This window comes from Salvelinus namaycush, chromosome 13 (genome assembly GCF_016432855.1).
Source record: "Salvelinus namaycush isolate Seneca chromosome 13, SaNama_1.0, whole genome shotgun sequence".
Taxonomy (NCBI): domain Eukaryota; kingdom Metazoa; phylum Chordata; class Actinopteri; order Salmoniformes; family Salmonidae; genus Salvelinus; species Salvelinus namaycush.
In genome coordinates this window covers 27,867,989-27,925,488 of record NC_052319.1, presented here as the reverse complement: position 1 = coordinate 27,925,488, position 57,500 = coordinate 27,867,989, and the positions used below count along the sequence as shown (strand labels likewise).

The following is a 57,500-nucleotide window of genomic DNA, read 5'->3' as shown; positions in this document are numbered from 1 at the left end:
ATTTTTCACTTTAAAATGTATACCAACAAAACCATTGATTTCAAAGTTTAACAAACCACACAACTCTATGAACAAGGAATACTTTTAACAATTTTCACTGAACATTTTACAAAAACACATTTACATGAATAACTGCAGATATACATTTGGTAACGGAATGAATTTTCTGTAGAAATTGTTCAAAGTAGTCCTTGTTCATAGAGTTGTCAGATTTGTTTGACTTTGAAATCAATGTTTTTTTGTTTGGCATACCTTTTTAAAAATCTGAGTCTCGGCATAATTTCGTTGTTCAGAAGTGGCTTGTGGCACAATCGCAGATCCGTGTGTGTACTATATGTTAATCTGTTTGTCTCCCTCTCTTTTTTCCATGTTCTCTCCTGACCTGCCCTTTCGCTACCCATCTGTAGGTAAGAGTTCTCTTCCTCTGCCATTACATAAAACTGAAGTGTGTTAAATGTTAATTTAAGACTTCACTTTGACCACTTGACAGCGTTGACCAGTAATGGCATCAGATGGTGGACCCCAGGCCCCATGTTTTTACTTACTACTGCAGGCCTCTAGCTAAAGGATTCTAACTGTCCTGCAGGGATGCATTGCTGTAAAAGGGGCTGTCCTTTCGACACTCAGTAAGAGTCACAGCTGACCGGTTCAAACAGGTCGCATCCACCCACGCACCACAGCTACTCTCTCGCTCCATCCCTCTGGCTTTTTCTTCCTTTGTTATTCTCTCTTTCTCTGTCCCATAATATAAACACACTCATATGCTCACAGCAACTACATTGGCCTCAACAGTAGGCTGTATCTGTGAGTGTGTTACAACTCAGGACATAGGACACAGGCCAGTGTCTTGAGTTAATTAGCAAAGAAATACCTTTTTGTGGTTTTCTGTGAAAGTAGCATACCGGTAGATGGACTCATTCTCTCACTGTGTTAGTGGTCCATAAATACGCACTCAAGGTAAATATACAGTTGAAGTCGGAAGTTTACATACACCTTAGCCAAATACATTTAAACTCCGTTTTTCACAATTCCTGACATTTAATCCTAGTAAAAATTCCCTGTCTTAGGTCAGTTAGGATCACCACTTTATTTTAGAATGTGAAATATCAGAATATATCAGAGAATGATATATTTCAGCTTTTATTTATTTCATCACATTCCCACTGGATCAGAAGTTTACATACACTTAATTAGTATTTGGTAGCATAGCCTTTAAATTGTTTAACTTGGGCCAAACATTTCGGGTAGCCTTCCACAAGCTTCCCACAATAAGTTGGGTGAATTTTGGCCCATTCCTCTTGACAAAGCTGGTGTAACTGAGTCAGGTTTGTAGGCCTCCTTGCTCGCACACGCTTTTTCAGTTCTGCCCACAAATGTTCTATAGGATTGAGGTCAGGGCTTTGTGATGGCCACTCCAATACCTTGACTTTGTTGTCCTTAAGCCATTTTGCCACAACTTTGGAAGTATGCTTGGGGTCATTGTCCATTTGGAAGACCCATTTGCGACCAAGCTTTAACTTCCTTACTAATGTCTTGAGATGTTGCTTCAATATATCCACATAGTTTTCCATCCTCATGATAACATCTATTTTATGACGTGCACCAGTCCCTCCTGCAGCAAAGCACCCCCACAACATGATACTGCCACCCCCGTGCTTCACGGTTGGGATGGTGTTCTTCGGCTTGCAAGCCGCCTCCTTTTTCCTCCAAACATAACGATGGTCATTATGGCCAAACGGTTCTATTTTTGTTTCATCTGACCCACTGGAATTGTGATACAGTGAAATAATCGGTCTGTAAACAATTGTTGGAAAAATGACTTTTGTAATGCACAAAGTAGATGTCCTAACCGACTTGCCAAAACTATACATTTGTGGAGTGGTTGAAAAAGGACTTTTTAATGACTCCAACCAAAGTGTATGTAAACTTACGTAGTCAATGTATGGCGCTGCAGCCACTGAGCTGTGTGTGTGTGTGGAATCACGCACTTCTTATGTTAGCCCTCTGTCGTCACTGCCTTTGGCCTGACGCAGTCTCTAGTTAATCCACTCAGTTCTTCCTCTCTCTCTCTCTGGACATCTAATAAGATACAACGCACACACGGAGGAAGGAAGGAATGGGTAAGATCCTATAGTTTTACAAGCCAGTGTTTAAGATGGACGGCCTCCCAGAATGAACTGCAGATACAGATCAACAAAACTCATTTCTTTAAGTCAATATTCAAGTGTTAATCAAATCAAATTGTATTGGCCACATAGACGTGTTTAGCAGATGTTATTGCGGGTGTAGTGTACCAGTTTTCACTCTTCCACCTGCTGTTTAGGTTTTCTACAGGTCCAGTTTCTCACACAGTGAACACTGGAGGATTTGAGAGGGAGCAGTGACTGCTCTGTGTGCATCATTTAATGTGTAAATGATGTAATTTCTCCTATATTCTGGCCTGACAGACCTATGGAGACTGGGTGTATTTGGAGCATGTAATCAGGAGCTTCAGTCGGCTCGTTCAGGGAGAACTATTATTATGAAGACCTTTTCAACTGTCAAAACAGTAGCAAGTTCTATATGCACGCACAACCAAGAGGTTCCCCAGTAAACATTCGGTGCTGCGGCACTCCATCATTTCTAGCTAGCTAGTTAGTTGGCTTGCTAGCACAAAATGACAAAATTCATTTTTCTTGAGCCAACCAAAAAACTGAACAAACGAGTTAGCAACAAGTCAGTGTATATATCAGATATACTAAACAAAATCATCCAACTATTTTTATTTCCTGTTTTATCTGTTTACTCTGCTGGTGTTGGCTACATTTGGCTAGCACAGAAATAACCACATAGCTTGCCTGATGTGACGGTATAGAAAGCTCAGCTTAACCTGGTTATTCAGCTAGATAGATAAAGTTCTCTCACGACAGCCAACAATATAATTAATTGTTTACATCAAAAGTTGGCTAGCAGCAGTACAATCAACCTCTTCCCCCCCCGTCACCAATCTCTCTTAAGTCTTTGTTTGCGTCTTCCAAAACGCAACTATATTTTACCCAGGTGTATTGCCCACTTAGTTTCAACAAACATACTGTAATTTTAATGAACTGCTAGCTTGTGCTAGGCATGTATTATCAACCTCACGTTACGAGACCTAGCTAGTGGTAATAATTGTAAACTGCATAATAATTACACCAGGATGATATATAACACGAAGCAAACAAATTACAAATTAACCTTAAAATATTCCATTCTGCACACCCTCATGATAGTGATATTTGCTAATGTCTCTCTCCTGAGCAAGTCATCCTTAAGGCCTACCTTCATTACAAGGGTGGGGCTTGCACTAATCGATTTCATGACGGCGTGTACAGTGGCTGGCGTCCTTCAACATGGTTAGCCTCGTTAATTGTCTGATAAACTAAAACCCACAGTGATCTTGCCAGTATCAGCAAATTATTTCCCACACGCACACAAGTTCTCAGATGTGAGTGCTTTTCCTATTTCTAATTGTATTATTTAAAATGGAGAAAATGTAAACCATGTGTGAGGATTTGTTAATCCTGTTTCAGTATAGAAATGACAAGCCACATGTACAAGTGCATTGGACATGCCCACAAGGCCAATAAAAATCCCATCATACAGTGCGTTCGGAAAGTATTCAGACCTCGTGACTTTTTCCACATTTTGTTACGTTCCAGCCTTATTCTAAAATTGATTAAATCGTTTTTTCCCTCAATCTACGCACAATACCCCATAATGAAAAGTCGTTTAGAATTTTTTTTTGTGCAAATGTATTCAAAATTAACTGAAATATCACAGAAGTATTCAGACCTTTTACTTAGTACTTTGTTGAAGCACCTTTTGGCAGCGATTCCAGCCTCGAGTCTTCTCGGGTATAACGCTGCAAGCTTGGCACACCTGTATTTGGAGTTTGTCCCATTCTTCTCTGCAGATCCTCTTAAGCTCTGTCAGGTTGGATGTTGAGTGTTGCTTGCACAACTATTTTCAGGTTTCTCCAGAGATGTTTGATCAGGTTCAGGTCCGGGCTTTGGCTGAGCCAGTCAAGGACATTCAGAGACTTGTCCTGAAGCCACTCCTGCATTGTCTTGGCGGCGTGCTTAGGGTCGTTGTCACGTTGGAAGGTGAAACTTCACCCCCAGTCTGAGGTCTTGAGCGCTCTGGAGCATGTTTTCATCAAGGATCCCCACAGCATGATGCTGCCACCACCATGCTTCACCGTAGGGATGGTGCCAGGTTTCCTCCAAACATTACGCTTGATATTCAGGCAAAAGAGTTAAATCTTCGTTTCATCAGACCAGAGAATATTGTTTCTCATGGTCTGAGAGTCTTTAGGTGCCTTTTTGGCAAACTCCAAGCGGACTGTCATGTGCCTTTTACTGAAGAGTGGCTTCTGTCTGGCCACTCAACCATAAAGGCCTGATTGGTGCAATGCTGCAGAGATGGTTGTCCTTCTGGAAGGTTCTCCCATCTCCACAGTGGAACTCTGGAGCTCTGTCAGAGTGGTCATCGGGTTCTTGGTCACCTCCCTGACCAACGCCCCTCTCCACCGATTGCTCAGTTTGGCCGGGTGGCCAGCTCTAGGAAGAGTCTTGGTGGTTCCAAACTTCTTCCAATTAAAAATGGCCACTGTGTTCTTGGGCACCTTCAATGAGGCAGAAATGTGTTGGTATCCTTCCCCAGATCTGTGCCTCGACACAATCCTGTCTTGGAGCTATACAGTCAATTCCCTCAACCTCATGGCTTGGTTTTTGCTCTGACATGCACGGTCAACTGTGAGATCTTTACATAGACATGTATGTGCCTTTCCAAATCATGTCCAATCAAATGAATTTTTCAAGTTGTAGAAACCTCTCAAGGATGATCAATGAGGATGGAAAAAGGATGCACCTGAGCTCAATTTCAAGTCATAGCAAAGGGCCTTAATAGTTAGGTAAATAAGGTATTTCTGTTAATTTGTATTAAATTTGCAAGCATTTCTAAAAACCTGTTTTCGCTTTGTCATTATGGGGTATTGTGTGTAGATTGCAGATTTTTTATTTAATTTAATCCAATTTAGAATAAGGCTGTAACGTAACAAAATGTGGAGAAAGTCAAGGTGTCTGAATAGTTTGCGAAGGCACTGTATGTCTACGTTGGTTATGCAGGCCATAAGAAAATCTTACATCCACTTTAACCAAGAGGGTAGAGCACGCGTAGTGGAGGCAATAGAAAAATAACCTGGAGAGTGATTACAGTGAAGTGTCACTTTTTTCATGGTCTGCAAAGTAGCCATGTAATGTATGAGTTCCATCCCTGTATGGCTGGCCGGGACACAAACCCTGACTAAATTACACTTGTAGCTAGCATGCCAACCACTGGAGAGTGTAGCAGAATGAAGAAAATCTGAGCAAATTTGCAGGAAGAGATCCTCCTGCAGCAGAGATGCTTAGGCAGGGGGAGACACTACTTCAAGTTTCAGGGGGTATTACATCACAGTGGCTACTAGAACTCACCTGCAGCTTACCTCTGTGTGCAGCCACACCCCTTTCTTCACCACCACCTATGCTACGGACAGTGTAACTCAGCTACAGACTATGTGATCTGAGTCAATGTAGCAGAATGAAATACCCACAATGTATTCTGTGGGTGCTATATTTGCTCTGCTCTGCTGGCTGTTTAGATTGATGCGGAGAAGGTGAGTGAGTGTAGCAGAGGGGTGAGTGTATAGTACATGTGAGCTAGTTGACAGGTGAGTGCTAGGCTCTTTCTTAATTCATCCTTCCTCTATTCCTCTCCTTGCCTCATTAGTGAAGAATAATTGAAGGGAGAGACCTTGTACCTTCTCCACCAATACAGTTGCGATACAATACAGGCGAGGAGATGGGATGCGAGTAATAAGGAAAGACCAAGTGAGACAACTCTAGGAGCCTTCATTGTGGTGATGTCACCCGCTCTGAGACCTAAAGTTATGTTATCCTAGCCCAACCAAGGCCATAGTTTTGGTAGGATAATGGACGCTGCTTTGTGGGTGCTGTTGTGGACAGAGGTTGCATCCTAGGTCAGCCATACAGGGATTGTAAAACCCACACCAATGATCAAGGACATCAGCTGCAAATCTGTGCAATATCACCAGACAAAAGGAAAGTGAATGACAACCAATTAAAACAGATACACAGGGAATGTTCGATGACCAAAAAAGGACGCCTATGTAAATGGTTAGTGGGTTTAGACATTCATCTTACTCCAAAACAATAGACAATTGAATAGTTAAATGATTATTTTCTAATAGAAATAATAAGCAGAATGTCAGGGTTGGACTGAAACAGAAACATCTGCACCCAGTAGCTAGGTTGCCATCCATGTTTTATGTCTATATATTGTTACTTTTAACAGTATTTTTGTAGTCCTACAACCAATTCTAACAGTAAACCAATAGCATATATAACCCTTTGGAGATATACCCTTCAGTCTCTCCAGGACTTGGGACTTTCTTTGAGGCCTTTATCCACAGACAGGTTTTAACAGCTTTCACAGGTCTCTGTATCTGAGGTTAGGAAACAGAAATTAGACCAGGACACAAGCATTTCGCTACACTCGCATTAACATCTGCTAAACATGTGTATGTGACAAATACAATTTCATTTGATTAGCTAGTTTAGCTGGCTAGCTGTTTGCAAACGCACAGGAAGTTTTTGGGTTTCCGCAGTTCATTTCTACTGCTCTTCAAAAAGTCGTTAAAAAGGTCTACAACATGGACCACAGCTTATTACATAACTTTATGCTAAGTGCTGCTTGCAGTAGTCCCTTAGTTAAACCGCTTTATGTAACGTCCTCGTCCAATAATGTGCAGATGGATACGTATTATTCGGCTATACTGTAGCATTTCAGAGAACCGGTGAGGAAAAGCCATATTGAGACCCTTTGGCTCCATTAGGCGTGTTTGTGTCTCTTGGTAGTAGCCTATCTTTGTTTTCTCTGTGTACATGAGTATTCAAGTCTGATAGAGCGAATGAAAAGTGGGTATATCACTGAGCCCCAGTAGTTAGTGTAATGTGTGTCTGTGAGAGGGCATGGATGGTCAGGGCTGGGTGATTGCTGCTGCCCACTGCCATCTTATGTCCTCTCTATACCCTCTACCTTCAGCTCTCTGCTGTGTCATGGAGCTGTAGGTAGGAAAGCTATTTGGCTGTCCTTCTCTCCCTTTCTCTCTCTCTCTCCCTCCATCCAAACCGGATTGTACCGGTTTCCCACTACTGTTCCAGTCAGAAGTAGGACATGACAGGGCCATTCCACGGTGATGGAATTACGCTTTGACTCATTCACTTTAAAATGTATGTCACACAAACATTATCAAAGTTTAACAAACCATACAAATCTATGCACAAGGACTAACCATTTAACCATTTCTACTGAAAATTTTACAAAAATGAATTGTGCAAGAAATGTACAGATGCAATCTTTGGTAACGGAATTACGGTAAAATCTCCCTCGGTTTTTTATGCAACCACGTTTTCCAAAGACTATTAAATATCTGCTCTGAATTAAGATTTATAGATGTCTGCAGAAAGAATGGGATGTCAGCTATGACATGGCACCTTGAGTTTGAAGAAATTGGTTTTGGTTATTGAAGTGAAGTGGATTTACACCATGTAATGGAATTATGGTAATGGATTACATCATGGATCCCTGATCTCTACTACACAGAAATGCATAATTATGGATATGAATGTCATTCTCGTGTTTCACAAATCTGGACATCACAGCAGATCACAGTAGACTACAGTGCAGTACAATACAGCAGAGTAGGGTAGAGTTTAGTGCAGTACAGTACAATATACTGTACTCTACTACTTTTCTGTACATTATTGTACTATATTTTACTGTAGTATTGTACTGTAATGTACTGTGCTATCCAAACTTGTGAAACATAATTCTATGTTGGGTTCAGATTTGGTCCAGTTCGGTTCGTCTGTGGACGTTAACATCAAGGCCAAGGTGGAGTGACCATATTTCAACTACTTTTCAACGTCCATGGATGTCCGGTGTTGGTCAGTGGGTGTGGATGCTGGTCACAGTGAATGGAAATAGTGGGCTCATGGGTAGGTGTCAGTAAGAGCTGGGAAGAGGTGATATTAACTGGAGAGAGGGAGGGGTTGTCCAGACTGTTTTAACTCTCTTGGTTTGACAACCAGACAACAGAAAGAGTAAGAAAACAGCGATGAGCTGAACACAACAGCATGCCAGTGGAAGGGAGGACATTAGCAGGTGACCCAACTGTGGTTTGTGACTTATGATTTCCCATTGTAGCCAATTCAGTTGCAGTAATTCCATTCGTTTTTGGGGGTAATTCCATAACCCAAATTGTTAATGGAGTTACGAGTTTTAATCACTTAATAATTCATGAATAAAATTGATATCAGTAAAATCACTATGATTGGTAGGTGTTTCATTATTTGTTACTCAGTGAATTTTCATTATCCTCCCCCATGGAGAGAAATTAGAAAATATCTTAAAGATATGCAGGGTTTTGGTAACGGAATTACAAGGCAATATTTCTTAAAGAAGGCAATCAATTTAACTAAATATGTGTGTTGATATTCCGTGAACATTATTGTGTTTTGATGCATTTCTGATGCCTTTTTAACTTCTTGGGGCTGCAATCCCGTTAACGGGATGCTATGCATACAAGCCAGTGAAAGTGCAGGGCGCCAAATTCAAAACAACAGAAATCTCATACTTAAAATTCCTCAGACATACATGTGTCTTATACCATTTTAAAGGTAATCTTGTTGTTAATCCCACCAAAGTGTCCGATTTCAAATATGATTTTCAGCGAAAGCACCACAAACGATTGTTAGGTCACCACCAAACCACAATAAGCACAGCCATTTTTCCAGCCAAAGATAGTAGTCACAAAAAGCACAAATAGAGATAAAATTAATCACTAACCTTTGATGATCTTCATCAGATGACACTCATAGGACTAAATGTTACACAATACATGTTTGATAAAGTTCATATTTATATAAAAAAGTCGGAGTTTACATTGGAGCGTTACATTCACTAGTTCCAAAAACATCCAGTGATTTTGCATAGCCACATCGATTCAACAGAAATACTCATCATAAATGTAGATGATAATACAAGTTATACACATGGAATTATAGATATACCTTTTCCATATGTTTATCCAGAAATCAAAGCCTTTACTTATGCCTCATTTTTCAGATGGGGAAAAGGGTAAAAAAATGTATATGCTTTAATTTCTCAAAAATCTATACTCTTAGCTTTCATTTGACACCCAATTTGATATGCCGGACCGGTCAGATGAAGAGAGCGATGGAGGGGTGGGAGGGCAGGGGGAGTTTGAGACGTAAATCTGGTAGTGTAGTAAGTGTTATTTTTGGGGATCTCCATGAGCTGTTGTGATAGCAGCAACTACTCATCCTGGGTCCAGACAAAACATGACGTGATACAGAACATTAATAGACCAGAACAGCTCAAGGATAGAACTACATACAAATGAAATCCCCTAGTTCGGACACAGAGAGGCTATATTGTGGAGAATTGGGATTAGAATGGGGATGTTCTATTTGAAGAGGTTAGAGATAAACACGAACATTATGTATGGGGAGGTTTGGCCTTGCTTTTCTGAAATATCACACAGTTCTGACTACATTCTGTGTACTTAACTCACTTCACACACTATTCTTTCTTCTCTCTTGTGTATGTCAGTGGGGGATGGGTTGTGTGTTTTTTATTGCTGTTTTGTGTTCTGAAGTCTCCTTGCCGATGCCAGGTAAAAGCTGCTCAGTAGAACATGAGCTGCACAGGGGTACAGAGCACATCACACAAATGCATCCACAGACACACATGCATGCATGAACACACTCCCCTCTAACAGAGCAACAGTCCACAAGAACACAATGCCCCCAACTTATAGTACACTTGACACGTGTGTTTGTGTTTGCTCTAGTTCTAAAGAATCTTTGGGAAAAGCACAAACACATAGCCTGTCCAATGCATTTAAAAGCAGGTGGCTGGTTTACACTCTACGTCAGGCATGGGCAAAGGCCGGCCCAGGGGCCGTATGCGTAATCATGCTCCGGTCACATAAAGAATTTGCGATTGTAAGGTTTTGAAGAATGTATTTGTTATTCAAATTAAAAGCCCAATGAATACTCACCTTTGTGTCATGATTTAACTCCCACCTCTTGTGGGACTTTTATTTTGAAGGCACGTATAAATAACTGCACACGGACAGACATTGACTGACAGGCTGACACACACGTCACAGTTACAAATAGTAGCTAGCTAGAAATTGTGCAAAAATTAGTTTTTCAAAGGAAAGGAAAGTAGACAATGAATGTAGGATGTTCCAGCCAAGAGTGGACATCGAAATATTTATTTATTGACGTATCAGGTAAAGCTGTGTGCTTAGTGTGCAAAGATAGCATCGCTGTTTTGAAAGACTACAACTTGTCCTGACACTTCCAGACAAAACATGCAGAGAAATATAGGAATATGTCTTCTGAACAGAGGGCATCGAAAGAGTTGCTTTCTCAGTTGCAGAAGCAGCAAGACTTTTCACAAAACTGCATTCAGCAAACGACGGAATTGCGACCGCTAGCTATGTACTGTCCCACAAAATTGATAAACGTAGCAAGCCATTCTTTGAGGGCGAATTCATTAAATTATTTTTTATTGACTCTGCAGCAATACTTTGCCCCGACAAAAAACGAGCTGTTTGAAAATGTTTCTCTGTCAAGACGAACAGTGACACGGCGTGTTGAGGACATCGCAGAGAATATGGAACAACAGTTGAAAGACAAGGTAAAGGATTTCACCTATTTCTCCTTGGCCCTGGATGAGAGCAGTGATGCATGTGACACGAGGCATAACCCCAGACTGTGAAATTACAGAGGAGCTTGCTTCAGTGCAGTCAATGAAGAGCACAACCACAGGGAAATATTTTATTGGAGGAGGATAATAAGTGTGTGGCAAAGCTGGGACTGGGTTTTGAAAGGTTATCCAGTGTGACCACTGATGGGTGCCCAAACTTGACAGGAAAAAACGTTAGCCTTTTGAAAAGGATACAACATCAAGTAGCTGAGCTGAACCCAGATCAGAATTTTTTTCCCCCCTGCATTGCATTATTCATCAGGAGGTGCTCTGTAAATGTGTTCTGAAAATGAGCCATGTTGTGGATAGTCACTAAAGTGGTAAACTTTTTAAGAGCAAAATCTTTCAACCACAGATAGTTTGTCTCCCTGTTGGAAGAGACCGAGTCGGGTCATGCAGATCTCCCATTCCACACAAATGTGAGATGGCTGAGTTTGGGGAAGGTGCTTAAAAGGGTGTTGGACCTGAAGTCAGAGATTGCTGAGTTTTTGCAAATGAAAGGAAAATGTGGATTTCCCTCAACTGCAAGATAAAGAATGGTTGGCTGATTTTGCCTTCACTGTGGACATCATGGCCCTCATGAATGAACTGAATTCCAAACTACAAGGGAAGGACCTTTTTGCACATCAGATGTACAGCCTTGTCAAAGCCTTCAAGGGAAAATTACTCATCCTGACCCGCCAAGTAGAAGCCAACAATCTCACCCACCTTCTGACACGACTAGTCTGTTCCCTATCAGATGACCAGCGGGAGAAGTATACATCGCTGCTGCGTGCTTTGAACGGTGAATTTTGAGGATTTCAAAGTGTTGGAAAATGACATGCTGTTGGTTTCCTCTCCTTACAACTTCAATGTGGATAATACTTCTACTGACCTGCAACTTGAGCTTATCGATCTTCAGTCTGATGCAGTGATTGGAGAACTATTCAAACAATGTCACTGACGAGGTTCTATGCATCCCTGGATGAACAAAACAAAACATTCTAAAGATTAGGAGTTCTGCTCAGAAGATGTTTGTACTGTTTGGGTCAACCTATGTATGTGAACAGAATATAACACGTCAAGGCACAGATCATCTCTTACTGACTCTCACCTCTCAGCAATCCTGCACATAGCAACGTCAGAAACTATACCTGACTTCACTGCTCTAGTCAATGCCCATTAGAGAGTTGATTGAGTAGTTTAAATGTAATGTTGAGCGCGCTCTCTCTTTCTTGTGTTTTTGTGCATACCCGTTGACAAGGGTTCTGTCCGTGGTGCTGAATGCACAGTGTACATTTCCCTCCGTGTAGTTCATTGCATGTTTAATAATTAAAAATACCTACCAAAAGGAGAATGTGGATGTGGTTTATTTCTGTGTTTAAAAAAGTAAAATAAGTAGCATATCTGGACGTGATTTACAGTAGATATATCTGCCAACACAGCTAACACATGATGTATAATTATGTAATATGATTCTGGCCCGCGATGGCAAAAGTATATTCTGATTTGGCCCTCCATGGAAAATAATTGTCCAGGCCTGCTCTACATGAATGGTACACATCTGCCCTCAGCTTAACCCTTCTGTTAACTGTGGCAGGTAATATGGCTGTGTTCTCACAGGCAGCCCAATTCTGATCTTTTTTTCACATCAGATCTTGTTGGCCAAAATACCTATTTGTGAAAAAATCTGCCTAATTGTGTGTGAGAGCTTGTATGTGCTTAATTTGGCATTGTTGATTACTGACACTGACACTGTTCATTTAGATATCTAGTTTATACTGACAGTATATTGATAAGGACCTGTACTAGGTTACTTCACATGAATACTGTATGATTTTTTTTAAAATATGCATTTTTATCTAGACTTATCCAGTCTAATTTCCCAGTAAAGAAAAACAATTGGTACATAATTGATTATGGATTATGATCTATTATCTGGTTCAAACCAGCAGGTAGTGTGAAGGCCTGGTCTGGGTTTACAATCACAAACCATCCATCTGCCCCATCTGTCTTTCTGTCTCGTGTGTGTGTGTGTGTGTGTGTGTGTGTGTGTGTGTGTGTGTGTGTGTGTGTGTGTGTGTGTGTGTGTGTGTGTGTGTGTTTCCCCAGGTTAATAGTGTGGAAGGGCCAACCAATCCTGTTTGATTAAGCTATCACGCAGGGGGTCCATATAATGCACTATAACATGTGACTGACCCCTAACACTTGAGTGTGCAGTATTATACATCCAACTCAGCTTAGCCCTCCCAATCCCCTCAGCTGCTGCAGTGGAAGTAATGTTCTGGTTTGACTAGCCATCTGGAGTTAGAACATCATGTTCTAGGCCAATGTATAGAGCCCCCCCCCCCTCCTCCTCCGTTCCCTCTCCTCCTCTTCCCTTTAGCATCATCGTCACCTCTTTCTCTCCCATCGCCCCAAATCGGACAGCTCTGCCATTTGTCTCTGTGGATAAGCTCCAGTTCATACCACACACACATTGATGTGGCCTAGCTGTGTTGGTGGTTGCATGTGGAGGGGAGCAGCAGTTGGTTCTAGGCTATAGTAAAGGCCTCTCACATCACCCCCCTCATGTCACTTCTCATCAACAGCCCAGTGGCTCCACACAGACTGACTGGAGGGACACCACTGTTACAGATGCAGGCACGACTGACTGTTTCTTTCCCCATCTCTCTGTGTGTGTCTCTGTCCCTCTCTCTCTTTCTGCTTTCTCTGTCTCTGTTTGTCCCCTTCTCCCTTTCTGTCCCCCTCTCTCTTTCTGCTTTCTGTCTCTGACTTCTCTGTCTTCCCTCTCTCTGTTGCCCCTCCTCTCTTCATGGTTCATGTAAGAATTGGCAGCTCTTCCGCCCCAGGTCTTTCTCTTTGAGCGCTGTGTGTGTTCAACAGGTCTTTGAGCAGTGCATCATGTGTTTGTGTTTTCAGAGTGTTAGTCCTGTTAATACCAGGTTTCACGCCACATTAGTCATACCTGCTGCTCTTATTTTTCTTACAAACACCTTTGTAGTGACCGCTGTGCGGATCAGCACGCACTTTCAATCAGACACCTCTCCATTGATCTCTATCAGACCATACATGCGCCTAGCAGAGCACCTATGTGATAACTCAGCTTAGTAGACCTGTACTGATATTAGTAATGTATGAGCATACTTGTTGAATGGTGGGCTGTAAAGCTCTATCTGAACCTATCAAGATGTATTGGATCCAGTTGACCACATGATGTTTAGTGATGGGGGGGGGGGACTATACAGTAACCTATCACAGTATTATTTTGGACGATATTATATCGATACTTGACTCCATACTTGGTTTTTTCACTAGGTAGAAATATTGAATGCTAGTAGGGTGTACCTACGTCAAAACTCTGGTATTTATCATCATATAGCTTGTAATCCATAATTTAAAAAAAAATAGTGGGCCAACATGTTTTCAGCACTTTTTATTTCCATGAATGACTCATTTTATCATTCTCTCTCGTCTCTGCAGCAGACATATAGTTTGTAACATCAAATCACAATAAAATTGCTGTATCGAATCGCAATACATATAGAATCGTGAGAATTGCAATACATATAGAATCGTGAGAATTGCAATACATATCGTATCAGCACAATACCGTATCGTGAGGTCCATGGCAATTCCTATCTCTCGCTCTCTGAGACAGAGCAACGTGCTGAGGCGGTGTATCTGGTCCATACTCCCCTGGTGAGAGCCGGAGAGAGCAGGACTCAGCTCTGTTGTTTGACCTGCTGCTGTCAGCCCAAATGTTCAAATGGCACCTCTCTCACCCTCTCCCTTTCTACCTCTCACGCCACAACGTAATGCCAAAATGGCTACTCATCATTTTGCCACAGTGAATTACTCTATCCATAGTTGTCCTATCCAGGCTTGAAACTTCCGGTATAGTCTGCATTTTTGGGCTATGGAAATGAGAGCCTAGATGTCCCATTGGTGATATGACAGTATAAACTGGGGGATATTCTTAAAATAGACCTACATGGAATCACCATGAGACAGTGAATGTTAAGACTTGCTATTTATAAACTGGGAGTTGTGTAATAAGTAGGCTATTATATATGGTAGGGATTAGACTGAAAGGACAGGGGCAGCATCTTTAACCCGCGGTTTCCCAAACAAATACAATATGACTGGATCAATCCCCTCAGGGTTAATTTGGCCAGGCATAATTAGGAGAACAATTACAATAAAAATACAGTATGATGTTCTACAACATACTATTTTCCACCAGATAACCATCTGCGGGCCTCACTAGTCCTCCATAACCGTTCACTTGAATTTACCAAACAATCAGAGCACTTGTAGCCCTAAAAGGTGTCGTAATCAATATAAGTTATTGGATAGCGCATGAAGTATGTGGTCAGTTGTGTATGATTTAATGTCTCATCATGGGTCAGGTCAGTGTTTTTTAGGCTAAACTGCCACAGTTGGACATGTGACCAACAGAAAGCCCCGCTCTGACTCAGCCCTCAGTGTATTTGAACAGGTAAGCCCCCCCTGCTTTGTCCTTGTCTGTGGTGTTCCCCTGACCCAGGCTGCTGGCTGACAGTCTGCAGTCGTGTGTGTTGTACTCGTTCTGTGCGTGCAGGTGTTAAGCCCACTGTTAGCCCACCCTACTGATGAGAAGTGACAGGAAAAGACCTGGCTCAAGTACAGAGGCCAGACTCCCTGCCTTAAATAAGGGGGGAGTCCATCCTAAACACAGAGGGCTCCAAATGTACCCCACTCTGGAGGGAGAGGAGGAGAAGCGGTGCTCATCAGGGCAGAAGCTAATCTGTGTTGATGCTTTTATGTAACACTAGGTCACATGACCTCGTAGTGCTGTGATGTCACGTCTGCCCTACACTTGTTTTTGCTCAATCAGTCGCTAGTTCTCCTGCCTTGGAGACGCATGCAGAGGATTGACACACACACACCAACCGAAACACGCAGCCCTGGCTTGTCCCCTCATCTCTACCAATGCTCTCCACACTCCGGTGGGACTCGGAGGATAAAAAGAAAGGGAGTGAGGGACTAGAAAAGAGGAATATCTGATTCTATTGGAGGAGAGTGAACAGACAGCCCGATGAGAGAGCGGGTGGTCCGGGTGCAAGGCCAGGACGAGATGGCCATGAAGCTGCTGTTCTGGGAACTGGAGCAGCACCTCAAGAGGTAAACTAAGACTTAAACTGGAGATAGACAATATCGACCTTGCCCTCCCTTACTGGATCTAGTCTACTGTTGACTATACTGACCCAGTCCCCCCTTACTGGAGCTAGTCTACTGTTGACTACACCGACCTAGTCCCCCCTTACTGGAGCTAGTCTACTGTTGACTACACCGACCTAGTCCCCCCTTACTGGAGCTAGTCTACTGTTGACTACACCGACCTAGTTCCCCCTTACTGGAGCTAGTCTGTTGACAATACCGACCTAGTCCCCCCGTACTGGAGCTAGTCTACTGTTGACAATACCGACCTAGTCCCCCCTTACTGGAGCTAGTCTGTTGACAATACCGACCTAGTTCCCCCTTACTGGAGCTAGTCTGTTGACAATACTGACCTAGTTCCCCCCTACCATGTCTGCTAACAGGGTTAGTGTCTTAATACTGTAGTTGAAGAGGTATAGACTGTATGTCTGCTCTTACTGTACAGGAGTCTGGAAACAAGCCAAGGAAAGGATGCACTAAGCTGCATTGTCTTTCTTTTGTCTTGGTCAGACTAATGATTGGTCTGACGATTGGTGTTAAGTGTAGGGATGGGCATTTGAAATTATTTCAGAATATGAATAATAACATATTTTTTCAGATACCCGAATAGTCTAAATATGTTGTTTTTTTCTCATAAAAACGTCATTTTAAAATGTCAATGGAGACTTGATCACGTGACTTGAGAGAGCTGGTGCGCTCGTTTTAGCAGAAGGGTGGGGGAAGGGCAAGAGAGGTGCAGGGGCCGGTGTGTGTGGCACAGAGGAAGATAGCGAAAGTAGCCAAACCGACTCGTGCTAGTTAGATTACCTATGGCATCAACAAGTGTGTCTATCATACCATATGGTAGTGCCTGTCTTGACTGCATCAAATCATTGCAAAGAAGCTAGCTAGCTACAGTAGCAAGCATAGCTGCGGAAAGTAGTTTGGGGGTGTTGGTGCAGTTTTTTTTCGTGGTGGGGGGGTGTTCTGGAGCAACTTTTTGCCTGCGCTGCAGACTGCTATATTTTTCTCTCTCTACCATTTGTATTTCATAGACCTTTGACTATTGGATGTTCTTATAGGCACTATAGTATTGCCAGCCTAATCTCGGGAGTTGATAGGCTTGCAGTCATAAACAGCGCTGTGCTTCAAGCATTGCGAAGAGCTGCTGGTAAATGGAGGAAAGTGCTGTTTGAATGAATGCTCACGACCCTGCTGCTGCCTAACACTGCACAATCAGACTGCTCTATCAAATTATAGACTTAATTGTAATATAATAAACACACAGAAATACGAGCCTTAGGTCATTAATATGGTCAAATCCGGAAACTATCATTTCGAAAACAAAACTTTTATTCTTCCAGTGAAATACGGAACCGTTCTAAATATTGCTGTTACATTGCACAACCTTCAATGTTATGTCATAATTCTGGAAAATTAATGATGGTCTTTGTTATGAAGAAATGGTCTTCACACAGTTCGCAACAAGCCAGGCGACCCCAAACTGCTGCATATACCCTGACTGCTTACACTGAACGCAAGAGAAGTGACACATATTCAGGCACCGCATTGATTATATGCAATGCAGGACAAGCTAGTTAAACTATTAATATCATCAACCATGTGTAGTTAACTAGTGATTATGTTAAGATAGATTTTTTTTTTTATAAGATAAGTTTAATGCTAGCTAGCAACTTACCATGGCTCCTTGCTGCCTGCACTCGCGTAACAGGTGGTCAGCCTGCCACGCAGTCTCCTCGTGGATTGCAATATAATCAGTCATAATCGGCGTCCAAAAATGCAGATTTCCGATTGTTATGAAAACTTGAAATCGGCCCTAATTAATCGGCCATTCCAATTAATCGGTCGGCCTCTAGTTACTACTAAGCTATATGGAATTGATTTAAGAAGGTCATACCAATAATCATTTTGCTAATTGATTTTGAATTTTAAGACCCCTTGAAGTTTCCATATATACTTAATTTTTTCCACTGGTACTGGGAGACCTTCAGATGAAACTTGTGGGCGTCGTAGAACAAAGCGTGTTCGTGAGAGTTTTACCTTTACACAGAGTGGTCATACTAGTGTGTAGCCAAAACTGTTCGGACGCTACAGACAGAAGTTGGCAGATCGGCTGTACCGACTTCAGACGAGTCCCAAGACGCTTTTGGGGTTTGTAGAGCCAAACCGCTCGGACACCACAGACGATTTTGTGAGATGACAGATTTTCGGGATGTTTCATGGTCTGACAAACACCGTTCTAGCTCTGTCACCTTTCACTGCAGATTCGGAAGTATTACATAGGTGGAAGCGGTGGATTGTGACCCATCCAATGCAAAAAAACATCTCTAGCTTAAACTGACACATTTTTATGGGGATTTTTTTATTTATTATGCTAATTATATTTCCGGGTGGGCATCGACCTTAACCGGTTAAACGGTGATGGAGAAGCCTACTGGTTTATCGACCCTACCACTCGCCATCATACAGAACTAGTTCCCGGCTGCACATCACAAAAGGACAGTTTGAAATGCGCCAATTAAGATTAGAATATTGATTACAACATGCGCATAGGCTATTTCTGTTTTAACGAAATAGGGTACAAAAAGAATTTCAGCTCAGATTTACTCGAGGCATACAACAAAGTGTAGGTAAGGCCTATAGGCCTAGTGTAGTCGTACTATTACTAGTAGTAGTAGTATTCATTCGGGTGTGTGGACTGAACCCGAAGTCCCCATACGGTTCGGTACGAATACATGTACCATTAAACCACCGAATAACCGTGCCCATCCCTAGTTATGTGTTTAATTTGAATTTGCAAACCGTAGTCTGGCTTTTTTTATGGCGGTTTTGGAGCTGTGGCTTCTTCCTTGCTGAGCGGCCTTTCAAGTTATGTCGTTATAGGACTCGTTTTACTGTGGATATAGATACTTTTGTACCTGTTTCCTCTAGCATCTTCACAAGGTCCATTGCTGTTGTTCTGGGATTGATTTGCACTTTTCGCACCAAAGTACGTTCCTCTCTAGTAGACAGAACGCATCTCCTTCCTGAGCTGTATGATGGCTGTGTGGTCCCATGGTGTTTATACTTGCGTACTATTGTTTGTACAGATGAACGTGGTACCTTCAGGCGTTTGGAAATTGCTCCCAAGGATGAACCAGACTTGTGGAGGTCTACAATTTGTTTTCTGATGTCTTGGCTGATTTCTTTTGACGTTCTCATGATGTCAAGCAAAGAGGCACTGAGTTTGAAGGTAGGCCTTGAAATACGTCCACAGGTACACCTCCATTTGACTCAAATGATGTCAATTAGCCTATCAGAAGCTTCTAAAGCCATGACATCATTTTCTAGAATTTTCCAAGCTGTTTAAAGGCACTGTCAACTTAGTGTATGTAAACTTCTGACCCACTGGAATTGTGATACAGTGAATTATAAGTGAAATAATCTGTCTGTAAGCAATTGTTGGAAAAATGACTTGTGTCATGCAGAAAGTAGATGTCCTAACCGACTTGCCAAAACTATAGTTTGTTAACAAGAAATTTGTGGAGTGGTTGAAAAACGAGTTTTAACGACTCCTACATAAGTGTATGTAAACTTGCGACTTCAGATGTATGTATATGTGTGTATATATATGTATATATAGAGAGAGGTATATGTATAGAGAGAGGTATATGTATAGAGAGAGGTATATGTATAGAGAGAGGTATATGTATATATAGAGAGATGTGTGTGTGTATATATATATATATATATATATATATATATATATATACACTGCTCAAAAAAATAAAGGGAACACTTAAACAACACAATGTAACTCCAAGTCAATCACACTTCTGTGAAATCAAACTGTCCACTTAGGAAGCAACACTGATTGACAATAAATTTCACATGCTGTTGTGCAAATGGTGGAAATTATAGGCAATTAGCAAGACACCCCCAATAAAGGAGTGATTCTGCAGGTGGTGACCACAGACCACTTCTCAGTTCCTATGCTTCCTGGCTGATGTTTTGGTCACTTTTGAATGCTGGCGGTGCTCTCACTCTAGTGGGAGCATGAGACGGAGTCTACAACCCACACAAGTGGCTCAGGTAGTGCAGCTCATCCAGGATGGCACATCAATGCGAGCTGTGGCAAGAAGGTTTGCTGTGTCTGTCAGCGTAGTGTCCAGAGCATGGAGGCGCTACCAGGAGACAGGCCAGTACATCAGGAGACGTGGAGGAGGCCGTAGGAGGGCAACAACCCAGCAGCAGGACCGCTACCTCCGCCTTTGAGCAGGAGGAGCACTGCCAGAGCCCTGCAAAATGACCTCCAGCAGGCCACAAATGTGCATGTGTCTGCTCAAATGGTCAGAAACAGACTCCATGAGGGTGGTATGAGGGCCCGACGTCCACAGGTGGGGGTTGTGCTTACAGCCCAACACCGTGCAGGACGTTTGGCATTTGCCAGAGAACACCAAGATTGGCAAATTCGCCACTGGCGCCCTGTGCTCTTCACAGATGAAAGCAGGTTCACACTGAGCACATGAGCACATGTGACAGACGTGACAGAGTCTGGAGACGCCGTGGAGAACGTTCTGCTGCCTGCAACATCCTCCAGCATGACCGGTTTGGCGGTGGGTCAGTCATGGTGTGGGGTGGCATTTCTTTGTGGGGCCGCACAGCCCTCCATGTGCTCGCCAGAGGTAGCCTGACTGCCATTAGGTACCGAGATGAGATCCTCAGAGCCCTTGAGACCATATGCTGACACATGCACATTTGTGGCCTGCTGGAGGTCATTTTGCAGGGCTCTGGCAGTGCTCCTCCTGCTCAAAGGCGGAGGTAGCGGTCCTGCTGCTGGGTTGTTGCCCTCCTACGGCCTCCTCCACGTCTCCTGATGTACTGGCCTGTCTCCTGGTAGCGCCTCCATGCTCTGGACACTACGCTGACAGACACAGCAAACCTTCTTGCCACAGCTCGCATTGATGTGCCATCCTGGATGAGCTGCACTACCTGAGCCACTTGTGTGGGTTGTAGACTCCGTCTCATGCTACCACTAGAGTGAGAGCACCGCCAGCATTCAAAAGTGACCAAAACATCAGCCAGGAAGCATAGGAACTGAGAAGTGGTCTGTGGTCACCACCTGCAGAATCACTCCTTTATTGGGGGTGTCTTGCTAATTGCCTATAATTTCCACCATTTGCACAACAGCATGTGAAATTTATTGTCAATCAGTGTTGCTTCCTAAGTGGACAGTTTGATTTCACAGAAGTGTGATTGACTTGGAGTTACATTGTGTTGTTTAAGTGTTCCCTTTATTTTTTTGAGCAGTGTATATATATATATATATTTACTACTGCTCGACTAAAACAATCTAGGTCGACCAATAGCCTAACGACCAAACAATCTACCAGTCGACTAATTGGGGTCAGCCCTGAGGGGTTTCCAAACTTTTTCACTCGGGGGCACCCCTTTCTAGATTTGGGGAACATCCTGCGCCCACCCTGCACTCACGCCATGTCTATTTCTATGGGCACAGGCACTGTTAATGACACAAACTGTTCACACACATCTTGTTGGTGGAGAGAATTTTGCAGGTTTAAAGCTTATTTCCTGCAAAAAAAATGTGCGTTTGAAAGCTACTTTACTTGCAATTCTATACATTTTGTCATATCTAATGTGTATTCATGTGATATTTGAGTGACAAAAAAATTACAACAATATCTATGGGCTAAAAAAACGAAATAAAAAAATGTTAGAAGACATGTTCTAGTTGATCTGGACATTTCTGACAAGTTATAAATAGCTCTACGGTATGCAATAACTAAAATGACAAGAGGAACCAAGGATGCACTACCCAATTTAGTAATTGCACCTTGTACATTCTACTATTACAACTTTCAAGAGTAAGTTTCATGCCTGACTGAGTTCCTTTAAAAATAAACAGTGTTTGCGAACCACTGGTTTCAAGTGTCACTTCATTTGTCAGTTTAGTTGTGTGATGGTTGCATGCTGGTTGCATGGCATTGGTCAGTATGTGGTTGGTGCATGCATGATGTAGGTGAGTGTTTTTCCTGATATTAGATCAGAGAATCACTGACTTCAGTAGGTCTCCAACCTAACTATGCAATATGCAACCATATGGCACTAAAGGCCCTGTTACATAGTGGTCAAAATGTTAGACTACATGGAGCTTTTAATAGAGCTTATCTTAGATCTGTGTTTAGGGAACCTCTACATCTACCTATTGAACCCATACTCCATGCCATCATCCCATAAACTGCTTGTCAGTAAATCACATATTGAATGGACAAAAGAAGCAGTATTGTCAGAATTGGTGCTCAAATACCTGGGTCCGAGCCAAAATGGCCCATGTACGTTAACTACTTATTTTTTTATTAGAATTCGTTTTTATTTAGGTTTTGGGTTAAGGGGGGGGTTGATAAATCACTTCTGTGATTGGAAAATACTGTGCTTCCAACCTTTCCATTATGCCAGATAGTGACCTCCGACCTCAGCTATATGCTGCTTGTCATTGGCTGCGTATGTACAGGTCAGTGACACAGAAGGTACAGAACATTGGTTAAGCTCAGCTTCCTGAAAGCCTGTCCCAGTATGCCCCTGGGTGCTTTATGAATGGAGCCCAGTATAGCTCAGGGCTAAGTAGCTTTGGTCGCAGTGTCACCGTGTTGTGTGTGTTTCGGTAGACTGAGGTTAGGTTGTGCTCTTCCCAGGTGTATATTTGGGTCTGTCTAATAGGTTAAAGACACCTCCAGGCAAAGAGGACAGGAAGTGTAGAAAACATTAGGGATACCTGCTCTTTCCATGACATAGCTTTCACCTGGTCAACCTATGATCACTTATTGTTGTCACCTGTTAAATCCACTTCAATCAGTGTCGATGAAGGGGAGGAGACGGGTTAAAGAAGGATTAGACAATTGAGACATGGATTGTGTATGTGCGCCATTCAGAGGGTGATTGGGTAAGACAAAAGATTTAAGTGCCTTTGAACGAGGTATGGTAGTAGGTGCCAGGCGCACTGGTTTGAGTGTGTCAAGAACTGCAACGCTGCTGGGTTTTTCAATTTCAACAGTTTACTGTGTGTATCAAGAATGCTGTTTTCAACACTCTACCGCACCTGCCATTTCAACCTCTGAATGCCCGGCTATGAAAAGCCAAGTGACATTTACTTCTGATGTACAGACCTGTTGCACCCTCTATAACAACTGTGATTATTATTTGCCCTTGCTGGTCGTCTATTAAAAAAATCTGTCCTTAATGGCCATGTAATGTTATAAATCTCCACCCGGCACAGTCAGAGCCTGGCTCCTATCTAGGTTTCTTCCTAGGTTCCTGCCTTTCTAGGGAGTTTTTCCTAGCCACTGTGCTTCTACATCTGCATTGCTTGCTGTTGGGGATTTTAGGATGGGTTTCTATATAGCACTTTGTGACATATGCTGCATTTGATTGAATGGTCCACCACCCAAAGGACATCCAGCCAACTTGACACAACTGTGGGAAGCATTGGACTCAATATGGGCCAGCATCCCTATGGAATGCTTTCGACACCTTGTAGAGTCCATGCCCTAACAAATTGAGGCCAGTCTGAGGGCAAAAGGGTGTGCAACTCAATATTAGCATGGTGTTCCTAATGTTTGTACACTGTGTATATTCACTGTTACTGTTGGATGGACTCAGTACTGAGCACTGGGCTATGTTTGAATCTCAGACTAACACCAAGCCAAGTTCTGCAGAACTAGATAACTTTCTGTGAATTGTGTGTAAAGATGGACACCTTTCCTATGACTGATAGATCTGTGAATAACTGGATGAAAGGGTGGCCTTAATTACTATGTAGTAGCCTATTTTGTGTTTATCGTTAATACACTCCCAAGTGGCGCAGCGGTCTATGGCACTGCATCTCAGTGCTAGAGCCGTCACTACAGACCCTGGTTCGATTCCAGGCTGTATCACAACCGGCCGTGATTGGGAGTCCCATAGGGCGGCGCACAATTGGCCCAGCGTCGTCTGGGTTAGGGTTTTGCCGGGGTAGGCCGTAATTGTAAATAAGAATTTGTTCTTAACTGACCTGCCTAGTTAAATAAATAAAGGTTAAATAAAATACAAAAATAATACAAAAAATGTAGTACCGGATCTTTAAATGTGGTGATATTGGACCACCTCTGTGCATGCCCAAACACATGAACCTTTTTGCCTTTCCTATGAAACCACACACCCCTACTTCGTGTTATATTTTTCTCGGTGTGTAAGGCTCTAGTGTGTGTCTCTCTAACTCTGTGTCTCTGTTTGGTATTAATCCCTACACCCTGCTGGCAGGATTAAGACATTCTTCAACAGTGGCCACCCTCTCCCTCCCTGTATCCCACCCTTCCTCCTTTCCTCCCAGGTATCCCACCCATCCTCTCTCACTCCTTTCCTCCCAGGTAGGGTGTGTAAAAGAGGGCACGTGCATAAATCACCCCAGCTCAGCACACAGCCCTTTACACCGCGGGGGTCAGATTTCTGTCGTATGTGACACTGTGGAATGTAAGATTTGGGATGGGTCGAGTTGTGTGAATGAAATCAGTGTGTGAAGAGTGTTATGGCTGCGTCTAGGGGTAATGTCTGTTTTTGAGTTGTGTTTAGGGTGCGTTTGAGATCTGTGTGTGTATGATGTCTTGGATATGTGGATGAGTGTTCCATTCTTCCCCCAGAAGTACTGAGACGGCAACACTCAATCCCCTGTATGTGTGAAGGCTTTGTCTGCTGCACATAGTAGGCCAACTAGGATGCTCATCCACATCCTTGTCTGTTATGGTTTGGTTTGCATTAAAATTAATATAGAAACTAGGATCTCTATGATTAATTTTCTGGATTTCAACAAGAATGAAACCCTCCCTAGGCCCTGTCTTCTCATGAAATAAACTATGCTCTCATAGCTTTAGGCCTACTTTAGGGACTTGTTGTTCAGAAGTCCTCATAGGGAGAATGTGCAATCCTCTCTCCCCTGGAACGTCAAGTCCATATTCACAGATTCTAGCTCCCTGAGGCAAGCCTGCGCTTGTGTGTGTATGTGGAGTTCACTAAATAATTCTCAGCCAAAACTTTTACGCAAATGAACAGAAGCTATTTTTTTTTTTTTGTCTAACTCTAGGCTATTTTACTGACAGTTACTGTAGATGGATCACCATAAAAGACAACCTTTAGGCCTTTACGGTGTCTTCCGTGACAAGCAAGGCATGTGTCCATGTGTATTCTGTACATCCAAGTACTGAAGTTGTATAACAAGAGAAAGTATATTTCTTTGATTTCAAGCTATAGTTTGGTATAGTTCAGACGCCAATGTTTCAGCAGCACTGAACAGATATCAGCCTGTGATGGCTGATGTGTGTGATGAGCTTATCTCTGGTGCAAAATGGCTGCCATGGCCTCACCCAGTTGCTTGCTACACACAGATAATGGATATGGTGTGTTTCTTTGCCCCATACAATAGAAAGTGCTTGGAGCATCTGGAAAAGCGCTATTTAAAATGAACCCCTTAATTAAGTTGATGGATATCTCCTACCTCAGAATCACAACATCTAAAGGTTCTTACAGCTCTTATTTCAGAGGTGTAGCTTTGGGTCAGGGAGAAGCCACCTCACCAGGCACTAGCCTATAGTGTAGTTTCTGAGTCTGTAAATATGAGGATGTGATCAGTTGAATCCGTGCTCTGGGTCTGATGGTGTGTTTGTGCTGTCTTTGATAGAATGGGTGGTAATTTTATCTTGTTTTGCCATGGTGGCATGAGTAGAAAAAGCCCAATATCTCCAGTAATGGTTGTCGTAAGGTGTGTAGGGCACAGGGCAGGTAAATGTCTGACTTAGTGTAGACAAGTTAAGGACTCTGGATGGATAGTCTACAGCAGTGTTTCCCAAACCTCTCCTCAGCTGATTTAACTAATGAGAGGCTTGATGATTAGGTGACCATTTGAATCAGCTGTGCTAGTACTGGAATACATCAAATACTGGCTGAGGGTACTCCAGGAGGTTTGGTTAACACTGGTCTACGGTCTCTGATTAGATTTTTCTAACATTATTTTCATGAGGACATTAACAAAACAAGTACATGTTATTATCCATCTTGCCCGTCAATTCACTTACCCACTCCTTAGTGTTTTGCTTACAGTCAATAGGTATTTTGTGTGGCTAAAATTAGTTTTTTGGGGGGACTGACCCACAACAGTTCTTCTAATTTCTGGAGCACTAATAAAATGAGCAAATGCGTCCATCTAAAATAGAGGCATGGTGCAAGGAGCATTTCAAGTGAATTTGGTTAGTGTCTGACTCATCTATGGTTTGAGGGGCCTGTGTCCCTGGCACATATACAAAACGTGCTGGAAGAGTTCTGAATGCATTTGTTTACTTGTTGTAATTGGGTATTCTTAAATGGTTTGAGTAAACCCTGTGTGGACTGGAGTGTTGTTATCCTTGTGTGGGTCTGTGCTCATAGTAACCGCTGTGCTCATAGTAACCGCCAGGGGGCGGTATGTTGACGTGCAGAACTTGTATACAATTCAGATATGTTCAGTTGTTTTTGGATCTACAATGATCTTGAAAGGTTATTTTCTACTGTGTGAATGATTGATTCGTTTTTGTTCATAATATACACTTTCATCGCGTTTAGTCGTTTTGGTAGTTGTAAATGTACCAAATACATCATTTTTCATTGTCCATTTCTCTGTATAATTCCTGGTATTCGGACAATTCTTGGTAGCCTGATTCTCGACAAGTAAACATGTCCCTTCTTTGTGTCTTTGAAGTACTGTAGTGTTCCTCACCATCTCATCCGGTTTTTCCCAGTTTCGGCAGAGGGTGCATCCTCTAAATAATTTATGAAAATGAAATCAGCTGAGCCGCAGGTATGGGCGTTTCCTACATAGATTATGCAAATATTAGTATCCCTCCACCAATCGGGTGCATCGGAGCGCTGTTTTTCTTAGATGCATTATGCAAATGTCCCCGGGCTGCAGATTTTCAGCCGAGCGGAGATGAGCTGACCTTGGAGATTCTTTGTGCTGCAGCGGTAGATAGATGTTCAGGTTTCCCGGGATACGAGGCTTTTCTGAAGGGACATAAAGTGCCTGCTTACGCCTCTCCGAACCACGGAACTAGAGAATGTGATTTGTGATACACGATAATCGTCGAGAGGAGTTTTTCGTTGCTTAAAGCTTGGTTTATATCTGTGATATAGCATGAATAGTCCGTACTATACAACAGTGGCGATGGATCTCGGTGTTTGCCAGTTAAGGAATTTTTCTATCTCGTTTTTATCTTCGTTACTGAGCTCGGATAGTTCACCTGTCAGGCTCGACAATAGGTAAATATATTTTACGATGACATTGTGCTGCAAGGAGGATGCCTATTGCTGGCAGCTAATATTCTTTCTGTATTCCCGAAAGAAGCGCTGCTTTATACACTGATCATACAACACTGAGTCTATGTATTATAGAGAACTTGATTATTGAAATAAAAGTATAGCCAAATGCCTTTTGTATGACGTTAATGCTGAGGCTGCCATTTTGATTGGGCTCAGTGAGAGAAAATGCACTTGTCGTGATGGGGCATCACTAGGATGGCTTTGCTTATTGCTGGCCCAGGAAATGCTGTAGCTAACCCCCTTAGTTGATTTACATTGAAGACAGTAAAAGAACATTAGTTGATTTACATTGATGACAGTAATAGAACATGTACGGCTTATTTGTGGCATTTGAGAGGAATATGGTCTGCGGTCTATTCAATACACTCTGAACACTTGGCTCTAGACTGGTCTTCAGTCGAAGTGATGTCACCTGTATAAGGAGATTTATACTGTATTTCATTGTATTGAAATGACTGGTGTTAGACCTGCAACATCGACAGTACTTGCTTTCATTCATTCTTACCGATGCAGTGTATTAAGACTTATTTTCTTTTCATTCTTGCAGTTCGTCAGGAGCCAGTGTGGTGGCCATAGACAACAAAATTGAACAGGCTATGGTAAGTTTATGCAATCTAAAACTCACTTTATCTGCAAACTATACTACACAAATCACATGCGAATATAACTTATTTCGAAGAATACATTCGGAGAATGATCAGTTAAAAGAAAAGGTTGCTTCAGTTAGCGCCATGAATGGATTACATAACCACGTAACCAGCGACAACTGGGAAGTCACGCAACATACAGCCTTTTGCTGATTGTCTTTCTAAACGCTACTGGATTTGAAAAACCTCGATTCACTTTCGATTTGCACGTTACTTTGTAACCCATTTAATTTGGCGCTGTTACATAGATCGAGAATAGCTTGATGCTCTGGCAACAATGTAGCAGCATATGGTGTTATGCGCCTTGACGTCAATGTAATATTAAGTTTGCCAAAGTGTATTTATGGGGGCCTAGACGTTAGCCAGGTTTGTCATCACGCAAAGTCGTATCCAGATTAGTATGGTAGTACATGGGCCATATGTACATTTATGTTATGTGTACTATCCACATCTGTAAAACACTGTTTCGATTTCTACCTGAAGCTACCATTTATTTGAATAGACACGTTGACACAAGGAAAACGAGATGAGCGTGCGTGCAGGATTTTATATTAATTTCCTCAGTATTCTAATGTTTTATTGTCTCTGGATCCCTGCCCACTAAGGACGTTCTCACTCGCGCCATACTGTGCTTGCCTTTGTTGCTAGGCAAACAGAAAATATTTGACGCCTAGATATAAGATATAAATATCTCAGGCTCTGATTGGCTAAAACGTGTATGTGGGCCGGCCATTTTGTCTGTTTGGTGACATTGCGTCCTGGCCCTAGAGGAAGGGGAGTTTTAGACCCTGGGAATATTTGGCCCAGAATCTACAGAATCTTTGTCTTGATTCTAACCATATGCTCAAACAGGTTATGTGTTTTAAGATCAGACCCACTTCTTATATTAAAACAAACAGAAGCTAGCTACAATAATTAACATGTATTACATAGTAATAGTGATTCCCACAGAAAGAGCAGTAGTAATGCTATGCGTACATTATTATGATTGCATCAAGAGTATAATGTATATGTATGGTCATTTTAAAAAAACAACACAAACTTAACATGGTTTTGTATGTCATTTCAAATCAAACTTGATGTGTCACATGCGCTAAAAACAACATGTGTAGACCTTACTGGGAAATGCTTCCTTACAAGTCCTTAACCAACAGTGCAGTTCAAGAAAGAGTTTAAGAAAATATTTACCAACTAAAGTAAAAAAAAAAAAATAGAAAGTAACACAATAAAATAACTATAACGAGGCTATATACAGGGGGTACCGATACCGAGTCAATGTGTGGGGGGTACAGGTTAGTCGAGGTAATTTGTAGGTAGGGGTGAAATGACTATGCAACACTATCTTTGACTTCTTTCATATGGTATATTTAATTGTCATGTGTAAAAAAAACACACAAAAAATAGACTAAAGTCTCTGTTCTGTTTGTTCATCTCTCTGTCCCTTTAGGACCTGGTGAAGAGCCACCTGATGTACGCAGTGAGGGAGGAGGTGGAGGTTCTGAAGGAGCAGATCAAGGAGCTGATTGAGAGGAACTCCCAGCTTGAGCAGGAGAACAGCCTTCTGAAGACCCTGGCCAGCCCAGAGCAGATGGCTCAGTTCCAGGCCCAGACCCAGACAGGCTCCCCTCCCACCTCCACACAGCCTCCAGCCCAGGCACCAACCCTACCCCCGACCCAACCATCACACAACTCTGGACCCTCTGCGTAGCATCACCTCCTACCCCCAGAGAGGGGTAGATGAGGAAGTCTATCAACCAACCAGGGCCTGACTGACTTGACAGTCCTCAGACAGACTCCTGTTCTAACGCTGCAGAACAACCAGGCCTTCATTGCACGGGGCTACGCTGTTAAGACAAGAATTTGCACATATTTAACTTTGAGAGCGGTGATGGGTTGTGTCATCGTTTCAAGACTATTAAAAACACTATCAAAGACAATCTGCCTAGGAGAGGAGGGAAAGGGGCTGTTATAGGAGAATGAACATTGCCAAAAAATTCATGGACTTAGGAGAGAGAAAAAACAAGATTGTCTGACTAAGAAAAACAAAACCAACAAAAAAGTGGACATGACTTAGTTACTGTGCCTGTGTCAATGAATTTCAAGTGATGTCGACTTCAGTGGTAACGATGATGGAGGGATAGTAACGGCCATGCTTTGCTGAATCCTGATAATGTAAATAAATACAGCGGTTCCCTTCTGCTTGCGTGCTACAGAGAGACAGACAGAGAATGGAGCACCTCTCGTGGTGACAACGTGAAAAATCAGAGGATTATCATGGTGTGATAGTCCCCATCTGGTGAGTGGAGCGGAGGAGGGCGAGGAGATCTGAAGGGAGAACACGACAACAGTTCCATGGACGTCATCATTTAAACTGTGGGATTGAATGGAGTATAGTAGCCTACACTTGCTTATTAAAAGAGATGATGATTATGATATTATTTTAATTTGAACCCCACAGCCTTGCGCCCTGTTAAACCTATCATGGCGGCTTCTCTTCTCATGTAAAGGAGCACAGGGGCGGAGATGTTTGGCTAAGCTGCATTTTCAAAGAGGAGTTGATGGGCTTTCTACATTGTGTATATTTCTGTATATGTAGTGTAAGTACTGTGTAATATAGTGACATAAGGAGAGAAGACAGATGCTATTTAGGTGAAGTACAAATGGTGAGTGATCTAGGCCTAGTAATGGGCTGGTCTGAAGATATGTGCTGTCTTTTTAATGCTGTAATTCAGGACAATAGAGAGCTGTGGAGGTTATTTAACTGACAAATATCCAGTATCCATATCTTCGGCTGCAACATTAACGCCTACTGTAAACCATCGTTCACTTGAAATGATTTGAAGTAAATTTATTTTGTTTTCATTTTGACGGTGAAGTACTTCCGGATGATCAGCTCTTAAACATAACAAACACATTACTCTGAATATCATAAAGAAAAACTGAAATTGATTTTTTGCATTCTATGTATAAGTTGTATGCTCATGTTCCGTGCATGTTTCCTCAAACCAGATGAGGTATTGTAAACATACTTAACACAATTGCACTTGACAGTTTCACTTCACAACTTTCAATAAAAATGTTAAAGGAATAATCAACTTGTCTTCCTTTAGTCTTCCTTTACTTCTGTAGTTTAAATAATTAACCTTAACCTGTAGGCCATTTAACATCAACTTCTTACTTAGTGCTGACCTGCCAAGTGAACAAAAGTTGGTGTTGTGGATGAGCTGGTGGTCCTCCTTGGCCTACTGGTTGTATGGATACCACATGTTTATGTAAATAACAAACCAGCACCCTGTCCCTGATTTTTTTTCTCTCCCCTGCGGTCCAATGGTAGTCTCCTCCACCTTTTTTCTAGTCACGTAAACTATTGGCATGCAGCCAGTTGAGCTGGCTGCATCTCTACTTGTAGGATTGGAGGCATGTTATAGCTGCACTGCTGGATGAGCTTTGACACATATTGCCATGGCTAGGTTATGTTATGTCCTGTGTTTCAGGGGTGAGTTAGGGAAGACCTGTTTATATAGGATAGGAAATGCACACACAGAGGGATCTGTGTAGGAAAGGGCCAGGCAGTGTTCTTCATCTCCCCGAGACAGAGAAATGCCAGGCTGAGCATTGACCTCATGGTGTTCAGCAGACAGACCTTTGCTGTGGGTTACTGTTGTAACAATCAGACCAGTGTGTCTGCTGATTACTTATTGCAGAGTCTCTCTCTGTCCTCATACTGTAGCATGCTTCAACACTGCTGTGCCAGGGCTGTCAGAAGTAGGCAGCAGTTTAACCTTAGTCTCAACCTTAACCATTATGGAGGGGAAATGTAAAACTAACCTTAGTTTAGTGTCTGGGGCCACGTCATCCTACTGTACACTGAAAAGAGAACATATGAAACAGACAGCAACAGAGCACTGCCTGTATACTGCAAGCTGTAGGTTAAGCTTTTCCTCTCTGCTTTTCACCAGGGTCGGCCTTAGTTAACAGCTGCATAGATTACATGGTCTACAAATCACTCCAATTGAGCAGGAACAGCACCTTGCTTCGGCCCATTACTTCAAGTGAACAAACAGCGATTGTATAACTCCACAACTCACCACACTGGATAAATGTGTGAACAGCATTCCATTCAAATGACGATAAGCTGCCGTCTGCCTTGAAGGATGGTTTCGGGAGACATAAGTTTGAGAGGCTGAGTAACAAGACGTAACCCTGGTGTCATACAGGTATGTTGGAGAAAGGACATGACAGAATCCTGGTAAATAGTTGTGACGGTTAGACACCTGGAATTTAAACATTAAGACACCTGACATTCCATGAAGCCGTGGTTCTTTAGTGCTAAGTTATATAACACTCACATATGCATGTACACACACACACACACACACACACACACACACACACACACCAGGAAGCCCCAAATTAACCACACTGTTAGCAAGCTGAATCTGCACAACATGCGCTGGGATAGAAGCAGCCAAAGTGGAACTGAAAGCAGACAAACAGACATGTCCCAAATGAGTCACATTTATTTGAAAAAGGTTCTCACACAACACAGATATACACTCACCGGCCCGTTTATTAGGTACTTCCATCGAGTACTAGGTCGGAACCCCGTTCCATCTCATCCAAAAGATTCTCTATTGGGTTGAGGTCTGGGGCCTGCGCAGGACACTCAAGTAAACTGAACTCGCTGTCATGTTCCAGACAATGTTTTTCCACTCAATTGTTCAGTGTTGGTGATCGCGTGTCCACTGGAGAGGTTTCTTAATATTTTTAGCTGATAGGAGTGGAACCCAGTTTGGTCGTCTGCTGCAATAGCCCATCCGTGACAAGGATCGACGAGTTGTGTGTTCCGTAATGCCATTCTGCACACAACTGTTGTACTGTGCCATTATTTGTCTGTTTGTGGACCACCTGTTAGCTTGCACGATTCTTGCCATTTTCCTACAACCTCTCTCATCAACGAGCTGTTTTAACCCACACTGACTGGATGTTTCTTGTTTGTCGCACCATTCTCGGTAAACCCTAGACACTGTCATGCATGAAAAGCCCGGGAGGGCAGCCATTTGAGATACTGGATCCAGCGCGCCTGGCACCGACGATCATACCTCGCTTCAAGTCGCTTAGGTCAATTGTTTTGCTCATTCTAACGTTCAATTGAACAGTAACTGAATGTCTAGATTCCTGTCTGCCTGCTTTATATAGCAAGCCATGATCACTGTCAGTAGGAGCGATCCATTTTCGTGAACGAGGTGGTGTACCTAATAAACTGTTCGGTGAGTGTATATAGAAACACAGCAGTATTGCACAGCAGCTAGTCACATCATTGACTGCACACACATACACATACACTCAGTCTCACACTCACACATATGAGCAGGTGTAAAACACACTGTACGAGATTGAGCCAGCCATTGGTTGTGGTTTAGACTGTCAGTAGAAAAGCTCTCATCTCCACGGCCTGGAACTCTGTAAACGTGTGATCGAGAAAATCGAGGGGGGAAGGGGGGTGGTCCACTCATCTCTCAGGCCTTCCCTGATGGACACAGAGCTGTCCGGACCTCCAGGCCTCCTGGAGGTGTTAGGGAGGTGCGTAGGGTGGCGAGCAGCCTCAGGTCTGATGAGCGGGTGTGGGGAGAGAGGGGAGAGTCTGTGGGGCCTCTAGATCACATTCCCATCCTGATGCTCTGGATGATCTGAAAGATGGCTTAAAGAGAAAGTGGCTGTTGTTACACAAGAAAACATCCAGTTAAGCAAAATAATTGAGCAGAAAACTGAAGTGAAACTACATTTGGTTTAGGTCTGTGGTTAACCAATGTTCCCTAGGTGAGTAATATCAAGGCTAATGTGAAACAGAATGTTGAACACTGGATGTTTGGGCCTTACCTGATCCACAGACGACGAAGACGAACAGAGCCAGGAGCCACGGCCCCACGGGGTACTTCTCTTCCTGAGGTCGCTGAGAGGGAGAGAAAACAACAAGAATGTTCAACCACTGAGACATACTGTACAGGTCAAATGTCATCCAAATGTCACTATTTATGTCATGTCTTGTCTTAGGACCCCTTTGGAAACAACATGATCCTTCTGAATTAAACAGTTGTTATCGGTGTTCTTCCGTTAGTTAACTATTTTAGTTTTAGAGATATGTAATTTTAGGACCTGATAGGGCCTGAACCCCCAGTGAGCAAGTTTAGTGTAACAATGGCCAGGAAACCTCCACTGTAGAAGGAGGAAATCTTGAGAGGCATCCTCCTCTGACTGGCCACATACACTGGACATAAGGTCGGATGTAAGGTCAGAGTTAGTATGACGGTCAAGGTCGGACAGTTGTTGTTCAAGGGCGGTCAAAACTGTGCAGAATATGTGACTACAGGACACAGCTTGGTGGAGGAAGACCAAGCAGGTTGAACAAACATCCATTGGATGAAGTTTCATACAGTGTTATGACCTTTAGGCCTACATCAACAACATGCTGAATAGGACACGTTTCAAACCATGTTAGTCCAGTCAGTCTGACTGTTTTAAACCCTGTCCTCATCACGGTGTGGGTGTTTTGTACCCAGTTACACCAGAATAGACTGGATCTAATAATAAACTGAGTTCTGCAGAGTTAGCATGTAGCCCCTCAGACTCAGCTATGAACACATCTAGTTCTTATGGAAAACAGGAGTGGAAACCAAACCACTGATGTAAAAACACATGATATACAATATGTCTCTGGAAACCCTCAGCCTGCCTGGCTGTCTAGACCAGCAGCATCATAAACCATCACAACCACACGATGTGGTCTGGTGTGGATGATGTCATAATACAGTTGGATAGCACACATGTGCTTTCTGATTGTGGTACGGTATTATTGTGGATGACACAATTGCTATCTAGAATGTACAGCGCAAACCCCAAGTATTCCTTTATTCTAATACAAACAATGAAAACAATCTCTATTCCACAGTGAGCTATTCCATTCAGTGTCACCTTGCACAATGCAGTCATGTTGAAGGCATGTAAAGATTTCTGGTATAGTTTCATAATTCAAGGTTGTCAGAAGAAAAACCGACATCTTAAGGAACACCAAGAGAACAAATTAGCCTGCCATAAAAAGGAATCTGTTAGACGGTGGATAAATTGGGAATACTATAACAACTACTATAACATTATATTCAGCAGTTATGATAATTTAATAAATTATGAACACCTCCCATTTCCCTAAGGCTATTACAGCACAATTATACAAGTGTTTAATGTACACTATTTCAACTAATACAGGCCAGTGTAACCAATCCCCATGAGGAAGTGAAACCTACATTCCAGAGTTACATAATAATCAGTATCACTGCCTGTCCTATAATATCTGTGTATGTGATTTTGTTTAACTATCCTTGTGGGTACCAGAAGTCCTCACAAGAATAGTAAAACAAGGAAAATTCAGACAAGTGGGGACATTTTTCCTGTCCCCACAAGGAAAAATGCTATTTTAGGCTTAGGGGTTAAGTTTAGGGTTAGGGTTACAATTAGGAATCTAATTAAGGTTAGGGTTTACGTTAGGTTTAGGGCTAAGGTTAGAGTTAGGGTTAGATTTAGGGTTAGGGAAAACCGGATTTTGGGTGGGAATTCTATGGTCCCTACAAGCATAGCAATACAAAACTGTGCGTGTATTTGTGACCCGGTCAGGATACAGATCGACCATAGAGTTCATCAACAACCTCAAGCCTTCTATATGGACTGTTCAACCAGATGATGACACCATCCTTATCAACAATCTCGATCTTTATCTACGTGGCATTGATCTCTCATTAATTATTGATCGGGAGAATACCGGGCTGTAAACCCTGTGGCAAACCGCCGATTCAAGATAATCGACCATTATATAACATACAGCCATCAGTATTGATAAACCACCCAACCAACGGACCATGAATTACAATGAATGGAGAAGGGCTTGAAAACTCATTAATTGCGGCTTGTATGTGTCGTGTGATTGATCAGAATGGTTTGAAATTAATCATATTAGATAGGCTACAACATGCGGGTTTTTTGATGATACCCAATTAGAACCATAACATCAGATAGGCCTACACAATCAATAATTTATCATTATGAAATGGATGGGTCACATTTTTTGAAATCATGCAATTCTCAGTGATGATTAACTGAATCGGTATCATCATGCTTGCATCTCCTTTCGTCTGATGATGGAACACACAGCATGAAGAAACGCGTTGCCTCACCAGGGTCTTTGCAACGTTCCCTCTCTGCGTGATGTTTTTGCTGTGCTTTTCGTTTGCCATACGGATCCTTTGTTTTGCTACCATTTTCTGAGAATGTTATATTGATGTAAAATTTTTATATGCCGGCGTAATTTCGATGCAGTGATGATGAAGCCGCGAGACCCCCACTGCTCTCTGCACCTGCTGACATGCGCGCGGACGGAAGTGCTCTTCCATGAAGCGTGGCGCGCGTGATCCGGTAAAGAGCTTTTTTTCTGCCTTACCTCAATCCAACCAGCCAGTAGCAGTTAGTCAAACTATTTCTTCTTCAACATGGAATGCATGAATAGTTCTCTCATTTGCCATAGAAACATACTTTTTAATAGTAGTATAACCCTCAATTGTCACCAGTACTCAATCAGTAGGCTAAAGTTCTTCTACCTTTCTCAATAGAAGCTGTTGCCAGGGTCTTGTCTGTGTGCTGCACATGCCTGGAATGTCTGGAGAAACAGCATCATGTGTTCATCTGACAAATACCTTACATACAGGACATTGAGTGTGGTAGAAAATGGTGCAAAAGTAGGTTAGAAACATTTGAGTGACCTGTTTTTTATTTATTTTAAAAACAAAAGTATAAATTAGAATTACAACAGCTTACACCACTCATGACTATCAGCTTTTGGGGTTTCTAATACTCACAAAATGATATCATATCTTCAAATGTGATTAGCTTGAGTACAGAGAAAGAGAGGAGAGAGATAATAAGAATAAGATGAGAGAAGAGAAGAGAACAGCAGTGCTGCACTTGGACCCATGGTGCTGATAAGAGTGGTTGCCTAGCAACTGTATCTAGGGGTGGGCCAACCAGGGTTTCACAGCAGCACTGTGCCTTGGCAGGGAGGACTTCAGACATAGCTGGCCCACCCCTAGATGCAGTTGATAGGCAACCACTCTTATCAGCACCATGGGTCCAACAGCTCAACCCATGGATGGATTTCATTATCTTTACTTTATTTACATACAATTAATAAACGTCTAATAACATTGTATTTATCTATTAAAAGTCTGTTACTGTATGTAAGATTTCCAGTAATTTCAACCAATGAAGTGTGTGTTCTGTGTGCACAGTGTGTAATGTTGACTTCATGCTCTGTTTTACTAATTGGGTTGTTCTGGTGTTGCACAGCACTGAACATTGTGAGCCCAAACACATGTAATCCAGACAGTTCACTTTGCAACAACAGTTTTTCTCCTCTTGCCCACAGTATCTATATTCTAGGCCCATATTCAGCCAAACTGCAGGGCAGTGCAACAACCTCCAATATGACAAACTCAGCTTTGACACGCACAGATGTGTGTGTGTTTATTGTGACCATTCAGTGAGTGTGTGTGGTCTGCCTTGCTCCTGTATGTGTTTACCAGCTTTACACCATGTGGAGGGAATTCTCAGCCCAGCCCAAGGACACACGAGAAGAGGGAAAGAGGAGAGGACAGGGGAAGATGAAAGAAGGGAACAGGGGAAGAGGAGAGGAGAGCAGGGGACAGGGGACAGGGGAAAAGGAGGGGGACAGCGAAAGAGGAGGGGACAGGGGAAGAGGAGAGGAGAGCAGGGGACAGGGAAAGAGGAGGGGGACAGCGAAAGAGGAGGGGACAGGGGAAGAGGAGCGGAACAGGGAAAGAGGAAAGCAGGGGACAGGGGAAGAGGAGGGGGACAGCGAAAGAGGAAAGCAGGGGACAGGGGAAGAGGGAAAGAGGAGGGGACAGGGGAACAGGGAAAGAGGAGGGGACAGGGGAAGAGGAGAGGAGAGCAGGGGACATGGGAAGAGGAGGGGGACAGCGAAAGAGGAAAGCAGGGGACAGGGGAAGAGGAGAGGAGAGCAGGGGACAGGGAAAGAGGAGGGGACAGGGGAAGAGGAGAGGAGAGCAGGGGACAGGGAAAGAGGAGAGGGACAGCAAAAGAGGAAAGCAGGGGACAGGGGAAGAGGAGAGGAGAGCAGGGGACAGGGAAAGAGGAGGGGGACAGCAAAAGAGGAAAGCAGGGGACAGGGGAAGAGGAGTGGGACAGGGAAAGAGGAGGGGACAGGGGAAGAGGAGAGGAGAGGAGGGGACAGGGGAAAGGAGGTATGGGCAGAGAGAGAGGGTAGTAGAGGAGGGAGCAAGGGAAGTTAAAGGAGAAAAGGCAGCAAGGGGAGATGAGAGTAGGTGAACAGAGAGAGAGAGATTGGAGATTGGGGTCCTTTCATGCCTGCTCCTATGGGGATCCACTATATTGCTTGTCCCAGCCTACCAGCAACCCCTCGAGCAGCACTGAGGACCAATGACTCCTCTCGTGTACAGAGGCTGAAAGTGACCCAACACATTCACACACACAAACTCACACACACAAACTCACACACACACACACACACACTGTTTCCCAGGGCTCTAATCAATGGGAATGAGGATGGATCTCACAGTAACATACTGGGTTGTTATAATGCTAGTAGGACACTCTCACATAGTTTAACAGACTCGTACAATAGAACATTCCTTATACAGTCAATGCCTGGGGAAATCATCTCAATGGCAGTCTGAACATTGTCGAAGATGATGGTATGTTGGGCAAACAGAAACTCAACCCTGGTTATGTGGTGTCATCTTTCTCCCTGTAGTCCCTGTAGCCTTTGTTATCTCTTATCCATGGCTGGGTCAGACGTTTGATTTACTCTCTGACTGCTTTAACCCCATTCTAACCCATCTAACACTATGGAATGTGGCCAACTCTCTGATGGTTCTTTGTCATAGAAAACAAAATACCTTCAGGACAGGAGGTGTATTCTGTTATAGTTGACAATTATGAAGAAGTGGACACACACAGACCCAGCTGCACACACCTGCACACACACACATGCACGCAGACACTGTTGTTAGGAATGATTACATGCAGTGCTAATAACCTATTATACAATACAGTCCAGGCACCAGTGCAACCCCATCCTGACAGTAATTCCCTTTCCACTGCAAGACAACTTTACCCTCTGCATTAAACCATTTATTTCTAGAGAGAAACAGAGAAAATACCTGACCTAGTTTCAAACCTGTTTATATCCAACTTACATCTAAACAGGCCATCTCTCTCTCTCTCTCTACCTCTCTTGCTCTCTGCATTTAAGTATTCTGTGTATTTCAGAATTTTCAAATACACAGCTCAAACAAGTACTTTTATTTCAGTATTTGAATGATTGTTTGTGAAAAAACAAATTGTCTACCAAATTGTATTGGAGTGTCTTCAAATACTTCAAAAACAATTTTCAAATACCGGGGTTAAATGCATAAGAGTGTATTTGAGTATTTTCAAATACTTTTTAAGTGTATTTCCAAATACATAAAACTATTAAACTACTTGTCTTTTCAAATATCTGAATACTTATTTCAAATGTACTATATGTGAAAGTAATTGAGATATTTGAAAGAGTATTTAAACCCAGGTCTGACACACACACACACACACACACACACACACACACACACACACACACACACACACACACACACACACACACACACACACACACACACACACACACACACACACACACACACACACACACACTCAACATACAGATCTTAGATACAACTAGATGATGCTCTCAGAGTCCTATCTAGCACTGCAATCAGGAAGGAGGGAAGGCTTTCTCAGCGTCTGCCTGCTGCACTGTTTGAGCTAATCTTATTCATCATGTCTCTGTGTGCTGCTCTCCTTGCCACTCTCCCCAGGCCCTGTATGGTAGGCTCCTGTAGTGCTACTCTGCTCTGGTGCTGAATAAGAGATGACACATACAGCTCCAGCTTTTACATGCTGCCGTTTTATTCTGTCTCTGAGTGTTTTGGTGTCCTGGGTTCAACCTGCCGCACTACCACACTGGCTCTGCATCCCACTACGCCACCAACCTCGCCAGATCAGGATGGTACGAAGCTACTATGCTACAGCAATACATACATACATTGATTGGTGTATATGTGTATGATCATTTCTTTTAATAATTTACTTGTATTCACTTTCTGAATTGACAACTGAATTAACCCCATGAAAGCCTTGAAGAGAGCCAGAAGGAGAAGGGGAACAAGGGCGAAGAGAGAAGGAGGCGGCGGGAGAAATGGGAAAGGAACAATGTACGTGTGTATCAGGTGCAGTGGTGGAAAAAGTATCCAATTGTCATACTTGAGTAAAAGTAAAGATACCTTACAGTTTTTTTCAATTGCTAACATGCATTAGTCAAAACTGAAGTCACATTATCAAAACTCTTCACACAGTCAGTGAAACAGAAGTGTATGTGTACCAAACTGTGAATCATTTTTCATTGCTTTCACACAAAATGCATTCAATGACCACATTCCCCCTGAAATCCATAAACTCTTTTCTCATTCACACTCCACCACCTGCAGAACTATATATTTGCAGCACATGTTTTCAAATGCTAACACAAAACTGTTAAAAACACATTCAAAACAGAATGATGGCAAATGTTGTGCATTTCTTCAGTAACCAGATTGAAACATCTAGAAAATCTCAGCAGAATATTTAATCATTGAAAACACATCTGATTGCAGTTTCAGCTGAAAGCTTACCCAAGTGTCCTGTTTTTAGTCTCGTTACCAAACAGACAAAAGAGGATGGCTTCAGAATGACTTAGTTTGGAAACATGGATCAAGGAAGACAGGTTGGTGGGGAAAGAAGAGTGGTAGGAAGAGGGAAAATGCATGGAGGACAAAGGAGAGGAAGACCAAGAGCGGTGGTCTCTGATGAGATAAGGGCCACAATTATTGACCATGTTGTAAACCATGGTCTCTCTTTGAGAGAGGACGGTTTAAGGGTGCAACCAAATCTGCAGCGTTCAACAGTTGCATCAATAGTACGAATTTTCTGGCAAAACAACAGGTGAGATGTGCATTCTTCAACGATAATTTAACTACATATTACAGTACAATACAGTATGTTCACATTTTTACATGTACTGACATTTTGAAATATATTGATTGTTTTGTGTTTTGCAATAAAACTGTGGGAAATTTGGGACAGAGTGCTGGCAGACAATATCACTTTTGGGAATGTGAAAACGGTCAGCACAACGACAACCAGAGTCCTAGAGGAACATAAAATAAGGATGAAGCAGTTTGAGAGAAACGGTGAATGTGTGAAAGAACTCCGGTATCAATATGTCCAGGTAAGACGTCTGTTCAATAACCAAACAGGGTACATACACAGCTATGCATAATGTAAATTACTGTAAAACTGTGTATTTACTGTATTTTAGAGAGTAGTGGAGATGGAAGCCAGGCAAACTGCACATACATTCATCTTTGTGGATGAAGCTGGTGTCATGACTTTCGCCGAAGTCGGTTCCTCTCCTTGTTCGGGCGGCGTTTGGCGGTCGACATCACTGGTCTTCTAGCCATCGCCGATCCACCTTTCATTTTCCATTTGTTTTGTCTTGTCTTCCTGCACACCTGGTTTACATCTCCTACTAATTTACATGTGTATTTATCCCTCTGTTCTCTCCATGTCTGTGTGGGGTATTGTTTATTTGTCAAGGTTGGCACGTTTCCGGCTGGTTTGCGCCGGGTTTTGTTTTATACCCGTGCTTTGTGGCAGCCGATACTTTGTACTTGGGTTTTGTACTTTGTGCTGCCTCACTTGTTCTTTGGGCACTTGTTTTGTGACACGGTTGCGTTCTGTATTATGATTGCCTAAGTAAAGTGCTTGTCCATTCATCTCTGCTCTCCTGCGCCTGACTTCCATGCACCAGCTACACCCACCACTGACAGCTGGATTCAACCTGGCAAAAACTTACCGCAGGAGAAGAAATGTGATTGGACAGAGAGCAACCGTAGATGTCCGAGGCCAGAGAGGAGCTAACATCACAATGTGTGCATCACTGTCCAATTATGGTTTGCTGTTACACAAACCACTCATTGGCCCCTACAATACAGAGGCTACTTTATTTTCTGGTTGACCTGCATAATCGACTTGTGCCAGCGGAGGAGAGAGGGACAAGAAACTCCCCTACCTTCGTTGTTGTGTGAGATAATGTGGCATTCCACCACTCTGCTGCAGTCAGACTGGTTTGCTGCACATCCCAGGATGTCAGTACTATTCCTGCCTCCATACTCCCCCTTCCTAAACCCCATAGAGGAGTTTCTCTGCGTGGAGGTGGAAGGTTTATAACCACCATCCACATGACCAGATGTCCTTACTGAATGCTATGAATGCGGGATGTGGAGACACTTCTCCTGAAGACTGCCAGGGTTGGATTAGACATTCCAGAAGATACTTTCCAAGATGCATCGCCAGAGGAGACATAAGATGTGATGTTGATGAGAACTTGTGACCAAATGCAGGAGAGAGGGAGAACTAGAACCCTCACAGTACTGTACAGTATGAGTGATTATACTATACATGTTGATGAGAACTAGAACCCTCACAGTACTGTACAGTATGAGTGATTATACTACATGTTGATGAGAACTAGAATCCTCACAGTACTGTACAGTATGAGTGATTATACTATACATGTTGATGAGAACTAGAACCCTCACAGTACTGTACAGTATGAGTGATTATACTATACATGTTGATGAGAACTAGAACCCTCACAGTACTGTACAGTATGAGTAATTATACTACATGTTGATGAGAACTAGAACCCTCACAGTACTGTCCAGTATGAGTGATTATACTATACACGTTGATGAGAACTAGAACCCTCACAGTACTGTACAGTATGAGTGATTATACTATACATGTTGTTGATGTTATTTAAATGTATTATTATTGCAGCCCTGAAATTTCAGGAATTTGTTTTTTCTTTCAACTTTTTATTTTTCACAAGTAAATTACTACATGCAAAGATACAGAAAAAATAAAGGCTATTGAAGCATATTGCTGCTTTTCTGATTCATTCTTGTGACATATACTTTAGTACAGTCAATAAAGTGAAAAGGTGTTAATCTATTCTATAATGCTGATAATACTGATTTATGTGAAAAATCATTCAAACTTCAAAGAGAAAACTTCATCATTTATGTAATGCTCCCTGTTAGTGTCAGTGTGTTATGAGTGACAATGTATGCTTTCTGAGTGAGAATTGTTGCCAGTGTTATGGTCGAACGAGCTTATTTTGAGACATGTATGAAGTGTTTTGGTGGTTTGAGTGAGTTTTGGAGGTGAGATTAACTGTTTGGCCAAGATGCATGTTGGTAATGCAGACTGTGACGAGTTTTGAAAAAGTGGCTTCAGTATTGACCGATGCTTGTTAGCAATTGAAAAAAACTGTATTAGAAAATTACTAAAGTTAAAGTGAAAGTCACCCTGTAAAATACTACTTGAGTAAAAGTCTAAAAGTATTTGGTTCTAAATATACTTAAGTATCAAAAGTAAATGTAATTGCTAAAATATACTTGAAAGTATAAAAAGTATAAAGTATAAATCATTTCAAATTCCTTATATTAAGCAAACCAGACGGCACCATTTTCTTGTTTTTTTTACTAACAGATAACCAGGGGCACGCTCCATCACTCAAACATCATTTACACACGAAGCATTTGTGTTTAGTGAGTCCTCCAGATCAGAGGCAGTAGGGATTACCAGGGATGTTCTCTTGATAAGTGTGTGAATTGGACCATTTTCCTGTCCTGCTATCCAATCAAAATGTAACGAGTACTTTTGGGTGTCAGGGAAAATGTATGGAGTAAAAAGTACATTATTTTCTTTAGGAATGTAGTGAAGTAAAAGTAAAAGTAGTCAAAAATATAAATAGTAAAGTACTTAAGTAGGACTTTAAAGTATTTTTACGAAGTACTTTACACCACTGGTAAGGTGTGTGTCAGGTATGACACACATTGTTGTGGTTCTGGCATGGGCCTGCTTTTAATTCCTACAGCTCTCTTTATGTACAGTCCTTTTCAACAGGACACAACTTGTTATTGTCCCTCTTCACAAGAAACTCAACCACATCCTAAGCTAGGGCACCACTTCTAACCACTGCACCTGCAGGCACAGCCACCCAATGTGGCAACATCCTTGTTTGATACAATATTCATCTAACTTGGAAACCAGCAACCTTTCTGCACAGCCAGATATCCCGAGCGAACCCACAGTCTTTCTTCCACCGTCTCTTGACAGATACAGCTGGGACGCAGCAGGCTAGTGAAGAGAAGGGAAGCAGCAGCAGATATATAGGTCAGAAGTGGAAAGTGGCCCAAGCGTTTTCGTCAGACCCACTCCCCTCCCCAGCTTTCTCCCTGGGGTGTCTCTCTGCTGTTGATTGTTCCCTCTCATGGGCTACGCTGGCTGGGGCTGGCTGGCTGGCTGGGGCTGGCTGGCTGGGGCTGACTGACTGGACTAGAGCTGGGGCTGTGACTGGACTAGAGCTGGGGCTGACTGACTGGACTAGAGCTGGGGCTGACTGACTGGACTAGAGCTGGGGCTGACTGACTGGACTAGACCTGGGGCTGACTGACTGGACTAGAGCTGGGGCTGTGACTGGACTAGAGATGGGGCTGACTGACTGGACTAGAGCTGGGGCTGACTGACTGGACTAGAGCTGGAGCTGACTGACTGGACTAGAGCTGGGGCTGACTGACTGGACTAGAGCTGGGGCTGACTGACTGGACTAGAGCTGGGGTTGACTGACTGGACTAGAGATGTGGCTGACTGACTGGACTAGAGATAGGGCTGACTGACTGGACTAGAGATGGGGCTGACTGACTGGACTAGAGATGTGGCTGACTGACTGGACTAGAGATGGGGCTGACTGACTGGACTAGAGATGGGGCTGACTGACTGGACTAGAGATGGGGCTGACTGACTGGACTAGAGATGGGGCTGACTGACTGGACTAGAGATGGGGCTGACTGACTGGACTAGAGATGGGGCTGACTGACTGGACTAGAGCTGGGGCTGACTGACTGGACTAGAGCTGGGGCTGACTGACTGGACTAGAGCTGGGGCTGACTGACTGGACTAGAGATGGGGCTGACTGACTGGACTAGAGATGGGGCTGCAACCACACACAGCTCTCTACCCTCACATGCATGTATGCACTTTGTTAACAATAGCGCACTTAAGCAAGCACACAAACACCAACAGTATGACAGCTGACAGACAAGACAGGCAATCCTAGTTAATGGAGGGCTGCTAGCGACAGAGTGACACTTTTAACAATGTTATTGTTATGGTACCATCAATTATAAGCCTATTCTGTTGTTGACCCTGTCTGGATGACAAAGAGGAATGTGGCTCATCTTAAAAGACAGCACATGTGGACTCATACACAGGCATGCATACACACCCTTGACCCAGTGGCCCCAGACCATTTGACTGAAGTTCACCTGAAGACACCAGTCACACAAGGACATGAGGGGAAAGAAAAGGGTGAGAGGAGAAAGAGGGTAGGAGAAAAAAACACTCTCAGAAAGGAAAACAGGACATGGGCCAAAGATGAAAGAGGGTAGAGGCAGCAAGGCCTCTGAATTCTAAGCTTTTACAACACAAGTTTTAAACAAGTGTCTGTAGGGCAGGTAACAAGGCGTGGGGATCACAGGCTGAGAGAGAGAAAGATCATTTCACTTGCTTTGGCAATGTTAAGATATGTTCCCCATGCCAATAAAGCCCTTTGAATTTAATTGAGAATAAGACAGACTAGCCCCTCTGGTTGTGGCTGCAGCAGACACGTCTCTCTCTCTCTCTCTTTCTCTCACTCTCTCCCTCCCTCCCTCCCCTCTCTCTCTCTTTCTCTCTCCCTTCACATGTAACTTATCAAATCACATTTGATTTGTCACATGCTTGTTCAACAATAGGTGTAGATTAACAGTGAAATGCCTACTTACGGCCATTCCCAACTAAGCAGAGAGAAAAAGGAGAAATTATAGAAAATTAATAACACAAGGAATAAATACACAATGAGTCATGATAACTTGGCTATATACACCTGGTAACAGGACCGAGTCGATGTGCAGGAATACGAGGTAATTGAGGTAGATATGTACATACAGGCAGGGGTAGAGTGACTAGGCAACAGGATAGATATTACAGAAGCATTGAATGAGTCAAACGAGTTAGTGTATAAAGGGTCAATGCAGATAGTCTGGGTAGCTATGTGGTTAACTATTTAATAGTCTTATGGCTTAGAGGTAGAAGCTGTTCATGGTCCTGTTGGTTCCATACTTGGTGCATCAGTAACGCTTGAGTAATAGGCTTGAAATGAAACTTCAGTTCAGTTGAATGTAGTATTGATCCCAAAGAATACAGTGTACCAGACAGGACACACACATCATGCAGGCACGTGTGCACGGATGGACACACACACACACACACACACACACACACACACACACACACACACACACACACACACACACACACACACACACACACACACACACACACACACACACACACATACACACACACACACACACACACACACACACACACACACACACACACACACACACACACACACACACACACACACACACACACACACACACACACACACACACACACACATACACACACAGAGAAAGAGAGGAGAGAGGGGTGGGGTGTTTTGGAGGGCGATTGAGGTCAGAGATATGGAGACAGGGTAGAGGAGATCAGTGTAATATTAGTAGAGTCAGCTACTTATTCACTGGTTACTGATTAACTATATTCCCCCAGCCAGTGGCTGAATCAACAGGTGTCTGCTGCAGCCACAACCAGAGGAGCTAGTCTGTCTAGTCTCTCTCACAGCTGGAATCAATATTTAATAACAGGAGAAAACACTGAATCAGTCTACAGCTACTCCTTAGAATAACTGCCTGTTTTTAGACTGCCACTAAAAGAGTGAGAGAGAGAGAGAGGGAGAGAGAGAGAGGGAGAGAGAGAGAGGGAGAGAGAGAGAGCGAGCGAGAGAAAGAGAGAGAGAGAGGGAGAGGAGGAGGAGAGACGAGGGTGAGAGAGAGAGGGCGAGAGCGAGGAGGAGAGATGAGGTTGAGAGAAAAAAAGGGGGAGAGAGTGAGAAGGATAGATGAGGTTGAGAGAGAAAAAGGGGGAGAGAGCGAGAGGATAGATGAGGTTGAGAGAGAAAAAGGGGGAGAGAGCGAGAAGGATAGATGAGGTTGAGAGAGAAAAAGGGGGAGAGAGCGAGAAGGATAGATGAGGTTGAGAGAGAAAAAGGGGGAGAGAGCGAGAAGGATAGATGAGGTTGAGAGAGAAAAAGGGGGAGAGAGCGAGAGGATAGATGAGGATGAGAGAAAGTGGTTAGCAGCAGTACTTCGCCATTTGAGCAGAAGCAGGGGCTCAGAGACTATAATCAGCTAATGGTGAGAGGGAGAGAGAGAGACAGAGTGAGCGGTGGTGGCGACAGTGAGAGAGAGGGGGGAAGAGAGTGAAAGAGAGAGAGTGGGAGAGACAGAGAGAGGGGGAGAGAGAGAGAGATGTACACTACTGATGTACTACACTGTACATAGGCAATAATATAACATTGTAAATCTCTATAGTTATTTAAGTGTAATGTTTACTGTTTATTTCAGATGTTTTATTTCCTTTTTGTTATAGTCTATTTCACTTGTTTTGGCAATGTAAACACGTTTCCCTTATCAATAAAGCCCTTTGAAATGAATTGAGAGATCGGGGGGGGGACGGAAGGGAGGGGGGGGGGGAGTGAGAGACAACAGACAACAAATTCCAATTGGCTATACTTAAACTCTTTAACATCATCCTTAACTCTGGCATCTTCCCCAATATTTGGAACCAAGGACTGATCACCCCAATCCACAAAAGTGGAGACAAATTTGTCCTCAATAACCACCGTGGAATATGCATCAAAAGCAACCTTGGGAAAATCCTCTGCATTATCATTAACAGCAAATGTCAAATTGGCGTTTTACCAAATTATCATACGACAGACCACGTATTCACCCTGCACACCCCAATTGACAAGCAAACAAACCAAAACAAAGGCAAAGTCTTCTCATGCATTGCTGATTTCAAAAAATTATTTGACTCAATTTGGCATGAGGGTCTGCAATACAAATTGATGGAAAGGGGTGTTGGGGGAAAAATATACAACATTATAAAATCCATGTACACAAACAACAAGTGTGCGGTTAAAATAGGCAAGAAACACACACATTTCTTCCCACATGGCCATGGGGTGATACAGGGATGCAGCTTAAGCCCCACCCTCTTCAACATATATATCAACGAACTGGCTAGGGCACTAAAACAGTCTGCAGCACCCGGCCTCACCCTACTAGAATCTGAAGTCAAATGTCTATTGTTGGCTGATGATCTGGTGCTTCTGTCACCAACCAAGGAGGGCCTACAGCAGCAAGTAGATCTTCTGCACAGATTCTGCCAGACCTGGGCCCTGGCAGTAAATCTCAGTAAGACAAAAATAATTGTATTCCAAAAAAGGTCTAGTCGCCAGGAACACAAATACAAATTCCATCTAGACACAGTTGACATAGAACACACAAAAAACGATACATACCTTGGCCTAAACATCAGCGCCAGAGGTAACTTCCACAGAGCTGTGAACGATCTGAGAGACAAGGCAAGAAGGGCCTTCTATGCTATCAAAAGGAACATAAAATTTGACATACCAATTAGGATCTGGCTAAAAATACTTAGAATCAGTTATAGGACCCATTGTCCTTTATGGTTGTGAGGTATGGGGTCCGCTCACCAACCAAGAATTCACAAAATGGAACAAACACGAAATTGAGACTCTGCATGCAGAAATCTGTAAAAAATATCCTCCGTGTACAACGTAAAACACCAAATAATGCATGCAGAGCAGAATTAGGCCGATACCCACTAGTTATCAAAATCTAGAAAAGAGCCGTTAAATTCTACAACCACCTTAAAGGAAGCAATTCCCAAACCTTCCATAACAAAGCCATCACCTACAGAGAGATGAACCTGGAGAAGAGTCCCCTAAGCAAGCTGGTCCTGGGGCTTTGTTCACAAACACAAACAGACCCCACACAGCCACAGGACAGCAACACAATTAGACCCAACCAAATCATGAGAAAACAAAAAGATAATTACTTGACACATTGGAAAGTATTAACAAAAAAACTGAGCAAACTAGAATGATATTTTGCCCTAAACAGAGAGTACACAGTGGCAAAATACCTGACCACTGTAACTGACCAAAACTTAAGGAAAGCTTCGACTATGTACAGACTCAGTGAGCATAGCCTTGCTATTGAGAAAGGCCTCCGTAGGCAGACCTGGCTCTCAAGAGAAGACAGGCTATGTGTGCACTGCCCACAAAATGTTGTGCAAACTGAGCTGCACTTCCTAACCTCCTACCAAATGTGTGACCATATTAGAGACACATATTTCCCTCAGATTACACAGATCCACAAAGAATTTGAAAGCAAATCCGATTTTGATAAACTCCCATATCTAATGGGTGAAATACCACAGTGTGCCATCACAGCAGCAAGATTTGTGACCTGTTGCCACAAGAAAAGGGCAACCAGTGAAGAACAAACACCATTGTAAATACAACCCCTATTTATGTTTATTTATTTTCCCTTTTGTACTTTAACCATTTACACATCGTTACAACACCGTATATAGACATAATATGACATTTGTAATGGGTTTATTATTTTGGAACTTCTATGAGTGTAATGTTTACTGTTCATTTTTATTGTTTATTTTACTTTTGTATATTATCTACATCACTTGCTTTGGCAATGTTAAGATATGTTTCCCATGCCAATAAAGCCCCTTGAATTGAATTGAATTGAATTGAGAGGGAGAGCGAGCGGGCGAGAGCGAGATAGCGAGAGAGAGAGAGATAGCACAGAGCAGCAGAGGTGGAGAGGAATAGAGGATCCTAGGGGGACAGAGAGAGAGAGATAGCACAGAGCAGCAGAGGTGGAGAGGAATAGAGGATCCTAGGGGGACAGAGAGAGTGGTACACCCTGGTTTTGGGGCACCGGTTGGTTTTGGGTCTCTGCTTTTAACTCTCTTTGTCCAGTGATTAACCGTCTCACTCTCTCTTTGTCCAGAACTTCTAGTGGTTCTGTAGGGTATTCTGAGCTCATACGAATCCCTGATCCGACAAGGTGAAAAATATGTTGACGTGCCCTTGAGCAAGGCACTTAACCCTAATTGGTCCTGTAATTCGCTCTGGATTAGATCGTCTCCTAAATGATGACTATAAAGGTATATGTAAATATGCACACACACACACACACACACACACACACACACACACACACACACACACACACACACACACACACACACACACACACACACACACACACACACACACACACACACACACACACACACACATGGCTATGTCTTACTATACTTGTGGAGGACTTTTTGGGGACCAACAATTGATTCCCATTTTCCCTAACTCCTAACCCTAAACCTAACCACTAAACCCTAAACCTAATTCTAACCCTAAAATTTGATTTGATTTGAAACACACACACTGGCTCACACACACACACACACACACACACACACACACACACACACACACACACACACACACACACACACACACACACACACACACACACACACACACACACACACACACACACACACACACACCCACAGCTCAGCTCATATTGTCCACACTGCAGTGCATTACAAAACAACAGCGCTGCATTCACTGTTTTAGCTGCTAACCTTTACAGGGACAAAGCAGCATTGGATAATAGAACCACAATGACCACAGTTCTGAAAACCCCAGAGAACACAAGAATGAGGTACACATAGGCTGATGCACACACACACACAAACACACACACAAACACACAGGGATTTCTGAGTTCAGCAAGATGTGACATGCACTCAAATGTTGAAATACGTGCACAAAAGCACACAGCACTATATGGAAGGATGAAGCTTGCACTTGCTGTGTGCCTCTCTCCCCCTCTTTCCTCCCTCTATCACTCTATCGAGGGTGAGTGTCAGTATAATGCTGTATAACTCTCTGCTACTTTGTTGTTCCTCCCTCAGTAAGGCATGACATGACCTCCTTTGTACTTGTGTTAACAAAATCATTCCTCTCTCTGTTTTCACTGTATATCTCCTCCCTTCTCTCTCTCTGTATCTCTACTCCGCCCCTTTCTCTCTTGTAGTAGCATCCAAATCAAATCAAAAGTTGTGGCGGGACACAATGCAAATAGTCCGGGTAGCCATTTGATTACCTGTTCAGGAGTCTTATGGCTTGGGGGTTAAAGCTGTTGAGAAGCCTTTTGGTCCTAGACTTGGTACTGCTTGCCGTGCGGTAGCAGAGAGAACAGTCTATGACTAGGGTGGCTGAGGTCTTTGACAATTTTTAGGGCCTTCCTCTGACACCGCCTGGTATAGAGGTCCTGATTGGCAGGGAGCTTGGCCCCAGTGATGTACTGGGCCGTACGCACTACCCTCTGTAGTGCCTTGCGGTCAGAGGCCGAGCAGGTGCCATACCAGGCAGTGACGCAACCAGTCAGGATGCTCTCGATGTTGCAGCTGTAGAACCTTTTGAGGATCTGAAGACCCATGCCAAATCTTTTCAGTCTCCTGAGGGGGAATAGGTTTTGTCGTGCCCTTCCTCTCTTGTATCAAATATGCTTAGTTGGAATGACTGGTAAAGGATCCAGCTTTGTTTGAGATGTTACAGTGCCCTCCTGTAACGGAAGGTTTTAACTGTATAAAGGCCTAGTCTAGTTTTAAAAACTGTTGATTTATTGGTGTTTTTAGAATGGAGGCTTTGATGATGATGTGGTTAGAGCGTTGGACTAGTAACCAAAAGGTTGCAAGTTCAAATCGACAAGGTACAAATCTGTCGTTCTGCCCCTGTTATAAAATAAGAATTTGTTCTTAACTGACTTGCCTAGTTAAATAAAGGTAAAATAAAACTTATCAATTTGTAACAGCGCAACACAGACTCCCAACCCTGCTGTCTGCAATAACATCATTATTTCTGCAATGCTTTCCTGTCACTCTGTGTCTGTGTGTAGATGTACAGTACTAGTCAAAAGTTTGGACACACCTATTCATTCATTATAGAATAATAGTGAAGACATCAAAACTATGAAATAACACATATGGAATCATGTAGTAACCAAAAAAGTGTTAAACAAATCAAAATATATTTTATCTTTGAGATTGCGCAGCAGTAAGACATGTTTTTTTTCGTCCCATGTAAATATTGTATTTTTCAGGGTTTTACGTATACATTTCATTATATTTTAATCTCTTTTTTCCATTTTCAAATTAAATTTACCTACCTGCAACCCGCCTCATCCAATGTGATATGGATCTGCTATTTTTTTAGACCTTCTAACTGGAACCTACATCAGCAGCTAGCCAGCTAATTAGCTACTAGCAATTTAGTCATTGTTAGCCACTGCTAGCGGTCTTTACCTTTAGCTCGGACTCCAGCCGCTTTAGCCCAGATAGCCAGGATAATACCTGCCAGTCTGCACAGCGCAATATCAGCCCTGAGCATATCGGACTGCTTTTTTCCCCACTACATCACCGGATTACTGCCTTAAGCTCTGGATCAAGCTAGCTAGTTGCTACCGAGTGGCTATTGTGGCTAACGCCCTTGTCCAGAAGCATGCACCAGTTAGCCTCGAGCTAGCCTCGAGCTAGGCCCATCTCCCAGCTAGCAAACGAAGTACACCAACTATAATACCTCTCTTGCCAATTGGCCCGGACCCTTTGTCGATACGGAGCCCCGTCGATCCATCGCGACTGGTCTGCTGGTCTGCTGACGTAATTTGGCCATGTGCTCTCAACCGGCCTCTGCGTAATGGATGTTGGTGATGATCCATCTGTTATCCCCGGCCCGCTAGCTTCCTGAACGTCGTGTCTCCTGATCGTCTAGCGTAGTAATCGACTACCGAACGGCTCCCTGTTTTCATCTATTGCTGCTCATTGGACCCTATGATCACTCGGCTACATAGCTGATGCCTGCTGGACTGTTCATTAACACGGTACTTCATTTTGTTTATCTGTCGGCCCCAGCCTTGAACTCAGACCCTATGTGTAGCTAACTGACCCTCTCTGCCCATTCATCGCCATTTACCTGTTGTTGTTGTCCTAGCTGTTTACCCTGCTGTTGTTGTCTCACCCGTTGTTGTCTTAGCTCTCCCAATCAACACCTGTAATTGCTTTATGCCTTTCTCTAATGTCAATATGCCTTATATACTGTTGTTTAGGGCAGCTCTCATTGTTTTATTTTACTGCGGAGCCCCTAGTCCTGCTCAACATGCCTCAGATAGCCCCCTTGTCCCACCCCCCACACATGTGGAGACCACACCTAGCTTAACTGGCGCCTCCAGAGATGCAACCTCTCTCGTCACTCAATGCCTAGGTTTACCCCCACTGTACTCGCATCCTACCATACCCTTGTCTGTACACTATGCCCTGAATCTATCCTACCACAACCAGAAATCTGCTCCTTTTATTCTCTGTTCCCAAAGCACCAGACAACCAGTTCTTATAGCCTTTAGCCGTACTCTCATCCTACTCCTCATCTGTTCATCTGGTGATGTAGAGGTTAACCCAGGCCCTGTGTGTCCCCAGGCGCTCTCATTTGTTGACTTCTGCAACCGTAAAAGCCTTGGGTTCATGCATGTTAACATCAAAAGCCTCCTCCCTAAGTTTGCTTTTTTAACTGCTTTAGCACACTCCGCCAACCCTGATGTCATAGCCGTGTCTGAATCCTGGCTTAGGAAGACCACCAAAAATGCTGAAATTTCCATCTCCAATTACAACATTTTCCATCAAGACAGAACTGCTAGAGGGGGCGGAATTGTAATCTACTGTAGAGATAGCCTGCAGAGTTCTGTCATACTAATCAAATAAAATTACATTTTATTTGTCACATACACATGGTTAGCAGATGTTAATGCGAGTGTAGCGAAATGCTTGCAAAGAAATAATACATAAAAAAAACAAAATACTGCATAGTTTCCTAGGAACGCTAAGCGAGGCGGCCATCTCTGTCGGCGCCGGAACAAGATCTATGTCCAAACAGTTTGAGCTTCTACTTTTAGAGATCCATCTCTCCAGAAATAAGTCCCTCACTGTTGCCGCTTGTTATAGACCCTCCTCAGCTCCCAGCTGTGCCCTGGACACCATATGTGAATTGATTGCCCCCCATCTATCGTCAGAGTTCGTACCGCTAGGTGACCTAAATAGCGATATGCTTAACACCCCGGCCGTCCTACAATCTAAGCTAGATGCCCTCAATCTCACACAAATTATCAAGGGACCTACAAGGTACAACCCCAAATCCGTAAACATGGGCACCATCATAGATATCATCCTGATATCTTGCCCTCTAAATACACCTCTGCTGTTTTCAACCAGGATCTCAGCGATCACTGCCTCATTGCCTACGTCCGTTATGGATCCACCCCTCATCACTGTCAAACACTCCCTAAAACACTTCTGCGAGCAGGCCTTTCTAATCGACCTGGTCTGGGTATCCTGGAAGGATATTGACCTCATCCCATCAGTAGAGGATGCTTGGTTGTTCTTTAGAAGTGCTTTCCTCACCATCTTAAATAAGCATGCCCCATTCAAAAAATGTTGAACTAAGAACAGATATAGCCCTTGGTTCACTCCAGACTTGACTGCCCTTGACCAGCACAAAAACACCCTGTGGCGTACTGCACTAGCTTCGAATAGTCCACGTGATATGCAACTTTTCATGGAAGTCAGGAACCAATACACACATTCAGTTAGGAAAGGAAATGCTAGCTTTTTCAAACAGATATCTGCATTCTGCAGCACTAATTCCAAAAAGTTTTGGGATACTGTAAATTCCATGGAGAATAAGAGCACCTCCTCCCAGCTGCCCACTGCACTGAGACTAGGAAACACTGTCACCACTGATAAATCAATGATAATCGAGAATTTCAATAAGCATTTCTCTACGGCTGGCCATGCTTTCCACCTGGCTACACCAACTCCGGCCAACAGCGTTGCACCCCCCGCAGCAACTTGCCCAAGCCCCCCCACTTCTCCTTCACCCAATACAGAAAGCTGATGCTCTGAAAGAGCTGCAAAATCTGGATCCCTACAAATCAGCTGGGCTAGACAATCTGGACCCTCTCTTCCTAAAATTATCAGCCACCATTGTTGCAACCCCTATTACCAGTCTGTTCAACCTCTCTTTCGTATCATCTGAGATTCCTAAAGATTGGAAAGCAGCCGCGGTCATCCCCCCCTTCAAAGGGGGAGACACTCTAGACCCAAACTATTACAGACCTATATCCATCCTGCTCTGCCTTTCTAAAATCTTCGAAAGCCAAGTGAACAAACAGATAACTGATCATTTCGAATCCCACCGTACCTTCTCCGCTATGCAATCTGGTTTCCGAGCTGGTCACGGGTGCACCTCAACCATGCTCAAGGTCCTAAACGATATCATAACCGCCATCGATAAAAGGCAGTACTGTGCAGCCGTCTTCATCGACCTGGCCAAAGCTTTCGACTCTGTCAGTCACCGTATTCTTATCGGCAGACTCAACAGCCTTGGTTTCTCTAATGACTGCCTCGACTGGTTCACTAACTACTTCTCAGATAGAGTTCAGTGTGTCAAATCGAAGGTCCTGTTGTCCGGTCCTCTGGTAGTCTCTATGGGCTGCCACAGGGTTCAATTCTCGGGCCGACTCTTTTCTCTCTATATATCAATGATGTCAATCTTGCTGCGGGTGATTATTTTATCCACCTCTACGCAGACGACACCGTTCTGTATACATCTGGCCCTTCTTTGGACACTGTATTAACTAACCTCCAAATGAGCTTCAACTCCATACAACACTCCTTCCGTGGCCTCCAACTGCTCTTAAATGCTAGTAAAACGAAATGCATGCTCTTCAACCGATCGCGTCCCGCACCCGCCCGTCCGACTAGCATCACTACTCTGGACGGTTCTGACTTAGAATATGTGGACAACTATAAACACCTAGCTGTCTGGCTAGACTGTAAACTCTTCCTCCATACTCACATTAAGCATCTCCAATCCAAAGTTAAATCTAGAATCGGCTTCCTATTTCACAACAAAACATGCCCTCGTAAAACTGACTATCCTACCGATCTTTGACTTTGGCGATGTCATTTACAAAATAGCCTCCAACACTCTACTCAGCAAATTGGATGCAGTCTATCACAGTGCCATCCGTTTTGTCACCAAAGCCCCATATACTACCCACCACTGCAACCTGTATGCTCTCGTTAGCTGGTCCTCGCTACATATTCGTCGCCAAACCCACTGGCTCCAGCTCATCTATAAGTCTTTGCTAGGTAAAGCTCCACCTTATCTCAGCTCACTGGTCACCATAGCAACACCCACCCGTAGCACGTGCTCCAGCAGGTATATTTCACTGGTCATTCCCAAAGCCAACACCTCCTTTGTCCGCCTTTCCTTACAGTTCTCTGCTCCCAATGACTGGAACGAATTGCAAAAAGCACTGAAGTTGGAGACTTACAGTGGGGAGAACAAGTATTTGATACACTGCCGATTTTGCAGGTTTTCCTACTTACAAAGCATGTAATTAATTAATTAATAATTTGTAATTTTTTATCATAGGTACACTTCAACTGTGAGAGATGGAATCTGAAACAAAAATCTGGAAAATCCCATTGTATGATTTTTAAGTAATTAATTTGCATTTTATTGCATGACATAAGTATTTGATCACCTACCAACCAGTAAGAATTCCGGCTCTCACAGACCTGTTAGTTTTTCTTTAAGAAGCCCTCCTGTTCTCCACTCATTACCTGTATTAACTGCAGCTGTTTGAAATCGTTACCTGTATAAAAGACACCTGTCCACACACTCAATCAAACAGACTCCAACCTCTCCACAATGGCCAAGACCAGAGAGCTGTGTAAGGACATCAGGGATAAAATTGTAGACCTGCACAAGGCTGGGATGGGCTACAAGACAATAGGCAAGCAGCTTGGTGAGAAGGCAACAACTGTTGGCACAATTATTAGAAAATGGAAGAAGTTCAAGATGACGGTCAATCACCCTCGGTCTGGGGCTCCATGCAAGATCTCACCTCGTAGGGCATCAATGATCACGAGGAAGGTGAGGAATCAGCCCAGAACTACACGGCAGGACCTGGTCAATGACCTGAAGAGAGCTGGGACCACAGTCTCAAAGAAAACCATTAGTAACACACTACGCCGTCA

The 57,500-nt window shown here is 43.1% G+C and overlaps 2 protein-coding genes across 4 annotated transcripts; one reads left to right on the top strand and one right to left on the bottom strand.

The window, feature by feature from the left end:
- The first annotated feature begins 26,367 nt into the window (after window positions 1-26,367).
- LOC120058394 (TSC22 domain family protein 1-like) lies at window positions 26,368-31,179 on the top strand. Its single transcript, XM_039007024.1, has 3 exons — window positions 26,368-27,381; window positions 27,989-28,040; window positions 29,536-31,179. Exons 1-3 carry the CDS (start codon window positions 27,257-27,259, stop codon window positions 29,794-29,796), a joined length of 438 nt encoding a protein of 145 aa, XP_038862952.1. The 5' UTR covers window positions 26,368-27,256; the 3' UTR covers window positions 29,797-31,179.
- A 2,569-nt stretch (window positions 31,180-33,748) lies between these two features.
- Window positions 33,749-36,397, bottom strand: serp2 (stress-associated endoplasmic reticulum protein family member 2). 3 transcript variants are annotated; one of them, XM_039006421.1, is made up of 4 exons: window positions 36,314-36,397; window positions 34,546-34,557; window positions 33,969-34,032; window positions 33,749-33,789 (listed from the first exon to the last, which is right to left on the bottom strand). In XM_039006421.1, the coding sequence occupies exons 1-4, from the start codon at window positions 36,395-36,397 to the stop codon at window positions 33,749-33,751; spliced, it is 201 nt and encodes a 66-aa protein (XP_038862349.1). The 3 variants fall into 3 exon arrangements, with proteins under 3 accessions (XP_038862349.1, XP_038862347.1, XP_038862350.1); XM_039006419.1 differs by lacking the exon at window positions 34,546-34,557 and having other exon boundaries at window positions 36,302-36,397; XM_039006422.1 differs by lacking the exon at window positions 34,546-34,557 and having other exon boundaries at window positions 33,969-34,041.
- Between the last annotated feature and the right edge of the window lie 21,103 nt (window positions 36,398-57,500).

Excerpts from the sequence above, each read along its gene's own strand:
- LOC120058394 (XM_039007024.1), top strand. The coding sequence starts at position 27,257 with ATGAATAGTCCGTACTATACAACAGTGGCGATGGATCTCGGTGTTTGC. Across the intron at positions 27,382-27,988 it reads CCTGTCAGGCTCGACAATAG|TTCGTCAGGAGCCAGTGTGG; the intron begins GTAAATATATTT and ends TCATTCTTGCAG. Across the intron at positions 28,041-29,535 it reads ACAAAATTGAACAGGCTATG|GACCTGGTGAAGAGCCACCT; the intron begins GTAAGTTTATGC and ends CTGTCCCTTTAG.
- serp2 (XM_039006419.1), bottom strand. The coding sequence starts at position 36,397 with ATGGTAGCAAAACAAAGGATCCGTATGGCAAACGAAAAGCACAGCAAA. Across the intron at positions 34,033-36,301 it reads AGACCCTGGTGAGGCAACGC|GAAGAGAAGTACCCCGTGGG; the intron begins GTTTCTTCATGC and ends CAGCGACCTCAG. Across the intron at positions 33,790-33,968 it reads CTTCGTCGTCTGTGGATCAG|CCATCTTTCAGATCATCCAG; the intron begins GTAAGGCCCAAA and ends TTTCTCTTTAAG.